Genomic DNA, 72,089 nt, shown 5'->3' on the forward strand with positions numbered 1-72,089 from the left:
TTCACAACCATGCATTCATCGTTCACAACTGCATTCACAACTATGCTTTGCATGGCATAATGAGCTAACAATCAGAAAAAATGTCTATGTCATCATCATTGAACATACCTAAAAGAGAATAAAATATACTAATCATGTGCAGTAGCATCACTAGGAGTGTGTGGGTGTGCAGGGGTGCGGACCGCACCAGGTGACACCATGAGAGGGGGTGACATCACTGCCTGGGGGCCCAGGGGAGAGAAAGAGTCTTGAAGTTGCAAGGGTAAGGGAGACGTGGGTTCCCTTCCCCACCACTGCCAGTGCTCCAGGAGGCAGAGTCCTCCCCTCCCCGTGGCTCTCCCTCTGTCTTTGCCTCATGGCAGAGGCAGGAGGGAGCCTTGCAGGGCTTCAGCCAGAGGGAGCCCAACATGCTGGCTACCATGCTCTTGGTTCTACAGCTGGTGGGGTGCGTTGGGTGCCATGCTGGACGCGAACCGTGCCTCCTGCCTGACCCAGCCTGTCCACGCCCTGTCGGCTGCTCTGGCTGCTGCAGCGGCCACTCTCTTCCTCCTCCTGGTGCATACCCTGTGCCATGCTCAGCCCTGGTGGTGGCAGGCAGGCCCGAAGGCACAGAGCTTGTCCCCCCCCTCTTTGCCAAGAGTCAGAAAAGCAGGAGGACGAAAGTCAGGGTGCCCTCAAATACATTTTATATAAATATAAATATATTCTCTGGTGGGGCAGGGAAACCAGTTGCAGAGGAGGGCAGGGACCATCACATTTTAATACATTGCTAGATTGGTGTAATTTTACATGACACTCTCTTTGTTGCAACAGCCACCTAGAAGAGTGGGATGCCCTGCTCAAATCTCCTCTTCTATGTAATTATTAAAGCGGAGATTGGGAGAAAAAGGGGGGATTCTCTTTGAACTACAAATTCCCAGAATCCCTTTCCAACATTGCTCTTTTCCTCAGGATGTCCCAAAGCCATTCCCCAGCTCACACTGCTGCTGCCGCCAGCCCCACTCCTTCCAGCAAGAAGGAAACTTGCTTTTAGGTAAGCCACACAGCAAACGAAGGAGGGTGATCTAGCTCACCTAAATGCAGCGGGTCTGATCTGATCTTGGAAGCTGCTGCTGCTGCTGCTGCTGCTGCTGCTGATGGTGATGATGATGATGCAGCTCCATGGGGCATGAAAAATGAGGGGGAGGAATGGGGAGAAGATTTTTTTTTTACTTACATTAAAAAATAAATATAAATCAGTAATCAGTCTCAGTGGGGCTGCTAGATTCCCCACCACACACACACACACACACACACACACACACACTTTTTTCTTTTCCTCTTTATGCTGAAATAAGCTAATAGTTATTTCTTTGAAAACTTTACAGGACAGGGAGTAATAAAACAACTTCTTAACTGAAGTTTTAATTGGATAATCTGCAGTGTGTTGCTGATGTAAAACAGTGGAGGAGGATATGACAGTGTTTTTTTCAATTCTATTTATATAGCACCATTTTCATTATGGCCCTGATAAGATTCTGGCCTGTATTTATTTATTTTATATACCTTTGTTCCTCCAAAACTGAGATTCATGACAACATGTAACAAGATCAAAAACAGATTCAAATAAAAACACCAGACAAATGGAAGATGAATGGAAGGGAACTGTGTACAGCAACTGGAAGTGGTGATTTCAATAGCTTCCCACATTCCATAGGGTTTCAAAGTTTCCCCAACTCTGTGGAGGAGGTTCATGTGCAGTGCACCTACAAGCGGAAGCTGAAGGCATTCTATCCTATGAGAGGAATTATACTTATGGCTTCCATGTGTACTGGCCCAATGCATCTACTGTTCAGTTATATATGCAAAGCATTTTGGCATAACATTTATTCTCTGGGCTGTCCTTACAATAACACAAGGGTGATTCATGGACTGAATCAGGAGTTACCACATCCTAAATGGAGGGAAGAGATATTTCCCTGCTCTGGTCACTGGCTGCCTATGACACAAGATAGTAAGAGATATTTTCTTCATATTGGCCTTGCAAATAGACCTTGGATGATAATGCCTTGCTTCAAGGCATTTAGTTATCATAATGGTACAAAGATATTGAAATGGATACCTCCCAGCTAATGCAGTTGGCCACTTTACTTAATGACACTTCTCAGGAATGAGGAATGAGAGCAATGGCTGTATCCACATTACAGAAATACAGGGCTCCCCCGGGTTACGAAATTAATTCGTTCCGCGGCGCCATTCGTAACCCGAAAAGCATTCGCAAGCCAAAGCCCCATAGGCGCTAATAGCGAAAGCCGCGATTTGGTGCGAAAAAGCGCCGAAAAGCACGAAAAATTTTTTCGTAACCCGAAATAACCTTCGTAACCCGGAACAGGTTTTTTTAATGGATTTTTTTCGTAACCCGGAAATTTCGTAACGCGGCGCATTCGTATCCCGGGGTACCACTGTAATACAGGCTGACACCACTTTAATTGCCCTGGATCAATGTTATGGAATCCTGGGATTCATAGTTTATTGTGGCACCAGAGCTCTCAGACAGAGAAGGCTAAATGTCTCATAAAACTATACATTCCAAAATTCCATAGCATTGAGTCATAGCAGTTGAAGTGGTATCAAACCAGATTATTTCTGCAGTGTGGATGCAGCCTTTGTTTCAGACAGATGTTTGACACAACCTGACTAGCCAACAGAAGGCCGCATTCCTTCTACTGTCTTGCCCTGACTGGAAAATTATGAGACTTGAAGTAAAATGGAGAAGCTGAGCATATCTTGGTGCCAGTTCTGATGATCGGAAGATCAGAAGGTTGGCAGTTTGAGGCCCAAGTGCTGTATGATGGGTGGGCTCCTGTCACTTTTCCCAGCTTCTGTCAGCCTAGCACAGGGGTAGGCAACCCTTTTGAGCCGGGGGCCGGGTTGCTGTCCCTCAGACAACTGGGGGGCCGAAGCCAAAAAATAAATAATTAAATAATTTTTAAAAAATTAAATAAATAAATAAACCGGGACAAATGTAGGACAAAATTTTCAAATGGAGGACACTTTTTAAATAAAAAATGGAGGACACGTGAAAAAATTTGCTGATTTTTAAAAAATGTTAAGATAAATGCATGTTTCTGAGGCTTCTATAGACAATTGCCCCACCATGCCCCTCGCGCGAGACGCCAAAGGCCCCGGCGGCAATCAGTGGCAGGACCGGGCTGGGGCCGGTCCCAAGGCCTCACCGGGCCGCATTCGGCCCACGGGCCGCAGGTTGCCTACCCCTGGCCTAGCAGTTCAAAAGCATGCAAATGCAAGTAGATAGGTACCACTTCGGTGAGAAGGTAACAGTGTTCAGTGCAGTCATGCTGGCCACATGACTACCAGAGCAACTCTTAGACAACGCTGGCTCTTTGGCTTAGAAACAGAGATGAGCACCACCCCCTGTAGTCCGTTATGATTAGATATCCATGTCAAGGGACTACCTTTACCTTTACCTCAGATTAATGAGGTATAAAGTACTAATAATATTGTTACGAGGCAGAAGAAATCTGACAGCTACAGTGGTACCCCGGGTTACGAATTTAATTCGTTCCGCCGCCGCGTTCGTAACCCGAAAATCTTCGTAAGCCGAAAAAGCCATAGGCGCTAATAGCGAAAGCCGCGATTTCGTGCGAAAAAGCGCCGAAAAGCACCAAAAATTTTTTCATAACCCGAAATAACCTTCGTAACCCGGAACAGTTTTTTTCAATGGATTTTTTTCGTAACCCGGAAATTTCGTAAGGCGGCGCATTCGTATCCCGGGGTACCACTGTACATATATGTGATCTCCCATGATTATTACCAGGTTGGATTTTTCTGCAGTCAGTAATTGCTATTTTCCGTGTGTGACCATAATTGGTGTGCAGCCTCAGAGCTGTGAAGGATCCACACTGTAGGACAGCGATCCCCAAACTGTGCCCTTTAAGGGATTTTGGATTTCAGCTCCCAGAAGCCTCAGCCATGTTGGCCAATAGTCTGCGATTCTGGGAGCTGAAGTACAAAATCCCTTAAGGGCACACTTTGGGGATCACTGCTATAGAATATACTGAAAAAATTTAGTGCCTCTGCTTTATGAAGCACTGCCATGTTGATGAGAATGAATAGACAGCTTTTGGATAACCAAAGAGAGCAAGTAAAAGTCTACTTCAAGCTGCACTGGCTTCAGTCAGAAGGAGAGCTGTATTGCTATTTCTGTAGCTGCTGGGGTTCTTGGAATTACTGTATATACTTGTCTATAGGTTGAAAAATGTATGGCTAAAATTGACACCAAAATGAGTGGGCTTAAATAGGGTTAATAGAGTAATACTGCTCAGAAATGTCCTAAAAGAAGCACCTCCAAACTCCTCACTCTCCTGTCTGGACAGTGAGTTTGGAAAGAGCTGCTGAGGCAAGGAGTGTTTTGTGTGTGTGTGTGTGTGTGTTTGCATGGAGATCAGGTTTCTTAAACAGCTGTTGGATGCCCCATTTTCCCTGCCTATGCAGTGGCCTAGTGCAATGCCTGGGACTGAAAATGGCAATGACGGTGATGGCTTTTTGGTGCTTCCTTGTCATAGCAGACAGAGGTTGTTTCTCGGTTGCAATGGGAGAATATTAAAGAACGACAGTAGCTCCCATTTTTCCATTCAGGCATTGCAAATGGCCACCAGAAAGAGTAGAGTGTTTTGAGTTTTACCCTTGGCTTATCCACGAGTCATATCAAAATCCATGATTTTGGCCCTAAGACCCTCCCTTGACTTATACATGAGGATGACTTCTATACGCATATATACGGTATATTCCAAATAATAATATTAATTAAAACTATCAGCATCCCCAGCTCTGGTCAAAAGCATGCGCAAAAAGCATGCATCCCTCTTGCATTTTGTGATGGTATTCCCTTGGCTACTGTGGTAAAAAATAATTATAATAAAGAAATTCCCACTCAAGTTTGTAAATGCCTTTTGTACTACAGGCCCAAAGATCTCCATGACTGGAAAATGTGAGGGTCACATAGGCAATAGGTGACCTTTTGTCTCTAACATCTCTGTTTTTGTCTTTTGATTTAAAATACAAATAATAAGAGCCAGCATGGTGTAGTGGTTTGAGTGCTGGACTAGGTCACTGGGAGACCAGGGTTTTTGAATCCCCACTCAGCCACAGAAACTGGGTGACCTTGGGCAACTCACATTCTCTCAGCCTCAAAGGAAGGAAATGGAAAACTCCCTCTGAACAAATCTGACAAACTTGCAAAGATTTATTAGGACACTAATAATTTCTGTTGGAAGTGTGGCAAAGAAACTGGATCATTCTACTTTATGTGGTGGTGATGTAAGAAAGTGGGAAAAGTGGGAAATGTAAGAAAGTGGCTTACAATAGGATCGAGAATGCCGGTTATTTTACAGAAGAAAATTAATATGACTCCAGAGTTTTTTTTTCCTACTAGGCCTATTTCATTTTGACAGGAATGATGAGAAAGAGATTGATAGACTTTGCTGGCCCATGATAAAAGCAGCATTGGATAACAGCAAATACATCTGAGGACCAAATGCATCTGAGGAAGTAGACATAAGTTTACGAATGTTCATGCTGCCAACTTCTTTCTTTCGGTTAGTCTCAAAGCTGCTACAGGTTCCCTCTACATACTGTCTTTTTGTATGTTTCATTTTCTGTGTAATTCTGTGTTTGATGTGGATTAGGCAATGTTTTGTCTAGAGTTTATGTTATGTATTACATGTGATATAATTAATAAAAATATTTGTCAAAATACCCGAACACATCTTGCCATGAAAACCTTATGGTAGGTTTGCCTTAGGGTTACCATAAATCAGAAACGACTTGAAGGCATATAACAACAACAAGAAGGAGAACTTGCTCCTTGATTTACAAGTGTTAATCCCTGGTTTACAAATGCTAATCAACAAATTCCTTGGTTAAGTGACAGACTCTTTGTAGTAAACACTCAAAGTTCCTGTTGACTAAATCTCTCATACTATCTACTTTGATAAACAGATTAGAAGAAGCATAGCCATCTCTAGCACAGCCCAAGGGTGTTGATGAATGGTAGTCAAAGAGGATGCGCTTTGATCTAAGATATCAATGTTCATCTAATTGTTTACATGTTGTAAAAAGGTATATAAGCTGGACTCTGAAAAACATTCAGTTGTCTCACCCTGTACTTCTAGACTGTGTTCACCTTTATTTCTGCAGCAGAAATAAACACACCTTTCACCTATACCTTGTTTGTGTTGCCACTGCTAATTTGGATCCTCTGATGGGCAACTAATCTCACTCTTATGACAGTACTGCTTTAAAAATAGTCCCCCCCAATATCTGACAAATACACACAAATACACAGAACATAAACACACATCATCAACAACATAAACACACACAACAATCACAAATTCCCCCTAATCCCTTCCTCTTTCAAAAAAGACTTTCCACTTCTTTCTGTCTGTGAGCTAGATAAATTACTAGGCTTCTCTTCATTTCCTTCTTATCATCTCTTATTCCGTCTCTCTAATCTTACTACTAAAAGTCAACATTTCCTTCTTATAGAAGTTTTTTAAAAAAAACAAAACAAAACCCAACAACCTTAAATTTACATTCTAAGCATCATGCCCCACAATGTTGGTATCTCCTCTTGTTGGCTGCATCCGCATTGCAGAAATAATTCAGTGTGACAACACTTTAACTGCCATGGCTCAGTGCTATGGAATTTTGGAATTTGTTGTTTATTGCGGCTCCAGAGCTCTCTGACAGGGAAGGCCAATTGTCTCACAAAACTACAAGTCCCGGAATGCCATAGCATTGTTTCATGGCAGAATGGTGTCAAACTGGATTATTTCTGCAGTGTGGGCAGCCCCGTTGTGATGATTCTACTTTTAGAATGGTACAGTTTGGCTAAAATAGGAGGAGGGAGGGGTTAGGTGTGGGGGCTTAAAATTTATTTTGCCAAGCAGCTGGCTGCAAGTGTTGGCAGGGCTTGCCTTGGGCAAAATGACTCTAGTGGGTTCTTCCCCAAAAGACTTCCTCCCACTTCCTTCTGACTATGGTTGGTTTTGCCCAAAGCTAATGCTAGCCTTAGGCAGATGGAGGCAGCTGTTCAGGAAACCAATTTGAAATGTCACAGTGGGGCAGCAAATAACTTTTTTATTGAACTTGCTATCATATGCCTGAAGAAGGGGGAAGGTGCTTCTGAGATCTTCTGCCTCATGCCAAAAGTTCAGCACTTGAGTACCAGACGACCTGGTAGGAAAGGCTTCAACTCTGTTATCTGTTTAAAACTAAGTACTGGGACTATTTAAAGAAGTAATCTGTATCGTATAATAAACAACCTTGAACTGCTTGTTAATCTGTTAAACCTATCTCTGACTGGTTTCTTCACCCTTCATCAAGGGTGGTCATGCTGAGGTCACTTGGAAGTTCAGGTCCCAGATCCAGAAAGGGATTTTAAAAGAGGGAACAAATGGCAGCAGTGATATCACTGGGGAGGGGGTGCAATGGTGTAGCACACCCCAGATGACACCCCAGAAGAGGGATGACACACAATCAGCCCCCCCTGCTGGGAGGGTGAAGAGAAGCAAGCATACCCCTCCTGGCTTTGCCATTGTGGCCATGGCCTCTTCAGGAGGAGGCTGCCACCACCATGGCAAAAGACAAGGCCTAACATATCTGGCTGTACCCTCCTCACATGTGGAGCTTAAAGAGGGTTTAAGGAAGGGGATTGAAGGAAAAGAGAAACTGCGATGGCTCCCTTCCTTCCAGCCCACCTCGCTTGGCTTTCTTCTCTCACTCCTCTGGTTCAAGGCCCACTTCTCCTCCTCCTCTTCCTACATTTTTGGATCTGGGACCTGGGCTTCCCTCCTGTGCAATTGTCTTTGCTCCTTCCTTGCCTCTCATGCATGTGCACGCTGGCCAACTGGGTCACTGCCTCTCCCAAGGCACTGCTAGGGAACCTGCCTCTCCTTCGCCCATCACCATCCAGTCCTTGGCTTTCCCCAGCCTCCCCACCCCTTTGCACCACTGCAGGCCACCTGCATGGATTCTGCATTGTAGGGGATGCTGGGGATTCAGAGCCAGACTCCAGATCAACTTCCCCAACCCCAATGTTTCCTATCTCGCAGCTGCTACTGCTGTAGGGATTGAGGCAACTGGTCAGAGTGGTGTTGGCGGTGTTGGTAGGGTCCATGAGACTGGGTCTGGAGGAGCCACCAACTGCAGCTGGTAGCCATGAAAGTGGTGGAAGGAAAAAGAGACCCGCTCCCCGCACTGGATCATCATTAACCTGTTTGGGTCACCTGTTGCAACACCATCAACATCTCTTCATTTGTTGCTGTAAATGCTATAGAAGGAGCCAGTCCCCTTCTTGCTAAAAGAAAGCACCTCTGCTTTCTGGTGGCAGTGATCTACTTACAAGCAAGATGTGGTGACTTTTTTTTGCGAGTAGGCTGCCACTACCTTTTGCAGCACTCCCAACACACACACACACCAGATGATACCAGGGGTGGGCAAGCTATGAAGATGAGGAACCATGAGGTCAACCCTGGATAGGCCAACGGCACACTGCAATTCTCCCCAAAATAGGACTCAAAATGGCAACATATTCAAAACAATACAAATAAAATGTGGAGTCAAAGGCTTTCATGGCTGGTATCCATAGTTTTTTGTGGAGTTGTTGGTTGCTGTGTGGTTGCTGTGGCCCCAATCCAGCTTTCGCAGGAGTGGCTTTGAGCCACCCCTTTGGGGTAATGTTTTACCCCCCCTCCCCCAAGTAACTGATTGCTAGAGTACAGGTATTGCTTTTAAAATTATCATACTGCAACATTTGACATAATCATTGTATATTATTTTACTCACAAATTCACAATTGCAAGAGTTCATCGAGTACTTCACCTCACAGGGCCTCTCTCACTTGCCACCCTCTCTCACTTGAATTCACTCAATCAGTCCCATGCTTTTCACCATTTTGTCCAGCACATCAAATGCCTCCCTTATTACCATTGATTTCCTCATGTATAATACAAAGGACTAAAGAGCATCTGGCAAACAGCAGGTAACATTTGTCCCAAGCAAACTCCAGTCTCCCACTGCCCAAGCTGAGAGAGACATAACTTCTTTTGTGCATTTCACCACATTCTGGTAGCCCAGTTGATTCATTCAGATCACATTCCTCCACACTACTGGGATGTGAGTTTATTGGCAGTGAAACTGACAAGTGTTATTCACTTGTCCAGAAGTTACTCCCATGTAAATTGTGGCATTGATTGAGTGTGGCACGGTGTTCATCATGACTATTCATTCAAGCAGCACATATGTGAATAATTATTATTAGCGTAAGTAAGGTTGTGATACAATCTGACTCAGCGTGCCATGTCTATCACACACTGATACATGCTAAGTACACACTTGTTGCATAATTATCATGAATGTAGTAGTAGAAGAGAGTAGCCTAATAAGTTGTGTCATGTACCCATAGCATTTCCACCTGGCGATCTATCTTGATTTAACCACAGATAATGTCATAATATATTACAATATGAGTCAACTGGTTTCTCCAGTTGTAATAAACTCATCACATTAGTAAGGTATGTCAATGATGGTGCTGTGAAGGAAGATTTCCTGTTTTGCAAAGATCTGAAAACACAACTTCAAAGGATGCGATGCAACTGTTGAAAAACTTCTTTGCCAAACATGATTAAGATATCAAACTCATTGGTTCTGTGTACAATGATGGAGCACCTGCAATCCTTGGAAAGAAATCTGGCTTTTCTGCATTGATAAAAAAGGAGATTCCAGACTTGTACGTTTATCATTGTTTCCTTCATAGGCATGTTTTGTTATCAAAAATATTGCCTTTTAATTTATGTCTTTAATACTTGTGTGAAGATCATCAACTGGATCAGAGGGCATGCTTTGAACCATCACATCCTCAAATTATTTTGTAAGGATCTGAGAAGCGAGTATTCAGTTTTGCTTTTCCACACAGAAGCCTATTAGCTGTTATGAGGACAAGCTTTAATCTACTTATTTGAACTGTTAGAAGAAAGTTTTTCTGGAGGAGGATGAATGTGATCCAGTTGGGGCATTGGAATCATAGGAATTCACCAAAATGCTGGATGACCTGAGTGTTTTTCTTCAAGGAAAAGGGTTGTGAAAAGTTACATCTTTGGCACCAAAGGATGGAAAGAGTCAGTCTCTCAATTTTTCCTTCACCAGAAGAGATGATTGATGATGCTGGATCTATTGTGCCCGAAGATATTGTGGCTGTTTTGGAAATGCTGTCATACTTGTTTGCTATTTTGTTCCTGGAGAACTGAAGATTTCAGAAGGCTTGTTAATGAATTCATATTCTGATAATTTGGTGAAAATGTCAGATAATGAAAAGCTCAGGGAACATCTAATTGATCTGAAGGCAAATCAAGCTCTTGAAATGCAATTTGAAAGCAAGACATTGGAGGAGTTGTGGTGTGCAGTTAGCTTTTTGTCAATCAAGACAAAACCTAGGAATTGCCTGAATCCACTGGCTGACCTGCAGATTGCAGTCAGCATGAAAGTTCCACATTCTGACAAAATCATAAATGAAAAGGCAGAGCAAAGAACTGAATTTTATGTTCAAAATTGGGATTGGTTTTACTGTTTACATTTTTTCCTGAATAAATTAGAATCTAATTGCTCAATTTAGATTTGCATTTTATGCACTGAGTTAATTTTTTTGGGTTAAGTTCACTTTTGTTCACCTTCATGTGGTTCAGTTGTGGTTCAAAAATTAGAAACTAGACTTCTTCATTTTCATATGGGACATTACTTTTGTAGCATGTGTGAACATTAATCAACATTTCCTAGGGATGTCAGACATAGAAAAGTTTGGGAACTACTACTCTGCCTAAGAGCAAATGATAAATGTACTGGGTTTTTAAAAAAAAAACATATGAAGCAGCTGTTTCTGTTATCCAACAAAAGTGTCAGTTTGCTTCTGCATACCAGTTTCAAGAGGCCACTGCTGACATCATTGTAACAGGGATAAGACCAGAATTCCTGTTCTTGTTTCATATGCAGAATGAACTTCCCTGGGAAATGATCATTTACATGTGCAGATGGCACCACCTGCTGCCCTGAAAAGTGCATGACATATTTAGAATTATTCTGTACAGGAGGGTGTCTATCTTCAGCTCAGTTCAGTATGGACATAATGTCTTTCTGTGCTGCTTGATGGATTGCTGCTTGATGTTGCAAAGACAAAGGGCAGAAATGGCTCCACTGAACCACATCTGCTAACTGAGCAATCACATATTTTCTTTCATTTGTCCCTTATGGCTATCTTTTTCTGAGCTCATTCAAGCTTTTTCATAAAATATAAAGGGGGATGCTAAGTACTGACCAGTTTGTCCTCTTGATTCAAGAAATGAAGGGCTGATACCTGAAATGGCAGGCGGACAACTAGAATTAAGTTGTTTATATCATATGTCTCTTGCCAACAGCATGCATAATGCCTAAGAGCATTACTCTCCATCCCACCCTCCAATGTTTGAAAGACACAAGAGAGGTCTAGCCTGTTCTTTGAATTCCATGTTTCCACACTGTCTCAGATAATTCTTTTAGTTTCAGGGTAGTCTGTACGCTGGAGTGGGGAAGTGTAGTCACTCAGGACAAATCTAACAGTCCAAAAGCCCTCTGGGATTTTTCAGATGACTGTACTCCCATATCCATAACAGCATCATCTTAGATCTATGCTGGATAACCTCTGGTTCTCTATATACTGTGGTACAACAAATCACATTACTTGTTACAGTTGTCTATGCTGGCTATAGCTAATAGTTGCACTCCAACAACATGTAGAGGACCATATGTCAGCTAGCTGGGGTAGTTTGACAATGCATAAAATGGAGACATGCTGATTTTAAGACTATTATATCTAACTGCTGTCAATGAAATTTCCTCCAGGCATAAACAGTAGTTGCTAGAGTGGATCAAGTTCATGGTAAGGAGAAAGCGTTAAATGCTCTTTTCCCATGCCAACATTCAAACCACTACATCACTCTGGCTCTCAGGTGGAAATTACAGAGGGGAAATTTGGGAGAAGCATTTTGCGAATGAGAGTAGTTTCATGGTGTACCAGACAGCCATGGGAAGTTGCAAACTCTTGTTTCCTGGATATGTTAGATACAGTACTGAGTATATTTAAGCAGATGGTGGATGGTCATTTGTCTGGGATGTTTTAGTTGTATCCTATATTGCAAATCCAGCATTGACATGATGTTCAGTAGTTAACTTGGGCCAGGATAGTCTATCTCACATAGACATATGGCGTGTGTGTGTGTGTGTGTGTGTGAGTGTGAGAGAGAGAGAGAGAGAGAGAGAGAGAGAGAGAGAACACTATGGCCTGTTACAGATTGCCAAAATAAAGCTGCTTCGGGTCACTTTGGAGGTATGCTATTTAAATGATGCATGGGTCCTAAGAGTCCGGAGGTCGCGCCAAAGCCACACTCCATTCCTGAGCACTGAGTGCAGCTTTGGTGCAGCTTCCAGATTCTTAGGATGCTTGCATCATTTAAATAGCATACCTCCAAAGAGACCCGAAGCAGCTTTATTTTAGCAGTCTGTAACAGGCCTATATATACTTTCCTTGGAGGTAAAACAGGTTGAAAATGTAATAAGCACATTAAAATCCCCAGTATTTCTCTGGGGCTCTCCAGACTGCCTTGAAAGGATGGGCTGGAGGTGCCCAGTTTTCCTCCAGAGGGACGCTGCAGCAGCTAAACCAAACACCGTCCCTCCACCACAAAAAGAACCTGGGGAAAACGAGTTCTTTGTGGTGTGCACAGATGTCATCAGTGCGCCATTGGTGTCATGTGGACAGGGCCATGCAGTCATGGTGCCACCGGCATGAACTAGGGTTCTAGAGCGTGCGGTTGCTGCTTGCTTCAGAACCCTAGAATCGGTGCCGGCATGCTGCTTTTGGTCCATTTGTACTAGGCCTCTGTTACACTTAGGAATTCAAATTAAGACATGCATGAATTTTAAAATGGGGCTCTGAACTTCTTGGAATTCATTCAGTCACATTCAAGTAATTCACCTGGACACATCCAGCATTTAGAAAGTTCGGAGAATTACCTTTGCCAGGGCCATAGTCACACTCAGTGGCAAAGGTGTAACTGAAGAGTTGTCACAGGGGCTAGCAGACCAAACCCCCTCCAGAACTCACCTTAGGGGAACAGCCAAGTAAATGCCTGTTTTCTGGGGGAGCAAAGTTTGTGGTTCAATGGTAACTTACATGCAATTGTGTATACTGAAGCAAGTACTGGTAGTATGGTCTCTTTTACACTGCACAATCATAGCATTTTGATACCACTTTCACAACACTTTTCCTTGCATTATTGTATTTTCTAATGAGTCATGGTTTCTAATGAGTCATGCCTAAAGTATGACGGCCTCAGTTTGATCATCTTGGCTTCCAGGGAGGTTTCAGGCTTGATCTGTGATTTGTTCTTCTTTTTGCATAGGACATGTCATTCGTACATTAAGTTTTCATTGCTTTCCATCTGATGGAAGAAAAGAGGATGATTGCATGTAGGAATAGCTCCATGAATAAGCCTGCTTATAAAAACTGTAGCTTTCAGAAGTGAGCAATTCCTTTTATGTAGTAACTCATGCTCAGTCTGTCTGGTGACATTAGTATTAAAGTTTGTCCTGGACATTTAGAATAAGAAGCCGATACCTGCAGGATGAGAGCTGGGATAAACACCCCAAAGGTCTCCCTCTCAATTCAGTTTGTGGAGGAAAACACAATATTGGGAAATAGCAGGCTTTTCTCTGCTTAGCTCTAAAAAGCATTCTTATTTGTGGAACTAGCAAGTGCAAATCTATGTATGCTGATAGTTTGAATATGATTGCACTGCAGACACATATTTTGGTCCTGCTTTATGTGGTACAGTGGTGAGAATGTTAGATTAAGACATGAGGAATCCAGTTTCTAGCCAAAAAGCCAAATGGATCCATCAAGCCTGAGCTCCCCTAGAAGCCAAGATGTTTAAATTGAGATTGCCATACTTTAGCTACATCATGAGAAGGCAGAACTCTTTAGAAAAGGCAATAATCCTGGGAAAAGTAGAGGGCAATAGAAAAAGAGGAAGATTGCAAACCAGATGGCTAGACTCAATTAAGGAGATGACAGGATCTAAGGAGAGCAATGGAAGACATGGGGGTCTTGAAGAAGTCTCATTCACAGGGTCGCCATGAGTTGAGGTTGACTTGAGGGAAGCTAACAATAACAAAGTCTCCATAGAACCTTGAATTTGTCTAGGTGTATAAAATAAGTAAAATGTTAAAGCATATATTTGTATGAAGAAAGCATAATAATTTGTGTTGTAAAATTTAAAAATATTAATTAAAAAAAAAGAATTTGTCTAGGTGATTTTGGGCCACTCACTCTTTCTCAACCTGTCCTACCACAAAGCTGGTAGGATAGAGCCATATACATTGCCTTGAGCTCATAGGAGCAAAAGCCGGTTATGTAACTAATAAAAACAGTACAGTAATTATATATCATCCAACTGGGCAAGAAAAGTCCCGATTAATCCTCTGGCATCCCACTTTTTCAGTTGCTTTTAAAATGTTCTGCCTTCTCTCTCTTCCTCCCATTTTCCCTTTGGAGATTATCGCATGCATTTTACCCTGTCGTTTTCCCAATGGGATACATGTGCAGTTAATTTCAAAGATGGGTCTTACCACATTCTCCCATAAGCAGCCCATATGCAGCCCATGTGCAACCTGGGCTTATCCTGTGGCTTTTCAAGAACAGGATTTCTCCATCCTTGAAAAAACGCAGGATAAGCCCAGGTTGCATAGGGGCTGCCAACAGGAGAATGCAGTAAGGCCCATCTTTAAAGTTAAACGTGTGTATCCTATCAGGAAAACAACAGGTTAATCTATGTCCTTACCTTACTTCAGTTGCTGCAAATGGACTTCAAGGCGCAAAAGCAGTTTGCACTCAGTTAACTCAGCAGGAGGAAAGGAGCGAGCAGGGCAGAATCTTGCCCTTTCCAGTAAGCACAGGCAAAAGCAGACTATTTCAGTCATTTCTTAGCTTATGTGCCCTTCCTCATTAGTAATTTTTCATTTTGACTGTACTCTGATGTTGCTTGACTAGACACATCTCAGTTTTCATCTGTTGAATATTGGAGAGTATGAAATTAATGAGTAAATATTTTCTCTTACTTATCATCCAGTTATCTGTTTCTGTCTCTGCTCATAGAAGCTGGTGTAGTTTGTCATTAAGGGTGCATCTACACTGTAGAAATAATGCATTTTGACACCACTTTAACTGCCCTAGATCCATCCACTATAATCCTGAGATTTATGGTTTTGCTAGGCACCAGCACTTTTTGGCAGAAAAGGCTAAAGACCTTGTAACACTATAAATCCCAGAATTCCAAATGTCAGGATGGAGCTACAGCACTTAAATTGGGATCAAACTACATTATTTATACAGTGTAAATGCACTCCAGGCCTCACAAGTTCAGCCAGTTCAAATTACAAAGAGTTTTAAGTGAGGATGAGATGTACAGTTTGTTATGATCTCATATCTTGAACAACATAGAAGTCTCAGGTTTCCTATGTGGCATATTAGATGAAAACTTTTGTTTCACCAATTGTGACTGCAAAGGCTATACAGTGAACTGAGACCAGCATTAGCTGAAAGATTTGTGCTAAGCTATTTGTCTTTTATGTTATCCTGCTGAGTCAGTTAACAAAATGGGCATAACCCAAATGCTCATTTAGCAACATGCTTTCAATCTCTTGTCCTCCTAACCTACAATGCAGGAAAATTGCATACAAAAAAGTGCATACAAATATGTTTGTTCAACAAGATTCTGAAACCTTTTCACAAATATGCTGAACAAATCAACTGCTGCCAAAACCCAGAACCATTAACAAAGCCGATTTTCTCTGGTGCCACACTCTCTCTTGCTGTATTGGTTTCAACAGCATTATGTTATAATGCTTCTAGGACATGCAATGCCTTGTGTTCCAAACAAAGAAAAACACATACAAAAATAATGGCTTCACTATTAAAAATAAAACTAGTTGGAAGAATAGTTGAAACAAAGGTATTATGTTCTCCATTGCTTCTGTTTTTGGTTAGCCAGAAATGCACATTTGTCACCTGACTGCTTTGAAACTATTCCAGTAAACTTCGGTCCTAACTGGAATGTTTTCAGGGCTTGTTCCCTCCCCTTGCCTTTCTGTTCACATTGGCCAAGGCCTTCTGGAAGAGAGAATCCCATGGAAATTCTGTGCTAAAGCATGTTTATTGTAGGCCTGTCTATAAATGTTGGATGCAGTTTTCTTTCCTCAGCAATACTGGGCAAGAGTATTGTGCAGATGATGGACACAGAGGATCCCATTTGTCAGGTAACATAATATGATATAATAGAAATATACTAAAACTTAAGAATAGTGTTCAGTAAAAAAGCATTTACTCTTCATTATTAGCCAAGGACAGTATTGTGTTGGGAGGACAGGATATAAATATTCTATACCCTCTACCTTTTCTGATTTTGCAGTGACAGTCCTAGTAAATCTTCTGTCATCCCATTTGTTCTGCTGCTTTTAAAATGTCCCAGTTTCCCCCCCTCCTTCTACTTTCCCCTTTTGTTCTCTGCTTACTTTGATTACTGCAAATTAAATTTAAGGCATAAAGGTAATTTGCACCCAATTAACTCTGCAAGGAGGAGAAGAAAAGGGAGGGAAGAAGCTTGTCTTCCCCAGTAGGTTCAGGCAAAAGTAAAGTATGGCCACATTTCCTCCCCAACTAGTGTGTCTTTCCTGCTTTGTCATCTTGACCACACTCTGACGTTGTTTGGCCATGAAGCTTCCACTTTTCACTTGTGTAATATTAGAGGGTATGATATTCTTTCTAAGTTAGTAAATAAAATATGAATAGATTCCAAATGATGAGGCTCAGCAGCATGCACTGTTGCACAAGAGCTTAGTCAACACCAAACAACATTGCTTCATGTCTTAGATCTGAAACTGCTAGCCTGGCAAAGTGTGGGATGGTAGACATGCTGAGTGCTCAGCAAGGAGCATTTTTCTTTGAAGCTGAAAGCTGCATTAAACAAACTGTCAGCTGGTTGTGCTAAACTGCAAAGTTAACTGTTTGTGCATAAGTACGATGTTGCAGTTGTGAGAAACAAAAAGAATGAATGAATGAATTCTATCCTATATTTTATAAAATGAGGATATTTTGATTATGATTTTACTCATAGACCAGTGACTTTGATATTGGCTTAAAATAAGGTTTTCATCTAACTGAGGGGAAAAAAACGCTATTCGCAATAGCACAAATAGAGCAATGCCAGAAATACACCTTTAACGTATAGGATGTCCTACCAGCTTAGGTTGGTAAGCTGTGATCCAACTTGAACAGAGATAGCCTGGCCTCAGTGATCTATGCTTTATCAACCTTCAGATTAGATTAAAGGGCAGGATATCAATCAATGTCAACAATGACAACAACGTTAGTATTCTCTGTGCATCTGTCTGTCTATTTGCCATAAGTCATTAGGACACCATGTCAACATTTTACAGTGTGTTTTTAGTTTCCATCCAAGTTGCAGTGCCCAAATTCAAGTTGAAGAGTTGACATTTCAGACCAGGAGCTTCCTAGAAACAATAACTCATGAGGAAGTCATGCATTTCTCAAAATCTGGCAGTATGCTTTGGGTTGTCCTTGAAATTCTAGTGGCAATGCTACTGTTCAGTGTGGCTCTCGTCGCACAGTGAAATGTAATTATTTATTCATTCTTGAAACACTTATAAGGAAATAAGCTCCTTTGCACACAATGACACTTTCTTCACTGTAAAAATAAATAAAACCATGGGGTCAGTTTACCTTACTTTGGGGACAACTGCTTTGGCTGGGGTGACACAATTCTTAGTTATATCTCATTTGGAACACTGCAATGTTGTGGCCACACTATTTAGTGCCAGATACCACAGTTTCAGTAGCTACAGCCCTGCTTCCAAGTCCTCTTGTTTCCTTTCCTTGTGTTTTCAATCTCATTTTTTTCTGTTTTGATTTTATTTTTCCTTTTTAATCAATCTGGCATGCCATTTCTTGGAAAAACAGTAAGGTAAGAATATAATAAACAAGTAATTAAAAATACATGAACAATGCAAATCCTAGAGTGATGACCTGTTGGCATCTGCACTTGTTCCTCTTTTGGATGGATGTAAAATTCAGACTATGGCAAACGTAAAAGGTAGCCAAATGGTTCGGCATAGTATGAAAGCTGTCTTGGGGAACATGTCTTTTAAACAGTTGAGTCTACACTGGCAAAATGTTTTGAAGAGAGGAAAAAAAATCCCTTCCAGTTTCTTCTTGGAACTGACAGGGATGGAAAGGCAGCACTGATCAAAGTAGACAATATATTTAACACAGTTTTGCCAAAGGGCTTCCACAAGTAGTAGAACACATGTCATACCACATCATCTTCTTCATCTATATTTCTATATTTAGCATGCTTTGTTTTGTGACTGGCCATTGGTACTGGCCTAATTTGATCGTTGAAATACATATTTCTGATAAAATCCCATTCTGTGAAGAAAAACAGGTTAATGAAGAGGTTGAATTATGGGGCCCTCCTGATGTCATTGGGGAGCCTAAAGAACAGAATATTATAGTTTATTATATTCTTACACTGTGTTTAATAAATCTACTTATGTTGTTTTACACCTGTCTCTGGCTGTCCGTCAAGCCTGAATTGGAATCAGGTCATGGATACCAAACTAAAGAACTAAGCGAACCCAAATCCACAAATACAAGCATTACCCTGAGGCCCAGTAACCCAATCCAGCAAGATAAAAATTGGGGGAGCAAAGGCAGGGTGACTGGTAGGATTCTTAAGGGTTGGAGTTTGGGACCCAGCCTGGATAAAGGGATCTGTCACTTATACAAATTGCAGGAAGAGTTTTAAATTGTTCTTTCCATATAAAATGTTTCCTTCAAAAACTAATACTTGTCACCTCACTTTGCTCATGTTTAGAGAAATTTTGAATCATACTACTTCAAACTCTCTGGAGGGAAAAAGACAATATAATCTATCTCCAGGCAAAGATTGTTAATGTCCAGTGCTTAAATCCAACTAACTACATCTTCAAATGGCTGCCATTAATTCTGTTTATTGCTGCACTGTGCAGCATTTACTTCAGTTCTGTTTTCCAAAAATATTCCCTTAAGTCTTTTGATTTCCAGATGGTGTTTTTAGACAGAAGGTAAAACTGTCTGCCTCATAATTCTTCTTTTCTCAAGTTCTCACTGAGAGTTCCCATTTCAAGTAAATTCTATAACTGATATAATATTGATGAGTGTTTTCCACTTACACATTTTTGTTTGCCTCATCAGATCATTTAGAATTTGATTCATACTCTTGGAACTTCATCTCCATTTTGATAGGAAAATCCTACTGAACTCTTTGGATGTATTAAAAAAACCTGCAGTGGCCTAGTTGGTGGTACACAAAAATTTTAAGAACCCTAACATTTTAAAAACACAACTGATCCTAAAAGGATCAATTTCAAAGAAGCCACCTTTCCTACAATTGCAACTTTCATTAAGAAACAACACAACCATCGTATCTAGCCATTGATGTTTCTTATTGTTTGGTGACAAGAGACAGTCCACAGGATCTAGGTTTTGTCAGGAAGGGGAAGCACATTGTTAATAAATAAATTAATTATTCTTAATTCTTTAATTAATGAGGAGTGGTGCTTGTGAATTTTTTTCACCATGTGTGCCAAAATAATATTACTTATCTTATGAGTAATAACACAACTTGCCTTGCCTGGGGATGGAGGATGGAAATAATATTTGAAAATGTTCGAAAAATGGTCAAAACCCTGTTTTCTAAAGTGTCAGTGAGGAAAATTCTAGACAGGTAAGAAGCTTCACAATTTCTGCATAGAAATGTTATCTCCTATTCATAGGAAGGTGGTTTGCTTTGCAGAAATATTGGTTTCTGCAGTGCAAATTCTCTTTTCTGTTTGCTGTTCTCTGCACAAAAAACATACATGCAATGTTGTTTTTGGCACAGAGTTCACTGATTTTGTGAAGGGGACATCTCCAGATTTACTCCTGTGGGTCATGGGGCTTATTGGGTGTGAATGGAGACCACCCTTGAGACCAGCCTGGAGCATATTTTCTCTTTATGTCATGGCATGTGCAGTGGGGAGGTGCCCTAGAAAAAACCTCCCTTGTTGACAGCTGGCAGGATGTGCAGCCAAAATGGTGGCTGGCACTCAGAGCTCAAGTGTTTTGCCAAGGGATGGTTGTGGAGGAGGGCTGGTTAGGACCGCTGGCCATAGCTGGAACCCACTTCACTTTCATCTCCCCTTACAGATTATAGTGGTTTCATCAAAGTTCAATCATTCAATAATTAATAAATGTGGCCCATTTTGTACCCAGCACCTATTGTTTCTTCTCTTTATTTCCTAGTTGGTAAGGAAAGCAACTGGCACCACATCCTGCTTGTGCTATCCTAGAGAAGGTGATTGACTTCTTGAGACCACCCCTAGCCCCATGTGTGCCTTTTAACTTCAGCCCCAGTAAAGATCTGTTTGCTTCTTGGTCGAGTCAGCCATCTAAATAAGTATATATAGATAAATGTTAGACACATAGGGGCTCTTTCGCATGGCATGGAATCCTGGCATGATCAGAGCTCCAGATTATGAGGAAGAAGAAGCATTCAGATGTCTCTGCTTGGATTCTTTCTTGTGAATAACAAACAGCAACCTCCTCCATGCCTTTGGTGCATGATGGTGGCAGTGATAAAGAATACCCGATACTGGCTTATTTGGAACTTTGCCTGGTTTTGGAAGATGATTCCAGGGTTCTGATATTTCAAAGGAAATGTTCCCCCGCTCCCCAAGAATGCTTTTTCCCAAGGGAAAAAATGAAGCCAGCCCAGCTTCTACAGATTCTACATGCACACTTGAATATATATAAATCCAAAAGGTAAACCTTGATTTTATATCCATATTTTTATACAGTCGGCCCTTCTTATACACAGATTTTTTATACATGGATTCAAGCATCCACAGTTTGAAAATGTTCCAAAAAAGGATAAATTTCAAATATCAAACCTTGATCTTCCATTTTTTATAAGGGACACCATTTTGCTATGTGATTATATTTAATGGGACTTGAGCATCCACAGATTTTGTTATCCACGGGGGATCTTGGAACCAAACCCCAGCGTATAACAGGGGTCCACTGTATATGGGATTGATAAGGTATATTTTTATATAAGGGATGGCATTTTACAATGCCACTGTATATAATAGGACATTGTATACAATGGAATTTGAACATCCACAGGTCTTGGTATCTACAGTGAGTCCTGGAACCAAACCCCAGCAGATAACAAGGGCCAACTATATTACAACCAAGGGCCTATTATATTACATAATAAACAGAAAAGGAAACTTGAATTGGAGCTTGGGAAAATTACTTTTGGTGTCCTGAATACTATTATTTACCTCAAGTAGAGTAGACCCATTGAATCAATGGGATCAATCGGATTTACCTATATGTTGACCCACCATTCAACAAGATTCAGTAAATCTGCTCTAGTTGGGACTAAGTATTTTCATTCATGTAGCATTGCCAGGTTTTAAAAACAGCAATAAGGAAATGTGAAAGTTACTGACATATGGGGTTGACAGTCAGGAAGTAGCAAACTTAACAAGTTTGTGTTCTACCTACATGCCAATTGGAAGTATAGATTTCAGTTAACTTAGCCATGCATTTCTTGTTCATATTCTGTCATCATGAAGGGCCCAGATCCCAAAATATGAGATTTCCCCCCCATCTCATTCTATCTATTTAAACGAAAAAAGCATTCCAACCCTCAGATATAGTTGTTCTTTGGTATCTGCTGGAGTCTGGTTCCAGGACCCCCTGTAGATACTAAGACATCCCTAATAATAAGGGACACCTGCCAATCCTATAACAGACAAGCTTTCTGACCCTAAAACACGGGACATCCTTTATAATAGGCAATCCTAGTTTCAGGCCTTGGACTGTAATTTTCAGAATCCCCCAGTCAGAATGTTCAGTAGCCAAACTTTCCTTTAGCATACAGTGATCATATCATTTGCAAATGTGCTTATTATGGTCTATATTAATCCACAAATTATGCTTCAGACCTCATATCCTGTATTTAATCTATTCAATACATGGATAAAATTTAGAAATTGTAAATTAAAAAATGATGCAACTCAAGTACATATTTCATTTGACTGGAGAATATTGTTGATATTTGCTGATGGTTGCAGAGCACTGCTGGAAATGAAAACCAAGAAGCTGATGGCAACCGTATATGTGGATTAAGACGTGAAAGAGGAGTCAAAGTCACCGAGAAGCAGATCCTCATAGCTGGCTGTGATACCACAGATACTTATCGCCCTGCAAACATGTCGGATCAAATACAGTGTGGTTCAGATAAACATCTCCAGAAATTACTAGCAATGCAGGAAGCAGCTGATTATCCTCCTCAAAACTGTCATACAGAAGAAGACCCACAAGAGGGCAGAGAAGACACATGTGAAAGTAGCTCAGAAAATCAGACATTAGGAATACAGGGCAAAGAAGATAATCTTGTATGGCTGGAGCCAGTGGGAAATGCGGAAAATGCAGGGACCTTCCCACAAAATGAACATAAGCCTGGCTCATCATTGGATGGGCATGAGTCTCACACACCTGAGAAAAAGACCAGAGATCATTCCCTAGCAGCTCAGGAAAAAGAAGACAGCAAAGATTCTTTTGCTTTGGGCTCAGGAATTTCCAAAGAAACTTTGCAAGAGTTAAAAAACATGCTGCGGGAGAGTCCCCTGCTAAGTACTAGGGCCATGAACAGTAGGAAAAGCAGCAGGTCCTGTTCCCATATACCTCTGATGAAGACTAATGATAAGCGAGGTTGGTGCATGGAAATATTTCATCCACATTTAAGTGGAGGTGACCAGAAAGTCCCTCCTGTGCAGTGGCATGGAGGAGGGCAAGGCAGGATGCCACTGGTTCTTATCTCTGCTGGGCTGGATGAGCAACAATCTCAGATTGAAGATCTGAAGAACCCTACTGAGAAACACCAGATATCTTCCCCAAATGCAGGCAGTGTTCCAGGAACTGAATTCGACCTCACATCTGGTAAGGATATTAAACCTCAATATAACCATATGGCAGAGTGGGGAATGTGCAGCCCTCCAAAAGTCATTGGACAGCAACTCCCATCAGCCATAGGAAGCAGAAACAATAGGAGCTGTAGTCCAACAAGAGACAGTTGGTATAGTCATTTAAATGTTGGAATAGGAATCTGCGAGACAAGGGTTTGATTCCCAATTGGACCATGGAAGCCCAGTGGGTGACTTTGAACAATTCACACTTTCTCAGCCTCAGAGGAAAGCAATAGTAATGCCCCCAAACAAATCTTGCCAAGAAAACCCAATGATAGGCTTGTATTAGGGTGCCATAATTCTTAAAAACACACAGTTACAACAACCAGACCAACAACATCTGGAGGCCCACATGTTCACCACTAGTTCTTTAACGGATGAGGAGCTATTAGTTCAAGAGCACTCCCATTGCGTTGTTAATACTGACAAAATCGATTTGTGTGTTTCTTTCTCTCTTTACGAGATCCACACATTGTACAGAATAATATGAAGGCAAGGAAATCACAATAAGCCATTAACATAACAATAAGCTAATTGGCCAACAAACTAACAAGTAAAATAAAGTCATTATAAAATAACAGTAGTAAAATGAAACATCTATAGGGGACTGTTCCAGACAATGGCAGTGATGGTTTTTATGCACCACATGCAAGGATGTGATTTGCCTCAGATGCTGCTGCCAAATAACCACAGGAGATCAAGCTGGAGGAAAGGCCACAACTTTATTAATAGCAAACAATTGGTAGGGTTGGCACAAAGCATGAGGTCAGGTTCTGCGAAATCAAACAACCCCATGTTTGTCTGATTAGCAAAAGCCTGGTCCCCACCAGGCATTGGAATGACCTAGGGGCTAAGGAACATCACTTGACCACAACTCTGTCATATGTTCACATATTTGCTAAGCCCCTAGTCACCGGGAGGCGCTCTCGCATTATGGCCCCCGCAATGGCCATATGCCTGCCCTATTCGCCCCCGGGTCCTGACTGACTCCCAAACCAGAGCTCCGTAGCCCTGGTACCACACTGTGCAGATCCTGGCCTATGCTGCCGCCCACAAGTTGTGACAAAAAGCCCAGAACCAAGCGGTGGGTGGGTGGGAGAAGCACTCCAGCGCCTCCTCCCTTCCAGCTTGGCTCCGTCCTCAACCGGAGCCAAGCGCCGACTGAGGGCCGGAGCCGGCAGCGCGGCCTTAAATAGGCCCCAGCTCCGCCCTCAGACCACGTGGTCAGAGAGACTCCTCCTCCAGGGCAACTGCCCAATGAGCTGCCCTGGAGGACCAGAACTCCCAGACCATAGGGCCCGGCTCCTAGAGCGTCACGGGGCGGAAGAGACACCCCTTCCGCCCCGCGCACCAATAAGGAGCCGGGGCAAGCCCCAGAGGATTCTGGAACTTGTAGTTTCGCCGCTGCTTCTAGCGGCAAAGCAGCCTGCCCGTCCAGCTGGGCGGCCGCTTTTATCTTGTGATGCCAGTCAAAGCCTGGGCTGTAAAATCATGGGTACAGTGTAGGTAGTTGAGTTTGCATGGAGGAAGAAAATTCTGTGTGCTATGGCAATTCTGTGTACTGGGGCAAAGTAGTGTTGATTACACAGCATGGAGAGTTTCCATAAACCTAAACGCTGCACATTGACTACAACAATAAAGTCTGGTTGGTTTCTTTGCCTTAGGCTGCATCTACACTGCAGAAATAATTCAGTTTGACACCACCTTAATAAATATAATAAATAAATTTTTATTTCTATCCCACTTTTCCACGATGATCAAAGAATTATTGTAGCTCCAGAATTCTCTGACAGAGAAGACTAATGTCCCTCAAAACCACAATTCCCAGAATTCCATAGCACTGAGCTATGGCGGTTAAAGTGGTGTCACCCTGGATTATTTCTGCAGTGCGGATGCAGCCATGGTGTACAGTTGACCTTCCACATTTGTGGCTTTGACTTTTGAGGATTTGATTATCAGATTCCCTCTAGTAATCTCTAAATCCTCTAGAGTGACTCTGATGGAAGTTGACCATAGAATCGCACTAGAGGATCTAGAGATTCCTAAAGAAACTTCCCTAGGCATTTGCACAATTCTATGGTCAACCTCTGGCAGACGTGGACCATAGAATTGCACTGGAGGACCTAGAGATTCCTAGAGAGATATTCTCGCAGGATAAAAAAATATATAGTTTTTTTTAAATTTGTGTTTTTTCCACTTTTACCAGAATCCTGGGCCCCTAACCTCAGTGAATGTGGAGGGCCCATTGTAGTTTGTAAGATCAAAGTTACAGGCACTGAAGCATGGAATTCATTTTAAGAATTGAGTTACTTCTTCTCCTTCAGGGGTGGGTAACATGTGGCTCACAGGCTAGATGTGGTCCTCAATGCCATTTTTTGGTAGCTTCTCAAAAACAGCACCCCCAAAGGTGGACACCAAACCACTAAAAGAAACTACAAGCAGAAAATGCATGCTTAAATATGGTTTTCATTTGTTAATTGCTTCAGTGGCGTTTAGCAGTGAGTGCCTAAAAGTCAGCTGCACATTTTCCTGTCCTTTTTCAGTAGTGGGGTGGTGAGGTTGGGTAGAACCCATGACAAAGGGGCCCTGGACCTTTTGGAATTGCCTGTCCCTATTCTGCTTTCATTTCCTTTCATATGAACACAGCAATCTGTGGGAAACTACCAGACATAAATGCCCAAGATTAATTAGATCAAATTAGTGGTTTATTAAAGTTAAAGTATTTCCTTCTTTCAAGAAGACTTCAGGGCCAACGTACTTATGGTGTTAATTGTTTCCGGTTGCAAATAGCAGTTTTGGGATGGGACTAGGGGGGATTTTTGTCAGTGTCATAGACCTCTCATTTTATACTTTCTGTGGGACATGAAGTGTTCCCTGCAGCAAAGTGGTTTCTATCCCCTCATACTACTATTTGCATTAAAAAAAATCCTATGCACATTAATTATATTAACACAAATCACATCACATGTAGTTTTGCCCTCAGGCTGCACTCCCTACCAAGTCAAAAGCTTTGAAAAGCATTTTAAATTTCTTGACCCCCTCACCCCCCACTTTGGGGATGATAACAATTTTTATAATGAAAATTGCTTCTGTGTGATCTATTGTTTACAAGAATTATTCCTATGAGAGAGTTTGAATTCAAAACCACTGTGCTAGAAATGAAGCGGGAGCAGAAAATGTATGCTTGGAGCTCAATGAAGCTGACTTGAAGGTGTCAGAAATGAGAATTAATCACAGCTAATTACGTTTAAGAGAAATAATTAACAATTAGATGAAATTATTGGTTTGGGTTAAGTTAATAAACTGGATATTAATGTTATCCACACGTAATGGATGAATCTGGATTACTACTTGCTTTTAAAAAATATAATCACAGTTCATTGGTTTGCGTGATGTGGCAGCATATTGTTAGTCTGCGTGGCAATCATATTTGTGCCAGAATTTGTGGCAGAAATAAGGCTTCTGGGATCTGCTGCTCAGCAGTGGAAGATGAGCTTTGCATGCAGAAGGTCCCAGGTTCATTCCTGGCTGCGTCGGCACTGCAGATATAATAATTCAGTTTGACATCACTTTAACTGTCGTGGCTCAATAGTATGGAATTCTGGGAATTGTAGTTTTTTATGACACCACAGCTCTCCGACAGAGAAGGCTAAATGTCTCACAAAACTATCATTCCCCGAATTCCATAATATTGAGCCATGACAGTTAAACTGGTTTCAACCTGGCGTAGGATTTGGATTGTGGCTGTTTGGGGGTGTGGAGTACATAAAGACAGTAGGGCAGCATTGTTTATTGTTTTGGTAAAATGATGAGGGTGGATTAAAAACAGATTTAGGTGGGTTTAGGCAAGTACTGTAATTATACGAGCAACAGTAGCACATAAGGAACGACTTATTTTAAACTGTATTCTGTAAACTAAGGCCCTATACAGACCGGCCCAAAAGGCCAGCCTGTGGGCAGAGTCAGGGTGCATGGTCCTGATGATGGATGCCCTGACTCCACCCCCAGAGTATTATGATGCTGCGTGCTTTTCCAGACAGTGTGTGGCATCATGGCATGCCTCCGGCACTGCATCCAGCACAGAAGGGGGTGCCATACAGCCACGCTGCTGCAGCTATGACACCCTTTGTAGTTCCTTTTTGCACCCTTCAGAGGCTCCGATCCGGCCAAGAAAGGGACAGCCTGTATAGCCCCTAAGTGATCTTAGTTATTTGTTCTGAAGTTCTGAAACTTCTGAATAAAAAAAGAGTGTGTTACACTCCCGTTTACCAGATATGATGGTCAGGTAGTGGAAGCAATACAATATGCGTGTGCAAACCATAGATCAGGAACTCAGTTCAGAGTTGGAAGCTTTGGAGTGAGTGAAAGCATTCCATGGGATTAGTCCTGAGTTTTGTGCAAGAGTATGACATAAATAAGGGGGAAATGGAATCCTAAGGAAGCCGTGAGAAGAGTAGAAATAAGACATACACTAGAAACCAAAATGACTTAGGGCTTGACAGACGGCCTCAAAGGGCCCCTTTTGTAGCCAGATTGAGGGTGCAGCAACCTCATGCCGCAGCTCCAATCTAGGTTTTCAAGGGTGTAGAAAGGAGCTGTAAAAAGCAGCTCCTTTTTGCACTCTCGCAAGTACCTCCGTTTTCTCTGGATTGAGCTTGAGTTTGTTTTCCATCATCCAGTCCATTACTGACCCAAGGCAAGTATCCAGAGGAGGGATGCCATCCTTAGTTACTGAAACAGTCAGAGACATAGAGAAACAGATTCGGGTGTCATCAGCATACTGATAACACTGTACTCCATGTCTCCAGATGAATCTCCCAGCGGCTTCATGTAAATGTTAAACAGCATGGGGGACAGAATGGCGCCCTGAAGGATGCCAGATGTCAGCTCTCTTTTAGAAGAGCAGCTGCCTCCGGCATCACCATCTGGAATCTGCCTGAGAGGTAGGAATGGAGCCACTGCAAGGCAGAGCCTCCAATTCCTAATTCTCTCAGATGTTCCAGAAGGATACCATGGTCTATGGTATGGAATGCCGCTGAGATGTACAAGAACACCAACAGGGTCACACTTCCCCTGTCGATGCCCAGACGGAGATCATTGACTAAGGTGATCATGGCAGTCTGAACTCCGTAACCTGCACTGAAACCGGTTTGAAATGGGTCCAGATAATTGGCTTCATCCAAGACAGCCTGGAGCTGGAAGGCAACTATCCCTCTCGATCACTAAATTATATTAGTTTATTTTCTGCACAAAAAATACTATTTCCTGCATAGAAAAATGTTATTTCTGTGCAAAACAACCATGTTCAGATTTTGCAAAGAATAAGTTCAGAATTGTGAATAGGTTTTGAAAAGCACAGAGTTTTTGAAGACTTTCCTGTAGTAGAAAGTAAATAGCTAAAATGCCTTGTTGCTTCCTTTGAGAAAGAAATTAGTGAAGAATTACATCCATAGTGCTATGATGAAAAGTATGGCAACAATGGTGGCTTTAAACCCTCCTTATAAGGACTATCTTTCCCTTTTTTTTTAGAACACAGCAGAGATTCTGATATAAAGAACCCTGGCAATCACATTCCTCTTCAATTGATATCTGAAATTGAACACATTAAAGAACAGATGGCCAGAGACAACATTCGTTTTGTCAGGTTTGAAGCAACAGACCTTCATGGAGTGTCAAGATCAAAGAGCATCCCTTCTCGCTTTTTCCGGGTATGTTGTTTGTAACTTCTCTTTTACAAGTCTTCTGTGCTTCCTGATTATATGCAAGCAATATACTACAGTCTACAACAACCAATTCTGTATTCATTTATCAAGATCCTGTAAGGAATTGGGCTTATTTAAACCCCACTTTGTAGTTGTTATGTGCCTTCAAGTCATTTCTAACTTATGGTGACCCTAAATTGACCCTAAGGTTGGGTAATCTTGGAATAGATGTGTCCAGAGGAGGTTTTGCCATTGCCTTGAGGCTGAGAGCATGTGATTTACCCAAGGTAAGTTTCATGGCTGAGTGTAGAGCCATAGTCCAACACTCAAACCACTATGCCACACTGGCTCTCAGTTAAATCCCATCCAACCCCTCTAATAACCACTCATTCTCCAGCTTTGTGCAAATGTAAAGGAAATTAAAGGAACCAGGCAACGTGATTGTTTTCTTTAACATATCCAAGATTGTCTTTCTTCAGAATTCTCTTTTTTACTTTCACACATTCTGTTTTATTTGACATCAGCAAATCGCAAGAGAATAATAATAATAATAATGGTTTATTTATGTTTTCCTGCCTCTCCCGAGTGGATCGAGGTGGGATTACAACCAGTTAAAACAGATACATCAGAATAAAATACATTTAAAATACATTTAAAATACACTGATAAAATAGTACAGTTAATATAAAACTAAGTCCCAGTGGTAATGCAACAATTTGTCCGGTGATATAATGATGATATTACAACAGGTCGGGTGGATAAGCTCGCTGGAAGAGATCCGTCTTAAGTGCCCTCTTGAAAGAGTCTAAGGAGGTAATAAGATGGATCTCTTCCGGGAAGTCATTCCATAGTTTTGGAGCAGCCGCTGTAAAAGCTCTTTGAGAAGTCGATATGAGCTTAGTTGGACCATGTTCTAATATGTTCTTCCCTGTTATTCTAAGAGTGCGGGGCAGATTGTGTAGGGAGAGGCATTCCCGCAAGTAACCCAGGCCCAAGCCATGTAGGCCTTTAAAGGTAATAACCAACACCTTGTATTGCGCCCGGAAGCTGATCAGGAGCCAGTGAAGAGATTTTAACATAGGTGTTATGTGGTCAAACCTGGATGAACTGGTCACCAACCTGGCAGCCGCATTTTGGACCAATTGAAACTTCTGAACTTGGTACAAAGGTAGCCCCATGTAGAGCACATTACAGAAACTGAGACAAGAGATTACCAGTGCAAGTACTACTGCTTCTAGGTCCTTTTTGTCCAGGTTAGGACGCAGTTGGCGTATCAATCGAAGTTGGAACCAAGCACTTCTGGCCATTGCATCTACTTGAGAACCCCAAGAAGAAATAATAAAAGACACAAAGTGATTGCATGGGAACCATTTTAGTTACAAATAATTCCCCATTCAGAAATAAAATCAGATTTTTTAAATTAAAAAAATGTACTGCTGAAGTACATAATGACTTAATAATAACATTGGCTATACTGGTGGTCAAATGAATAAGAGTCAGATTATGGAGCTTTGAATAGCAGGTATACAGAAAATGGTGACCTCTAAGGGCCTTTTGGGTTTTTTTTTTAATGTAATGCTCAGCATGGGTGATTTATATGTTATACTTCAGCTTTAATCTTGTCATGAATATTTCAGGTTTCACTGGGTGATCAACATGAAAAGTATGCCAGCATGACTGGAAATGTAATGGATTTTTGCTTTTATTCTGAAGTTCCTTTGAGGCAAAAAAAGTATTTCCCCCCTTCCTTTTACAAATTTTAGTGCAGCATTGTTGCTGTTGTTTTTAACTCCAAGTATTAAGTCTGGTTTCTGAAACCAATGCCATTTAGGAGAGAAATAAACTATTTTCCTGAGAGTTTAATGCTCATGAAAGATGGGGGAGTAATCATATCACCATTTTTTCCAGTCACTTGTTCAAAGTGAAGGGTATCTGGCTCACCTTTCTCCAGCTCACCTGCATTTGCAAATGAAGTTGATATGAAAATATAAATCACTTAGTTATTATCCACTTGTGACACCATGCATGGAAAGTTAGAATAGACATCCTAATAAGTGGGCAAGTGATAAAGAAGCAAACAGTGATTTGTGAGGAAATAATAAAACAGCTTAATAATAATAACAATGATAATCAATTAAACAAACTAAATAAAAACAGTATAGAATACAAATTAAACTCCTAAATTAAGAGGCATGGATTTAAATAAAAAGTTTTAGAATGAAAGCTGTTCAGCAATATAAGCAATCCATGGCTATTGGCATCCACAGTGGATCAGATATTCCCAACCCATTTTCCACACACCCAGACACTAATGTAAAAATGTTGTTTGGGGCATAAAGAAGGTATGAGGACTCCCAAATAGCATTTAAATAGTTGTTTTCAAGAGTAAATTTTCATACTTTTCAAACGCAAAGTCTCTGGTCCGTGCCCTAGTGGTCACACAACTAGATTACTATAACCTTCTCCTGGTAGGGCTTCCTCTCTCTCACCTTCCTCTCTCTCATTCAGCTGCAGGTATTATTTCACTCGCTCGCCGTTTTGACCATGTTTCTCCTCTAATGTCACCCCTTCACTGGCTCACCTTCCCCTTCCGCATCCACTACAAACTTCTGTTGCTGACTTTTAAAGCTCTGCATGGGCTGACCCCTCCTTATTTAGCTGAACTTCTTTCTCCTTATATCCCCACTCGTGCCCTTCGCTCTGGTAGTCCAGGTCTACTGTCCCAGTGTAGGATCTCCACTGCCCTGTCCCGGATTCGTCCCTTCTCACTTGCTGCCCCTCACTCCTGGAACCTCTTTCCCCCACAAGCACAGCTCATCACTTCCCTAACTAGTTTTAAAACTGAGTTAAAGACCATATTATTTAGAGAAGCGTTCCCAGGGAGTTTGTGATTGTTATCTGGTTGTTTTTGATATTTGATTCGATATTTTATATTTGATGTTTTAAACTTGCTTCCTTTCTACTCAATTCTTTCTTATAATATTATCTATTGTTTTAACTATTTGTTATTATCTTTTAGATTGTACACCGTGGGCAAGCTTTATATATTCTTTGATTTTATTGACTTTTTGTACAGCGCTGTGTACATCTACAGTGCTTCATAAATAAAATTTAATAATAATAATAGTAAATATCCTAATTCAGCCGATAATATCCTGATTAGTCCTCTGTTACTCCACTTAGTGGCAGATGAAAAAGTGGGATAACAGAGGATTAATTGGGACCACTGGAGTGCATGTATCCAATACAGGGAGAGGTGGGATACAAATAATAATAATAATAATAATAATAATCAGAACAACCTTATTTTGAAAGATGTCTCTGTACTTCTCCATGTCTTCCCACTATGTTGCTATGTTGCCTCTTCTCCTTAAGTTCCACATGGTTTTGGTACATACAGCATTATGAATACAAGCTATATCACCTGACCTTGAAAAAAATGGTTTCAGAAAATATCTTTTTTTAGCCCAACATTGAGATCCCTAGTGATCTTTAATTAAGTATTAACCCAACCCAGCCTGCTTAGTGTCAAAAAAATCAGATCAGACCCAGTATGTTAATGGTGGTTGTTTGATGTTGGATGTTTATTGAGGCAGTCAAAGGGATAAACCAAAATCTAGAAGACCAATGATGCATGCCTTTTTGATTCCCCAACCATAGCAGCTTCTCATTTGTTGTATATATTTGTGAATGTATGTATGTTTGTTCAAAGAATGGATGCAAGTGGTTCCACTGGGCACTTGTTAACCCTGAAGGAACATTCTGACCCATAAGCTATGATATGCAACTTCTATGTGGGGAATAATGCTGTTGTTTCTCATTTTGAAATCTTTCTCAGAATTTGAACCCACATAAGCATATAATTTATCATGGGTGAAATCACAATTATATATTACCCACAACATTCTGGTACCTAAATCACAATTGTTTGTTCTTCTTCTCTTATTAGACCAAAGCAATCCATGGGGTTTCAATGCCCAGATGTTGTCTCGAGCTGACCCTGAATCCTAAGATTAATGAAATAAACCAGATAAGTGCCAGCAATTTCAATTGTGATATTGTCCTGAGTCCTGATTTATCAACATTTCGGGCTTTACCATGGGCTGAAGAAACGGCGAGGGTGATATGTGATTCCTTCACTGTAACAGGCAGCCCTCTATTGACGTCTCCCAGGCACATTGCCAAGCAACAGCTGATCCAGCTCCAGGATAGTGGCTTTGCTTTGTATTCCAGCTTCACTTATGAATTCTGTATTTATGGCATTGCTGAAATTGTAAATTCAAAGACAATATCTTTCCCTGCTGCAACTATCTTAAATAACCATGATCAGTCTTTCATTCAGGAACTCATTGATGGAATGTATCATGCCGGGGCAAACATTGAGAGCTTCTCCTCTTCCACAGCGCCTGGGCAGATGGAGATCTCCCTCCACCCAGAGTTTGGCATCGGGGCAGCTGACAATGCCTTCACTTTCCGAACAGGCATCAAAGAAGTGGCCAGAAAGTACAACTACATCGCCAGCTTTTTCACTGAGAATGGATTTTGCAATTCGGGCACTTTCTCTCATAGCCTATGGGACAGCAATGGGCAGAATAATTTGTTTTCTTTTGGTTCTGGAGCTCCAGAGTTCACTGACATAGGGAAAAACTGGCTTGCTGGATTACTGGTGCATTCTGCAGCTCTCAGCTGTCTTATGGCACCGACCACTAGTTGCCGTAAACGCTACACTGCATACAGCAAGGATTCAAAGGACACTGTTATTGCCAAATGGGCATGCAATGATAACAGCTCTGCATTTAACCTCAAAAGTCATGGTGAAAGAGGACCTCGCATAGAAAACAAGCTCGGCTCAGCAACAGCAAATCCCTATTTGGTGCTGTCTGCTACCATTGCAGCAGGCCTGGATGGTATAAAGAGACGCCTCAGCTTCCAAGAGCCCTCAGAAGAGACTGAGAGCTCTACTCGCTTCAAAGTGGCAACCATTCCTCTGAAACTGGAAGATGCTCTTGTTGCACTTCTGGAAGATGAGTGTATCAGGGAAGCACTGGGTGACAATTTTGTCCAATATTTTGTCACCATGAAACAGTACGAGATGGAAACAGAAGAAATGGATGTGGAAAGGAATAAATTTTTTGAATATTTTATCTAGCATTAGCTAGATAAATTTTTTTGAGCGCTGTCTCCTTGAACTAAGAATCAGAAAGTCCCCATTTCAAATCTCACACCTGCCATGAGCTCATTAGATGTTCCCCAGCGGGGTCTCCTCATCTCTCATTGCTTCAGGCTCCCACCCACAATGTGGAAGGTAGACTATTGTAACACTGAAGGATTACTATTGAATACACGTGAAGGACTTTGAACGCTTGAAAGTGCTATACAAATTTCAAGTGGGATTATTGTTTCTTGGTGAAAGCTCTCATTCCACAGAATTTCAAGTGAATATGTGTACTCATATTGTACTTGAGACCTTTCTCTGGCATCTCAGGGCCAAACTGGATGCTTTCTTCATACTAGATAATGAAGCAGCATATCTTATTCCCCCCTAATTAATTACAGGTAAGAGAGTGGTTTTATCTGAAATGCAGCATATGTGGATGAGAGACATTTCTCCTTAGTCTTACATGCAATCTGAATGAAACATCTCGTTCATGGTTTGAACACTTCAAGGAAAAGTCCACAAATAACTCCCAGTTCTGATCACACTGAATTCCAACTAAGAATAGTCCCCTTCCGTTGTTACAGAAGAATAAGATAATACCTCCTTGCTATATATGAAGAGGTTGTGTGTGTCATCCCTAATCAACACCCTTCTGTTAGCAGAAGGTTTGTAATTCTACTTCTGATTCGCCAGTATAAAAGCACACTTCTGATATGCCCTTCTATATCCTTTTTGTGTTGTTATAGCAATAGCAATAGCATGTACATTTCTATACCACTTATCAGTGCACTTAAGCACTCGCTAAGTGGTTTACAAAGTGTAAGCTAATTGCCCTCAGCAAGCTGGGTACTCATTTTAGTGACCTCAGAATGAGTTGACCCTGAACCCCTGGCTGGAATTGAACTCGCAACCTTATGGTTTGTGAGTGAGTGGCTGCAGTACAGGCATTGTTACTTAGCCAAAACTAAGATAAGCCTGAATGATGCTTCCTCTTTTTAAAATGCCTTGCCATGAGTTGGGCCCCTGTACCCTGAATGATATAGTGGCTTGAACATTGGACTGCAACTCTGGAGATCAGGATTTGATTCCCCACCCCACCATGGAAATCTTGGTGAGTCACAAACTCCCAGTCCCAGAAAACTCTGTGCCTTAGGGTTGCCATAAGTCAGAAACAGCTTGAAGGAGCACAACAATAAACAGTACCCTGATTTCATCTCTTTTTAGGATTTGTTGCCACCACCAATATGGTGAATCTGACTAAACAAGTGCTTGTATGTGGGGACCCCCTTCTACTTCCAAAAACCGTTTAACAGATAATTCTGAAATCAGGACATTCACTTTGTGTTCAGAAGCATTTGGTTGCAAAATAGGTATGTTGTTCCCTTTTTCTGTTAATTGAATATTTGCATACTCATTTATTTATCCCACCTTTCTCCCAGTTTAGGATCTTAGGCCAACCTCTCCTGCCCAACTAAATATCCCTATACCAACTCCACGTTCACACCATCTGTTTCCCAAAATACAATGGACCCTTGTTATACGCTGGGGTTTGGTTCCAAGATCCCCCGTGTATAACAAAATCTGTGTATGCTCAAGTCCTATTAAATATAATGACATAGCAAAATGGTGTCCCTTATAAAAAATGGAAAAATCAAGGTTTGATGTTTGAAATTTATCCTTTTTTAAAACATTTTTCAAACCGTGGATATTTGAATCCGTGTATAAAAAATCCGTATATAAGAAGGGCCACCTGTATCAAACCAGTGCTGACCTATCACCCTCTACCTCTCATCTCTGCACTTCACAACATCTCACCAAATGTCAAAACCCACCATTTTTTCAATCCTTCCTTCTCAATTACTCATCCAGTCACCATCCACACTCCAACATTGTACACATTCATTTCTCCCGTCCCAGCACAACCATTTACCTTATATAATCTAATATATCAGCATAAACATTCACATACAGTTGTGGAATATCACATTGTTGAGTCTGGCTTTCATTTAGCTTCCTTTTGAAGTTCATCATCCCATTTTGGAAAACTACACAGCCACATGGACATAAATCATATTGATTTTATAACTCACCCTTCACAACAGAGATGGAAATGATGAGCTGAGAATGGGTGGTACAATTACTTTATTTTTTATTAATTTTAGTCCCAACAAATCTAGACTGTTTTTCAAAATACAAGTTTCTTTTCTTTAGGGAGAGGCTCTCAGATACAATGAAATCAATTTAAAACAAACATCAGAACCAATGGCCTCTCGGGCCTGTTGAGCAGTTACAAATGTGTAACCTAGAGTTAAACACTCATAACTATTTTGGATTCATAATCCCTACATAGCCCCTAGTTTAGGGGATATATATAGGGACCATGAAAGTTCTCCAATCTCCATTTACTGGAAAGCAGCCACTATAATCAATGAGAGTCCATTCCTAATCAGGAAACATCTGACTCCCATTTCCACCCCTCTGTGCATGAGTGATACAAAATAGAATAGAGACAGGGGTTTCACTTCTGCCCATTGCACTGGAGATCACTCATGGGAGAAGGTGGGACTGCTGGTCACCTGCTTCCCAAGCAACAGGAGAATGGATCCTTACTGATCACAGTGGCTGCTTCCCGCTAAGTGGGGATTGAAGGGATCGGGATGGGATTCACTGCATAGCACTCTAACTATGGTATTTACACATAAGCAAATCCGCAACAGAATTCTGGCTGGTATTTAAACAATAAATCATAATGAGTAATATATGTCATTCTGGGTTAGCCATACCATCCTACTTTCCACATCAGTGCTTACCTAAAAACATTAGGGGCAAAAGCAGCAACAAAAACATTTAGCCCACCTTCTTTAAAAGAAGACAGAAATAAAAGCATTCTTATCGCTTATCTTGGGAATGAACTGAACATAACCCTTGCAGGATGAAGTTCCATCAGTATATACAGCAAAATGATCAGTGTTGATGAGTGGGATCTTATGCAACATTATACATAATGATTAGATGCATGGATGGGGATTGTGAGGCCTTCTAGGTGTTGTTGGACTGCAACTCCCATCGGCCGTAGCCAACATAATCAATGGTGAGGGACAAGGGGGGAGGTGAATAACAGCAGTGTCTGGAGTGGGAAATGTTCCCTGGCCCTAATTTAATGGATTGCCTGCTTATTTCTGATTTAATGGATTGTTTGCTTATTCCTGATTTAACAAACTGTTTTGCACTGATGTACTAAAGTGTGGTTGATTGGCAGTATCTTTAACCAGTAATCAGTACACACTTGTAGATAATTCTAGTGAGGTTTTGCTTAGGTTTGTGTATGGGGACAGAGAATGATTCACATAGGCCTGAAATGCATGGGCCAAATAAAGCAGCTACATGAAGCACACCCCCAAAACAACTGGAAGCTGTTCCAAGGCCTTGCTAATGGGGGAAAAGCTGGCCCAAAAAAGGAGCAGATATAATTTGCTCCTGCTGGAAGCTGGCTTGGGACTGCAGTGGTGGCCCACTTTAGAAGCTGGCCGGGCGGTCAATGTGGTCCTGGACTGATTGTGGCTGAGGTGGCTTCTGGACACTCTTTTCAGCCCATTTTTTTTTCCAGGCCATAGAGATAAGTTTGTTTAAGTGAAGGCCAGATAATTGGTAAATCACTTTTTGGGGGTTAATATTTAAAAATTATATGCTTTTCAGACCTTTTGTCATGGAGCCTGCATTTCTTCTGTGAATAAAATGGCTCTTACCATTCCCACTGGTGGAATTAAGGGCTGGGATGGGAGAGCAGAGCATGGAAAAATTACTTTTTGAAGGCTACATCTCCCAGAATCTCCTAGCCAACATAGCCTGTAGGCAAATTGGTTGGGAGATACTAGGTGCTGTCATTGCTCAACAGTATTGTTTTCCAAGCTGAGGAGAAGGAGGGTTGTGCTTATTTCCACTTTCTTTGAATCATCCCATCTTCCAGAGCTCCACATACCAAGCAGATTTCATCCCTTCCAGGAATGACAGTGGGAAGTGTAATTAGACAGAATTTGCTTCCCCTCTCTGAAAGCATCCTGAAAGCAGCCTCTCTGTTCTTAGGATGCTCTCTCCAGGGAATGGCAAGGAAGGACCAAAGCAGAGGCATCTAAAGAGATTTAATCAATGACCCATAAACATGCATGAAAAGAGCAACAGATGCATACCTGGGTTTATGTACCATGCATCTTCTTTCCCTTTCCTCATCTAACACAATGCAGAAAGGTTCCTGCTGTGTGATGCTAATGATTTCTTTTTTATTGACAAATATAAATATTTTATTGTACTGGATTGGTTTCAGTTTAAAGTGTGAAGTTGGTCTGCTTCATTTTTAAGAGGTCACTGGAGATGCTACAAGGAACGAAGGGCACTACATTTATTATTTAAGCTGCGAAATGATATATCTGTCATGCTACAAGATTACTGGAAGCCATGTCTGAACCTCCAGATTTTGTAGCTTTGCTTACCGAAAAGAACTTGATTTTTTACAAAGTTCAACACTTCACAAAGTGGAACAGAGCTTTCTGTGTTAGCTTATATCATTTGATGCAGCAAAGCCCCTGTATAGGGTCATGGCTCATTTTTCTTTCAGCCTGCATGACTTTCTCTCAAATATGATATACACCAACATCCTTTAATGTCATGCTCTTATGAAAGAATCTGTGGAGGATTACTTTATAGGTGGCTCAAAATTCTGAAGGGTGCCATTTTACTACCCTCTATTACCTTGCATTTGCAGTACTTTTAACTACATTTTGTTAGAGGGTTCTTTTATGGCAGACATGTTGCATTTGACAGTCAAACAACGTGGAAAAAAATGAGACAATCGCCAAGAGACTGGATTCTGTGAACTTAATACCATATTGCTTTCCTACTGGAAAGAATTCAATTTCTGCCTGCAATGGGGGAAATCATATTTCTGAAGGGCCCTTTGCATTACACACATACATACACACCTGCCCCCAACCCCCCATAATAGAACATCAGTATATGGTGTTGATGGACTGAATTAGAAGAATTTTGTTTGACCTACAGATAATTTATTACATCGAGGAGCATTCAAAAACCTTCAGCCTCAAGGGGTTCTGAAGTGGTTCCAAACACTTCAGGATTTTCCTGCTTCCTTCTCCTTCATGTATAAATCAGATCAGAGTGATTCAAGTATCATATATTTTCATCAGTCCACATCGTTTGATTTGGAGACAAGTTATCTTCCTGCTTAAGTCCTTCACAAAAGTTTGTCCCTTTGATTTCAGTGGGGGTTTACTCCCAGTTAAGTGGAAGCAGAAACAATTCTCTTAATAACATTTACTGTACATATAAGCAGCACATCAAAAATCTTACAGGTGTTAAAACAAATATTGCTTCTGGAAGAGAACCACAGTTGCAACTGGATTGTGACTGTCCTCCAGCAGAATAGCATCCGCTAGTTCAATGACAGATAATTGCAAAGGGGTGACTACCACAGGGTTGCTTCTTTGTGAGCCACTTTGAGTCCCTTTCTAGGAGAAAGGCTGCATAGAAATGAAATGAAATAAATAAAACATATTACCAGAAATGGAGTTGCATAATTTCCAGTTTCAGAAAATGTTCAAAATATGGCTGACTTTTGATTAGGGGGCCTTGAGAAGTAATGAGGGCAGGGAGGCCAATGATCATGTTTTTGTGGCAATGTGGGTGGTTTTTCTGTATTTTGGAGGCATTTTGCCAAATTAACTTGGGGAGATGGGAGCTTTTTAGAGGTTCAGGGGCTACAAAATGGGGCCTATGGTTTGCATGTGGCCCACTTGCTCCATTTCCTTCGCCTCTGCTGTTGGAATTGATTCCTTCCCCTTCTCCTAAACCTCTTGTAAATATTATTATTTATATCCTGCTCTTTCCCCGAAATGTTGATACAAAATTAAAAACTGTACAATTAAAAACATAGAAAAGTTTTCATCTGCTAGATTTGCTATAGAGGGTCAGGGAACATGACAGAGCAGATTTTGGATACATGTGTGTAAAGGGAATGCACAAAAGACAAAGGGAAGGGATATTCCTGCTGCATGACTAGAAATATACTCATGTTTTCTTGACTGTTGCTCAGTGGATTGTTATTTTAATTTAAAATAAAACAGAACAGTGAAATGTTGAAATAAAATATGCCTGTGATTTGAGTTTGCGTATGCAATTCATAGGTGTCATATCTCTTAATAGAAAAGTGCATTTTTGATTTGGCTCTAAGTGTATTGTTCTGTTGACTACAGGTATGGTTTGTTTGCAGGCTATCAGATTTGATTTGTGAATAAAATTTAGTTCCTTAGTTTCCAGATATCAATGAAGTAATAAAATAGTAGCTGTTAATCGCATACTATCTTGCATCATCATTTGGCAGGAGTGGCTTTCCATAAACTTTCTTTTGTTCATAGTTCTTAGGAACCACATAATTGGTCCTGATCATGTCTATCACAAATACCAAGAATAGTATGTCTGTTTGCCTGTCTGTGTTGTGCATCATAAACAATACAGGTCTTAGCCCTAAAGGAAAATCAAATTATGGTCTTAACAGTGCACTCCTATACATGTATACTCAGTGGTAACTCCCACTGAGCTCATTGGGCCTTACTTCTACATAAATGAGTATAAGATTTTAGAGTGTACGCCACTGGCAGGTCTTTATTTTATTTTATTTTAATTGATTGTATCTACAGCACTGTGTAAACCTACAGTGCTTTATAAATAAATCTTAATAATAATAATAATAATAATAATAATAATAATAATAATAATAAGATTGAGTGTGATTGAGGAAAAGATTCCCTGATACATTATCCAATAAATTGATTGTTTAAAAATAACCATCATGATAAAGAGATTGTACTAATTTCATGTTAAAAAATGTTAGAAGGCTACTGTGATGGTTTGGCAGATGCTGGATGAGAACTTGGGCTCAAAATCCCACATGAACATGAAATTTACTTTAGGACCTCAGCACATATGGACATTCAGATTCATTGATTCTTTACATAAGAGGCGGGGGTGGAGCTAAGTGACTTAGGTTGTCTGTATTCAAGCATAGCTTTTTCTCATGTGTGCTGCTTCTGTGGAGGTTGCAAGTGCAGCAGGGTGTGCTTAGTTTGTATGGTTCAGCAACCATATCATATATCCCTCTCCATTTTAAATGCAGTGATTGAAATAAAGGAAGTGTGTAAAGGGATCTTGTATCACTTCTGAGACTAACTGAAAGAAGGAAGCTGGTAGCATGAGCTTTTGTAGACTTGAGTCTACTTCCTCAGATGCAGATGCAGAGGACGTAGGTTCAAGTCTATGAAGGCTCCTGCTACCAGCTTCTTTCTTTCAGTTATGTCCAAAACGCACTGCAGAAATAATCTAATTTAGACCACTTTAACTGCCCAGGTTCAGTGGTAGGGAATCCTGGGAATTGTAGTTTGTTGTGGCACCAGAGCTCTCTGACAGAGAGAGCTAAATGTCTCACAAAACTACAATTCCCAGAATTTATTAGTATCAAGCCAGTTAAAGCAGTCTCAAACTGTATTATTTCCGCAGTGTGTCTTGGAGCTTTGTTTCAAGATCCCTTTGCACACTGATTTTCCAAAGGCTTCTATGCCTTTGAAATAAAAGAAATGAGGAAAGGATGGGGAGGAAGGAGTAGGTGACATCGCAGATACTTTTTATAAAAAGAGAAACTGAGGAAAGAGACATGAAATAACCAAATGCAAGGACAAACTGCAAGAGTGTGGAATTATCACTGTGTTATAGCTACACAAGTAAGACTGCTGTTGTACAATAAAAAATAATGATATCTTGCACCCACTTATTATATTTATGTGGATATATTTTGAGATCCAAGGAGACAGGTGGTTTTTTTTTTTTAAAAGACACAGAACTTGTTGTTGCTCTCTTTGAATCTTGCAGTCCCATATGTCTAATGACAGTTTTAAATTTGTATGGAAATGAGATTTGATTTATAAAGAAAGTTCCTGATGCTTTGTGTCATTACAAACAGTATGAGCCATTGCAGCTCTTCCTCCGATGTGACATAGAGGGCAGCAGAATGCTGTAATTCTAGTGCAGTATCTGCAACCTCAGAAAACAGGGTAGATCTTGAGCCTAGTAAATACTACATTTTTAAAAGAACCTTTACAAAATAGGCTAACACAAATGCCCACAGCTACTGTGTGTCTTTTTTGCACCCCATGACATCTGATTAATTTGTTGTTGAGCTTCTATAACCTTAGACTCAGTAGGATGCAAAGTAATATGCAAAGTTTTGCATAGCATTATTATAATTATTTAGAAACAGGTTAGAAAATGTAAATTGAAGTTGGGGACCAGCATCCCCAGTATGAGAAACACTGGCCAGTAGTGGTAGTGTTAGTACCTGATTTGTAAAGTATTCTAGAGCTGTGGTATTCTGAAAAATGTGACAGCCATTATTCCAGCTGATCCTCCAATCATTAAAACAGGGGCTGGGAACCAGGACCATTCAGATGGTTTGGACTACAACTCCCATTATCATTACCGTTGGCCATTCTGGCTGGGGCTGTTGGGAGCCATAGTCCAAAGCATTATTTGCCCACTCATGTTCTAGAGGTAAAGCCATATTTCATTATTAGGAGAATGTTTATAACTATGTTGGCCAGACAGGATGAGAGACACAGGTAGGTTGCTTCAGCAGCTACCATATAAGCAGGGGCAGCCAGTGTGAGGAATTTGCACAAAGTTTTATTCCAGGTGTTAAATGAGCTCTCTGAAGTATTTAACTCTATCAGGATATGGCATGAGAGAGGCATCCAAACTGGATTTTTTTCTCCCTTAAAGCAGCAGTAATTGCTTGAACCAGCTCTTTCTAGTCATAAGTAGTAGGACTTTTAAGTGGTGTTCATGAATATTTAGAAAATTGCTCCTGAAGATCTGGGCTGGGATTCTGTCAGTGTCATACATATGTGTATGTTCCCTTACACCTGTGGTTGTACTTTTTCTGGTCATTGTGCAATGGACATATTCAGTCCATGGTTGTTTAAATGGGATTCCACTTCACACCTACCCTTAGTCTTGACTAGACTAGCACCATTTACTTATATGGTGACTCACCATTCCAAGTTGATTCCACTGTCCCTACCGCAGTTGGGACAAACCAACTGTATTCCAGCCATGCTTGGATGATGTGTAACTATTTGTGCCTTCAGTGTACCACTTCCTTTACTGAGTTTGCAGAAATAGTCAATGTGCATTTCCTGTTATGCAATAAATATGCACATTGGCACAATTGATGGCACAGTGTTGATATTCAGCAGTAGAGTGTTATGTGCCTTCAAGTCATTTCTGACTTATGGCGACCCCAATCATGGAGTTTTCTTGGCAAGATTTGTTTAGAGGAGGTTTGCCATTGCCTTCACCTGAGGCTGAGAGCAGGTGAACTGCCCAAGTTCACCCAATGGGGTTCTTGGCTGGCAATCGAACCCTTCAGAGTCATAGTTCAACACTCAAATCAATACGCCATGCTGGCACAACCACTACATGAGTGCAAATTTACAAATTGCAAGCACTGGGTAGCAACTCAGCCCTAGAGTGGTGGTAAAAAGCTCCATACACCCTACAGATAGTTCTAAAGATTGGTGCACTAGTGTGAAAACAGAGAGCGCATGGTACCTATACTGTGCATGTGTAATAGCAACTAGATAGCAATGCATAAAGGCACTGTCTGCAGCCACACATGTATACTTTGGTATCTGGTATTCCATGATGTTTAACCTTTAGAGCTTGAAATCAATGAACATTGACTTATCATGATTAACTTAAATCCCACTGATTTCAATGAGCAGGACTATGTCTGGTGATTACACAGCATCTTTCACTGATTCACACATTATTTTTTCCTAGTAAGAACTTGAACATTTTTTAATAAGAAAAACACAATTATTATTATTATTTATATCCCAGCACGAAACATGAAAAATGTTTAGCTCCTCACTGCTAAATTGCAATAAAAGCAATCCTGCAATCTAATTGCTACCCACTATGGAAGGAAATAATTGCTGTTTTTTAATACTTGATTATTTCTTTTTTAATTGAATGGGACATCTATATTGATGCTTTGGAAATATGCAAATTGCTTCAAGTTTAAACAATTAATTCAGTATTTAGAGCCAGATAATTAATCAGCTAGAATGTTGAATTGGTGATCTGCCTGAGACATAAATGACCTTATCAAAATAAACAAAAGGCAGAAAAATAATGTGCGTTTTTTCTTATGTGAATCACTAAGTTCAAGAAAGAGAAGTTCAAGACCCTGCATTGGGAGATGTAGCTATGACAATTGACTCTATCATCATAGCTACATCTCCCAATGTTACCCCCAGAAATCTACCTTTTAAAAGCAGGGCAGCTTTGGCAACAGATGGATTTCTGAGGTGCCAGAGAGCAAGGAAATGTGTGATAATGCCTCCAGCCCTCTCCCAGCAACAAGGCAGCTTGTGACAAGCATCTGCAATAGGACCCCATGCCACTGCCTGTTGCACTGCCAGAAGAGGTCTGGGGTCATCATTACACAGTGCTACACTCTCCACAACCTTGGAAATCCTCCTGTTGGGTGAGGATTGTATGGGTTAAAAGACAGTTTTGGGGGAGTGCTTTTGGTTGCTGCAATGGTGCAATGACCGTAATCTTGATTTCCAAAATTTATGATGTTGAAAATCCAGTTATGACATCCCAAATATTGAACAGGATGCCAGCATATATTTTCAGGACAGATGTTAAGAAATACTTTTCTTAGTTTATTATTTCTTGCCACTTTCTTAAATTTTGAAACCATATAAGATAGATTAAAAACCCACAAAGAAAAATACAGTTGGCCCTTCATATCCACAGAGTCTTTCCCCATGAATTCAAGCATCTACAGTTTGAAAATATTGAAAAAAAGTATAAATTCTAAAAAGTGAACTTTGATTTTGATGTTTTATAAAAGAGACACCATTTTACTATGCCACTGTATTTAATGGGACTTGAGCATCCACAGTTGGTATCCATGGGGGCTTCTGGAACCAAATTGCAGTAGATACTAAGGGCCTAATGCCATATGATGATTTTAGTTCTTTTAAAAATATTATTGTTAGGTTTTTAATCTTTTTGTGAGTTGCCTTGGGTTGTACTCCATGAGACAGGTGGCATACACATGAAATAAAATAGATAAATAAATCAGTACTCCAAATATTTTGCAGTGGATTGATTTTGAAAGGGCAATTCTGAACCAAAACCTGTTCCTGTTGGATAAACACTGCTAGATCTGAGGTTCTTTCATGCTGCACAGTGATAGCACTAGGATTCCACTTTAACTGCCATGGCTGCATTATCCCATTGACTCCTGAAATTTGTTGTTTGCAAAACCATGAGAATTGCTGTCTGGCTAAGAATTTTTAAAATTCCTCCCTAAGCTGGAAATCCTAGGATTCTGCAGGATAGAACCATAACACTTAAAGTGGAATATAGCATTATAATTGTGTATTGTGAAAGACCCCCAAACTGTCTGACATGGATCCAAAACACATTGCAGAAATAATCCAGTTTGAGACTGCTTTCACTGCCTTGGCTCAGTGCTAGGGACTTCTGGGAATTATAGTTTATTGTGACCAGAGCTCTCTGACAGAAAAGGCTAAATGAGTCACAAAACTAGAGTTCCCAGAATTCTCTACAACTGAGCCAGGGCAGTTAAAGTGGTCTCAAACTGGATTATTTCTATAGTGTGTTTTGGACCATGGGGGTCTTTCATGTTGTTATATACTCATATAAGGATCCCTAACTTCCCCAGCTAGAAAGAGGAATACAGTGCAGTTCAGAACAAACAGGGGAACTTGATGGATATGTACTTGGTAATACAAGCCAGTGATTCCTGGACCCATTACATCATTGTATATAAGGACCCATTCACACAACACAGTTATAGAACTATGCTTCCACATTAAGTGACCTGGCAGTTTCCTGAATTCTATAGAATGTTACCATGGCAGTTAAAGTGGAATCATAGTACTGTAACTGTGAAACAGGAAAGGGCCCCAAGTCACTGAGAGTGACTGATGTACTCAGTATTTTAAGAGCTATTGGACTAGCATGGGAGCTAGTTGCAGAAGTACCATTTTATACAAATAGCCAGTTTGGAGGGCTACTTTTGTGGGGCTCCAACTCCCAGAATCTCACAGCTGGCTTGGCACTGGTCCCAAAAGTAGCTTTTTCCAAGCTCTGAATCAGCAGAGTAGACACTACGCTAAAGCTACATGCTCAGGGAGTCATTCTGTGCATTGTCAGAAGCATCCATATCAAAAGATTTGAGATGTCAGTCCTCTTGATTGACTGAACTAGGCCATGGGTGCCTCATTTTGCAAGTCTGAAGTCCTGTCTCTCAGAATTCACATCAAAATAAAAAATCAAGCTGGTCCCAAATGACAACTCACTCCAGGGATCCCTTCTGAAATGTAGATTAGATACAAGAGTTCATGCTTTACACTTGTGCATTGGTCTGGCTACAGAGAACTCTTATTGCGATGGCAGGCCAGAAACATCTCTCCTCTTTAATGGCACATTAGAAAAAGTTCATACAGTCACTCTGTTGCTGTCCACTTGGAGAGTTTGTAAACCTTCCCTGGTTTTGGACCACAACTCCTGCAATCCCCTAACCAGCAAGAGGTAACATTTCTAATCTCTCTCTTCATGTTAGAGCAAAAATTGTCAAAAAGCTCTAAGGATATTTATAAGAAAGTGCTAAAATCCCATAACTAGACCCTTGGAGGCTACTGGAGGATTCCTTCATCATTATACATCCAGCTACAGGCTTATAGCCAGATGCTTCTCTGATGTTTCTTGCTCTCCGCTGGCCACTAAGGCTGGGCCTTCATGGGCCAGAATACTCCGGAAGCAGCCTGTAGTATTCTGGCCATGAAGCTGCCTCGACACGCTGCCTCAGAGAGTGGTGGAGTCTTCTTCTTTGGATGTTTTAAACGGAGGCTGGATGGCCATCTTTTGGTGGCACTTTGATTGTGTCTTCCTGGATGGCTTTTGGGGTCTCTTCCAACTATATGATTCTAATCTATGAAGATTTTCACAGTGGCACTTACTGTGGATTAAGCACCAGTAAAGCACTGGTAAAACATCCCTGAAGCACGAGGGTGTGAAAGCCAGTCACGCTTCTGAAACATCAGTGTAGCATCCCTTCACCTCTACCACCACCCTTGAATTGTTCACAGAGCAGCCATTTCCTATTAACGCAAAATTCCCATTAATAGGAAATGGCTGCTACATGTACAATTCAAGGACAGTAGAGGCAAGGGGATGCTTCACTGACATTTCAGAAGTGTGACCGGCTTTCAAATGTCGTGCTTCAGGGACGTTTTACTGACGCTTAACCCATGGTAAGCACCGATGTGAAAATCTTCTATGACATTTTCCTGTTACCCGAGGACTCTGTTGTGATAGCAGGTGTCTATTCACATGTGTGTCCCGCTGTGTCACCCACCACTGCGGTGTGTCACTCCCTTTGATGTGAGACCAAAAATGAGGCACCCAGCCTCAGGCACATGGCTGAGTGCCTCATTCTGATTTCAAGAGGAGTGGCATGTGATAATGGAGGCAGTGTATGGCACAGGAGGACATGTTGTAAACAGCTGCCTGCTGTCACTCTGGAGTTCTCCGGTAGAACTGGAGCAAAAGGTTTTTTTTTAATGAACAGTGTAAAGGGTGTATATGGCAGGTTTGATGCTGAACTGACTGGATGTTGTCCAGACCATTTGCACCAGCACTAGGGAATGGGGCCTGCATCATCCAGTCTGCTTGTGGGAGGAGAGATGGGGTGGGAGGACATTTTATTTGGTTCATGCAGGCAATCCCTAAGTGGCCATGGGAGGCACAGGGTCACTAGAAATCATTGCTTGAGAAAGGCAGTGAATTCTTCCCACATTTTGTATGAAAGGCTTCTCATCTTTAATAGCTACACTGTTGTATTGGTTTAGCTGAACTGCTTTAAGAGCTTTTAAAATATTTTAAATTGTCGTTTATTCTTTTATTGAATGACTGGTTTTAATACAGTACTTCAAATAGTTTAATTCTATTTTAATGCTGTTTTTGTAATTTTTTAATTATATTGTTCTTTTAAACTGTGAGCTGCTTCGAGTCCCAATTTTTTTGGGGAAAATGGAATGATGATGATGATGGTTACTGTTATGAATACAGTAGTAATAATAATACATGGTAGTCACCGTGATCCTCTCTAAGTTAGGAATAGTATACCTAGTGACTTCAGTTAGTACAAGATGGGTGAGATTTACATTCTGTTCATTTTTGGTACAAACTTTCAAAACCTTTGCAAATTTCTTCATAACAGATTGCTAAGAATATGTGACGTAAAAAAGAAAAAATGTGGAAGAAAGCAAAAGGGACAGATTGATTATTTCAAAACATGAACACAAATGATGTCATGGCTAGTTTAGCCCTCATTTCATCTGTAGATCTTCCCTCCAAAACTTTCTCTCCTTGCTCACTCTTAATATATTATGGACATACTATTAAATGTAACAGAAAGGTGGGGTTTTTTTCCAATCAAAAGGAGTTGTTTTCTAGAATCAGCAAAACAAAGAAAAACAAATAAAATAAAATAATGCCTAGTTGCTACGTATGCTCAAGAAGGCATCTGAAGTGATATATTTGTCATCTTATACTCCCTGTTGTGCTTAAACAAGAATTTTGTGAACTTCTGAAGCCTCTCTTTATTTCCAGCAACTTTCTGTCATAATTGCAAATATTTTCTTTTGAGTCTCTCATCATGATGCAGTTCTAAGAGTGGCACCAGCAGTGCAAGGATGAGTTTAATGTCTTTAACTTGATTTCTCCCAATACTCCTGGGAATGGTTTCCAACAGGCTGCCATTCTACTGAATTATTATGAAATATATATATATATATATATATATATATATATATATATGCTACTTCCTTGCAAATCCTTGAAACAAAATAGTAGTTGGGTATTGTTTCAGGTGCCTTCAGCTACAGAAAATCCAGTTTATAGGTCTTCGTATCATCCCCATTTTGTTTTCCTGTGTCATTGTTTCACCAGGCCCTTTTGCTCTGGATCAGCTGCATAAATATACAGTACACTTTCCCATTTAATGCTCTCCAAGTATTGTATTTACTGTAACATGGTAGGGATGGTTTTCTTTTAACCTAGCAAACAAATTCCATGCCTTAGTTTAAACAAAAAATTCATAAATTTCACAAAGACAGTTACAGCCAGCTCTCCATAGCAATAGATTTTTTTATCCATGGATTTTAGCATCCAAGGCTTGAAAATATTTTTCAAAATATATACATTCCCAAAAGCAAACCCTGATTTGTCATTTTACTGTGTCATTGTATTTAACAGGACTTGAGCATCCATGGATTTTGGTATCCATAGGTCCTGGAACCAAACCCCAGTGGATACCAAGGACCCACTGTATTTCCAAAAACGTATAATTTCCAATCAATTAAACTTCAGGGTTGCCATTTTTTTTCTGTGTCATGGTTCTTGTAGAAAAATAAGAAGTAAATGTCTTAATGGCCTTAGGTTGGGGAAATTTCTTTCATTTAATTTCATGTAGCTCTCCATTGAATATAGCACTAAGAATACATTCATTCAGATATTTCCTGTTACCCTATTGACTACTTCATCCTTCAATTGTGACATATTAGGGTTCTAGCATTGCTAAGAAAAGAAAAGGAGATGACAACTCAGTGCAGATTGCATCCATCTTTGCATATATTTATTTATGTACGTCTGAGGAGAATATAACTAACTAAATAAATCCCCCCCCCCGCCCATCAGCCTTCCTACAGTGATGCATAATGAAATCAAAATATTTAAGTATTTCCTGTTCCCATAAAACATGCCATGCTCTGGAGTAAATGGACACAGGATTTTTTATATGCTGCTGTGCATCTGACACCTCAAGATATGTAGAAAACATCTAATCCATTCCATAAGGCTCTGTGGTTCTGTTAGCTGGAGGATCCAGCATTTTAAAATATGTAGGGCATTCTCTCTTCCTTCTCTTTCTTTCTCCCTCTTCGTTCCCTCTTTTTTTCTAATCAAGGAGAAACAATCTAAAGTGTTCTTTTTCTCATTTTCAAAGCCTCCTGAGGGTGTAGTCAGAACAACTATGCTAGTTACAATTCAATTAAATGACAATCTCTGCAGAATAAATTACTGACATACACATGCATTTAGAGTTTTTAAATCATCCATAAAAGCTTCACCAAAGGACAAAAAAAAAAAGTCCTCCCCCTCTTCATGAGTTTTGCAAATATTCATCAAAGTAAGTTTCAAAACATTTCAAATGGGATAACTCTTTCTTGGACAGCCAAAATGTAGTGTTTGGACTATGACTCTGGAGATCAGGGTTCGATTTCTACTTGGCCATGGAAACTCACTGGGTGATCTTGGGCAATTCACATCCTCTCAGCCCCAGAACAGTCTGTGATAGGTTCACCTTAGGGTCACCATAAATTGGAAATGACTTGAAGGCACACAACAACTACAAACCCTCCTTGTGCTGCAAAGTCCAAGGCTAGGGTTTGTTATACTTTTCTTTAAAAGCTCTAAAAAAGCTTGAAAGATAATTTTTCCAATGTTTTAATGTTCAATATTTTTCAAGGATCTCTCTCATGTTTAAAAGAAAATGTGGAGTAGGAGCCAATGAACACAAAACCGTTAATAAAAATTCAGTATTCAAATTGCTTGTAAGCATGTGGAATTAGTTTGGTGGTTTAGCACTAAAATGGCAGTTGTGCCTCTAGAATAGTGGAAGATCTGGCACCAGGCTCTACTTCTGATGTTGGACTCAGCTCTCATGAGCCCTAGCCAGCACACCCAATAATGAGGGATGACAGAAGTTGTAGCCTAACAATATCCTAGTGTGTGTGTGTGTGTGTGTGTGTGTGTGTGTGTGCATATGTTGCCCTACTACTGACTTACACAGACAACGTGACGTGGTGGTTTTGTTTAGTTTGGTGGATAAGCTGGAGTAGGGGGAAGAATAATATGTTACCTTCCCCAGTCTTAGCTCCCATATTGCACTCTCTATGGATTATTGACAAACCTGAGCCCTGTGGTTTAAGGAATGGCCTTGGCTCACCTAAAACTCACCTAAAACCCAGCTCCCAGATACGCACAGCCGGCCAGTTTGCAAAGTTGGGAGATTCCTGGCTTTGCAAATTGGCTGACTGAGCTCGGATTCTAGCTGGTATTTAGGCGGGTTTTAGGTGGGAGGTGGCATCAGGTTGTGTTCATGCTTACTTTTCTAATCTGCTGACTCAGAAACATTTCCAGCCTACCTCCCAACCTTGTTTGCCTCACCTCCCTAACACCAAAAAGCCCCATCACCTGGTCTCAGGTTTTGGTCCTGACATCTTAGTGAATAGAATGCAGCCCTATCTTGGCCAGTAAAGAAATACATATTTTAATTGTTTTAATTGTAAATGACTTAAAAGTAGTGTTTTAATTGGATGTTTATTGTTTTTTAAAGTAGTACAATACATATGATTGTAAATGCTCTGTTTTAATTTATGTTGTAAGATGCTTTGAGTCCCCTGATGGGGAAAAGGAGAAAACCAATCAAACCAAATCAACCAACCAACCAACCAACCAATCAATCAATCATTAAAATAGAGAACGGAAGATGAAGGCATGGGAAAGTGCTTGGAGCCGAAGAAAAAGTAGTGTCAGAAGGTTAAGGGAAAAAGGCTCTTGAGGAGAAGAACAGAAGGACTGAGATCCATGTTAGTGCATTTAGGACTGGTAGCAATAGCAATAGCAAGTACATTTCTATACCACTTGTTGATGAACTAGCACTCCCTAAGCAGTTTACAGTGTGTAAGCCAATTGTTTCCAACAAGCTGGGTACTCATTTTAGCAGCCTAAGAAATGAGGGAAGGCTGAGTGGACCTTGCAGCCTTCCTCTAGGACTGAATTTACAATGTTGTGGCTGCAGTACCCGCATTTAACCACTGCATCACCAAGGCTCCTTTAGAGCACAGAGTGGATTCATCACCTCACTAAAATGGAAGGCACCAGCTGCCAATACTGGGAGGACTTATTGCAACTCCTGTAGCTCAGTAAGAAAAAATTCTTTTTTGAAAAAATATATATGGGGTGAACCTTACCCACCAGGGCTCCTTAGCAATGTGGATACACTGGAAACTACCAGGAGGAAGCAGCATGTGAGGATTTTATTATACTCAGTTCCAAGTAGGTATTAGCAACCATCTCTTGAGGTTAGAATTGTTGGCATCCTGCTGACACATGCTCTTGTTATTTTGTTAACCTATGACAAAGGGATAAATGGATTAGAGAACATTTGAAGCATGGAATGAATATATCCTAATGCTGAATACAATCACACTTCTGCAGAATGCAGAGGCCACAGGGCAACCTTATTAGTCAAGAAGATGCCTGCAAACTCAGCAGATGATTTGAGCAAAAAGGCTAAGCCACCATAGAATGACACTCTGCCATTCACAGTAACCACTGTGCTTTCAGTAGCTGGACCTGGGGGTCAGACAGATCCACTACAAAAGGCAGTTTCCCCTAAACCAGATACCGTCTAACTTTTGGTTTACAACTTCCATCATCCTTGATCATCTTGGGTGGGGTTAATGATAAATGGAGCCCACAACCCCTGGTAGGCACCAGGATGGGGAAGGAAGACCTGAAGAGGAAATGACACAGTGCCCTGTTGTCATGTTTTGATCCTGACAAGAAACAGGTAAGTCTTCCTATGACTTAAATGGGTTGTTTAAAGTGCCTGTGTATCCTGAATCCCATTTTTATATTTTCATAATTTATATGTTGGTATTTATTGGAATAGGGAAAGAATAGGAATAGAAATCTTAAACCAATAAACTGTAAGTAATTACTCAGTGCTCACTGGGCTATGTACTAAAAAAAAAAAAACCCCTAAAAAAACACCTCATGGACCTTCTGGCCCTTTAATTGTCCTTTTATTACAAATACCCTTTTGTAGTGAAGCTTTGAAATTTCGGGCTTTCTTAGAACATTCTGATAATACCTGCCTCTTTTTTCTCCATCCTGTTTTAGCTCTGCTGTTGTCATTGCTCAACAACAGACGTTGCTATGAAAAATAGCCAAGTTTGAGAAATGTTACCTTTTTTTTTTGGACTATAGCTCCCAGAACCTCCTAGCAGACATGGGCATTGGGTTCTCAGAGCTGTAGTGCAAACAAATAATGGTTGGAGGCTCTCAGAAGGAGTGTAATACACCTCCACAAACAACATTTCTTAGTGGGATTTTTCTTCTTCCATAATGAAGAATGCATGCTTTTTCAACCACTAGATAGAGCTAGGGGACTTTAAGATTCATGATGAAGCTTCGCCTCTTTTACCACCCACACTGTATGTTTTGACCCCACTCTCCCTTTATTGAATGAACATAGAGGGCACAGAGGATTCCCTCTATTGAGAAATTAGGCTGAGGCCTCATTTACCCCAGGTCTCTTATTTTCTGTTAGGGTGCTGAAAGTTATTTCATTACCTAATGAATTATTTGTATCAAAGAGGAAATAGGATCACAGACTTTTTCATTATTCATAATCTTCCTAAGTAAATCTTTCTTTACAAGTAATAGCTTCACTATTCATATTTCAATTGAACTTTTTTTTAAAAAAAGTTTTGCTATATAGGGTGGTACCTACAGTAACAAAGATAGCCCTTCTTGTTTTGTTACATGGGCTACACTATGACAATATTATGATCTTACGTGAGGGAGATCAGAGTATTTCTCTTTTAATTTCTTTTTTCCTAGGAGTCTAATATTCTCTAACTTATCAAAAATTCTAGCATGGATAGCTGAAGTGCACCAGGAAGACTTACAAGCTTTCAATATCTTTTAGAGCTATTTTAATGGCTATGTTTTAAATTTCTACTATGACTACATTTCAGTTTTGCCATCACAAATACTATTAAGGAGCTATCGGCATAACCATAGCAGTGTGTAATAGTTGTGTCGTTCATGTTGTTTTATTACCATTTCAAATCAAGGTGAATCACTGGTATGAATGTGGCATGATGTACAGGCATACATGCTTGTGAATAGTACTGCATGCAGCACAGTTTGCAAGCCTTTTTTACCTTCTCGAGGTTGACATAAAATTGGAATGCTTTTCCTGTCATATAACCATGTCGGATAGCACCACCAAGAGGCACAGAGGCTTGGGCCTCCTAACCAACCACAATCCCAATCAGGGTTTGGAATCATAAATTCTGAGGGCCAAATGGTGCTGTTTGGGTGGTTCAGTACAACCCTTGGGACCCTGCATACCAAAGGTCCTGCCTCCAAAGCAGCCAAAATCTCATGTTTCAGACAAAATACATCTCAAAATCTTCATACACTCCCTTTGTGTGATGCTGTATAATGGTATATGGGGGAGCTCTCCACCTGAAACTGTCAAACAACAAACTCAAAAATGACTTGAAAGGCCTCTGCTACCCTATTCTCCACAGTATGTTTTGTTGTAGTTATCTCTGTGTGTGTGTGAATTTCCCCGCCTGGTCAGAATGGAGAAACATGTTTTTTAGGAGCAGGAAGCTTTTTAGACAACAAAAGTATTTCATAGATGATTATACAGATGACTAAGAAAAACTCATAATGTTATAAAAAGATGTGGAGAGAACAGATAGATGTAACTCTCACCTCTCCCTCTGTCATAAAACCAACATTTTCATGAGGGTTGGAATGATTGATAATAGTTGTAGCACCAATAAATAATAATAATAATAATAATAATAATAATAATAATAATAATAATAATAATAATAATAGGATTTATTTATATGCCACCCAATCACTGGGAATCTGGGGGGCTTAGGGGATAATAGATAGTTCCCTGCCATCAGGCTTACAATCTAAAAAGACACAACACAAAAGGAGAAGGGAATGGTGTGGGGCAGAGGGATCAGGTCCAGCATTCTTCTCTCCCTCTGAGGCCTGGACCAAGGCAGATGGAGTGGAGGGAGGGCACTTTTTCTTAATCGAGGCTGGGACTGATGGCGTTGGGCCTGTCCTTTCACTCCCTCCCAGGCCAGAAGATGACAGTTGGAAGGAGGGAGGGGAGGGCTCTTCCTCTTCAGGCCTGATACCGTTTGGCCTGTCCTTTTGCCACAATGATCTAGATCCAGACGTAGACATATCTGTACTTGCAGTAGGCCTATTGAAATAAATGAGGCTTGCATTAATCATTACTGATGTCCCCTTGGTTTCTATGGCGGGTTACAGACCGCCGCTTTGTGGCAGTCTGCCGCCGCCGCCACTTGCTCCGTGAGGGAGCCGTAGCAGCCACACCGCGCGGCTCTCGCACGGAGCAAAAAAGGAACTCCAAAATGGAGCTCCTTCTTGCGGCGCCTCTATGATGTCGCGAGGCGCCGCTGGCGCATTCGCAACGTCATAGGCGCTGCGACATGTCTGGACGCTATGCGTTGGATACGTAAACATGGCGGCCCCCATGTGGAAGGGGCGGCGCCATGTTGTACGTATGGAATACGTACTAGGGTTAGGGGGGTGCGGAAGCACCGCCCCTTCCTAACCCTAATACGTATTCCATACGTATTTTTTGGCGGTCTGTAACCCGCCTATGTGTTTACTATTAAGTCTGGTTTAAGTCCTCATGGCATAAGTGACATATTATCTGCTACAAATTATTTTGAGGGACACTAGCTTAAGTCCAACTTATACAATAAGTGTAGTTCCATGGTTCTTGCTCCCCAGATGGTTTATTTTGCCAGTGTAAACTAAGCCATGATGCTGGAATGTTGAGAGAAGGACTATCCTTAACTATTGATCAGATGTTGGTAATACTGCTTTTGGAGCACCCCACCTCTTAGAATTGACCAACCAGCATGGTGTGCTGGTTGGCTGGTTCAGGTGCCTTCGTGTTGCCTGTCTTTTGAAAGATGGAAGAAGGAACAAGGGGCTCAGTAGTCCTAGACTTGATCCTAACCAATAGGGAAGAGTTAGTTACTGGAATCAAAACAGTTGGTCATTTGGGGTTGGGGAGTGAGTATGTAATTCTAGAATTCATGATTGTGGGACGGACAAAGAAGAGTATAGTCAAACAGAAACCTTGGATTTCAGGAAATATGATTTTATCTATCTCAGTGAAATACTGGGTAGAATCTCCTGCTTAGAGATGCCAAAGGAAAAAGACATCCAGCATGAGTGGGATTTAATGAAGAAGGAGTTGCTAAAATCACAATTACAAACAATTTCATGGAAAATGAAAAATGGAAAACATCTGAAAAAGCCAATGTGGCTGCACAATAAACTTGATGAAGAAGAGAAAAGGAAAGAAAAAGAGTATGTATAAAGAGCAGAAGAAAAATGGAAGGCAGTAGGATTGTGCTGTTAGTCAGTAACAACATTCCACCTTAAATTGGGTGGGATATCAACATGTGCAACAAGAAAATGTGTGTTTGCTGACTCTTCCTCACTGGGTGTTTATTATTGCAAACCACGTCCTATTTTATACATTCTGGTGATCTTAGACCACTGCCACACTTAATAAAACAGGATGATTGAGAGCTGGTATGACAGCTGTAACTTTGAATTTCCTTACTTTTACTACCAAAAGTTATAACCTTTAAAAATTCTTACAGAAGCCATCGTTCCACACTCCCAGATCCTGCTATTACTAAAATGATCAATTGAATTCAATTTAGTTTTATGAAGCCCCATTCATATAGGCATCTTAAAACACTTTACTGGAGGAGATAAAATAACGAGATAACGCATCTCAGAAGGGAAGACAGATGCTCTAAGACCTAGAAGCAAGGCAGAATTCAATACTGTGAAGTGAAGGAATACAAGGAAAGAATTGTTCTTCTATGTATGTAATAAATTCATCATGTTAGTCATCTCAAAGCAGGAGCCAAAGAAGGTCGCTAAGATAGGAACTATTCTATAACTGCTGCACTTGTAAGCATACCGCAGGAAAAGTCATGTAATGCTGACTTCCTTAAGCCTCAATGCCATTTACAGTGCAATTGTACAGTGCAGTTGTTTATATATTAGCTTACTAAGCTAGGCAGAGTTGCCACGCATAGGATTGAATTTTTAAGCTGCAATGCTAGACTTCAAAGGGACTGACTCCTAGTACTGGCCGTAGAGGTGGCTGAGCTGGTGTTTGCACTGAACTCATCGTGAAAGTATTTGCTGTTTGTATGTAATGACCTAAATCCAGTTGCTAAATCCAGCTAGAAAAGACCTATTACCAATAAGATTTATATAAATGTTGAATTACTATTCAGTAGCTGATGCAATAGCTCTGTTCTATGGATGTAATCAATGCTATAGCCAGGATATAGTACATAACTGCATCCTCCGAGTCTGTGATCCCTCTATTTTAGAAGGATTATTTTCTTCATTTATGGGTGCATTCAGATAGGTAAAAAAATTTCAAGAACTATTGAGACTGTCGAGTTCTTTTTGTACATGCATATTCACGAGTTTGCATCCAGTCTTGTTTCTGAAATATTCTGGGTTTCTTTCCCTCCTTCCCACTCTCTCTTCCTTCCCCTCTCTCTTCCCACTGATCAGGTGTCACATCCTGTCTCATGAAACATTTCAGAAACTGATTTTCACCAATTTCCAATTATCTTTTAAAATTATTATTATTATTATTATTATTATTATTATCCAAGAGTTGTAGGCAGAGTACTAAAGCACTTTAGCAACATTGCACTAGTTAAGCATTAAGATAATTTTCAACCTGGCCTGTCAGGGAGCTCTGATACCTCACCAAACTACAAATCTCAGGATTCTGTAGGATAGAGTCATGGCAGTTAAAGTGGTGTCAAACTGCTTTAACTGTGCACCCAGAGATGCTAAGGAAGCCTCCCGATGAAATGCAATGAGGCATGCTAAAGTACCCTCAAGAGTGTCCCAATGCACATCAGTCTCTACAGATGTGCACTGATGCCTGCTAACTTGTGTCATGATGTGGTCTGTTCCCACTGTGCATTGGTCCTGTTCTGCAGTTTTCTTGATGTGGATTGGGTTCTGTTGTTCCTTAGATCCTGTTGTGCATTGTGTTCTATTCTGCATCGGTCCCATTGTGCATTGTTTCTGATGTGCAACAGTCACTTTGCTGGTTCTATGGAGTAATGTAACAGGAGTGCTTTGCTGAATATGGACATAACAAAACTGCTCAGATCTGTTTCCTACAAACATAAATCCACTTATGAAGACTTAAGTCTCCAGGTGAATTCCAACCAATATTTATTATTTTATTCATTTCTATCCCATTTTTCTCTGAATAATGGGATTCAAGGTGATTTACAAATTATGGAAACCAGTACAGATTAAAACCATGTAAAACCATTAGTAAAATATAGACATAATTGTGATTTTAAAACAATTGTTTAAAGTGAAATCTAACTTCTATAATTGTGTAGCATGAAAGGGTCCTAGGTTACTCTCCACACTTTTTTAAATTGAATTTTTTTCATAATGATAGAATGAGAAAAACATACAATATATAAACAAATAAATAAAGGCTTTGGCTGCAGGATAACAATTGGCAGGTTACTTATTTCAGTTCACATCACTGAGAAGCAGACCAAAGGCATCTTTAATTTTCTGAGATATGTATGGTCTAAGTTCATTGCATTTTTTATTTCTAGGAAACAAGGATTCAAGGTGTAATGTGACTTTCTCAAAGTTGATTTGGTGAGATGGAGGTTTCAATTGCTATGCATTTTTGTTGATATAGCCAATAAAGACAGACCATTCTTCTCAAAATTTGGTGCTCTTTGTGAATCCATGGCAAGACTGTATATTGTATGACAATTTTTCATCAGCCAAATGTCCCACACTCTCTCCCACCAATTATCTAACTTGAGATCTCCTGTTTTCCTACACTTAGTTATTTCATCTTAGGCAGCTGCAACAAAAGCTGCAACAAGGTTTCTATATTTTAGGTGGCTGTTTTCTTTACTGTAAATAGAAACAGTAAAGGCTTAGGACAGAACTGGATAGTTTGATGTGTAATATTTGAAATCTGATTCAGAATTGCATCCCAAAAGCAGTTTACCTTGGGACAGTCTAGCCACATATGAGTGTATGAACGCAGAGCTTTACACTTGCTCTAATACAGTATCTTGATGATATATTTCTCTTGCCAACTGTTCTTGGCAACTGGATGGATGTTAAGTACCATTTATGTATAAATTTATGTAATGAATGCCTGGAGGAAGTAATGGGCCAGATGAGGAAAAACAAACTGAAACTGAATTCAGACAAGATGGAGGTGCTTACTGTCAAGGGTCCTAACCTGGGTTTGGAGGTGTGTCAACCAGTCCTGGATGAGGTTACTGTGTTCGCACCCTGCAAGTGTTTCTGGATCTGCCCACAGTTTAATTTTATATTTTGTGCACTTTTCCCAAGTACATAGTGAAAAATAATATAAGTTGTTGAGTTCTCCTGAGAAATACTAGAGTTTTCTGTGAGTCTTGGTTTTTACTGCAAAGCTGCAGAGTTTTTCAAACTCTTGCACAGTTCTCACAAAGTTGTGTGACCTTTCAATATGCAGCTCTTCTTCTGACATATGCTTCTTCAGGAGTCAGGAACTCCATGACATTGAGAATTTTATTTACATCTCTAGTTGACTTTTATTTCCAATCTTCTCAATAACCTCCAGTAGCTTCAAGTACTCCCTTACAGCATCTGTGTGAAAGTGACACAGGCAAGCAAGGTTGTTAGTCCCAGCTGTCCATGAACATGTCCTACAAATGCAGGCCTGATACTTTATTTAAGTGTTCTAGTATGAATGAAGTAGCTTCTCTTTAGGCATTTTTAAAGGCCTTTGGGCTTCTTCAAATCTTGATGAAATGAGACAGATAAGTTGCAGTGTGTCATTCTGTGTAGAGCTGCATTTTGAGATGAGATAGAAGGAGGCATAAGTTAATGCAAAGAGACAAATCAGTGTTTCCCTTCCGCCTTTACTTTCTCCTTTGGGGATTTATATATATATATATATATATATATATATATGTGTGTGTGTGTGTGTGTGTGTGTGTGTAGCTGCACTATTTTTCTTCTACTGCTTGTGTAGTTTGATAAGGGATAGAAGGAATATTCAGAAATATTTGAAAATACCGCATACCGTTGATCTACAGACAAGTCTACATAGGGACCACCAAATGCAGTGTTCAAACACAAATCAAGGAATACAAGAGACACTGCGGACTAGGGCAGCTAGAAAAATCAACAGTAGCAGAACATATTATAAACCATCCTGGGCATAAAATGCTATTTGAAAACACTGAAATTCTGGACCATGCTATCAGGACAGAACGCACAGGGAAGCCATTTAAATCCATAAACACCTAGACAACAGGAAAGACAAAACCCTTAAAGTAAACAAAGTTTGGCCACCAGTCCTGAAAAACACTAAAATCAAGACTTAGCATATGCAAATGAGCATCACCCAGGGTGAGGGGGTTTCCCAGCAGACAATGGATCACTAAATAGACAGCCTTTTTGCATATTCCTCCCACCCAGACCATGGCCATTCACCGACAGGCCAACACAGATTAACATGTAAATCACTTCCCCCCAACCAAGGGTTACATAATATATATACCCCACACAACTCCATGTCACCATTCTCTGAAGATCGCAGCCACAGATGCAGGCAAAACGTCAGGAATAAACTCTTTTAGAACACAGCCACATAGCCCCAAACTCCCACAAAAACCTATTAGAAATATGGTTGAAAGAAGCATTGGTAAGAAGCATTCTGGGTTGACAAGAACCTTTACAGTGCACTATGTATTCTGCACAAAATTCACACACGGTTGTTTTATGCACAGAAAATGTGGCAATTGGAGATTTATTTTGTACAAAATTCACACCTGGTTGACTTACAATAAAACAGCATTTTCTCTGCAGGAAACGTAATTGTGCAGGGATATTGTTTTCTGGTAAGCCAGTGTGCTGTAGTGTTCTGAATATAGGACACTGGGAGACCAGGATTCGAATCCCCACTCAGCCATGGAGACTTGCTGGGTGACTTTGAGCAAGTCACATCCTCTCAGCATTAAAGTCAGGCAAGGACAACCCTCCTCTGAGCAAAGTCTGCCAAGAAAACCCTGTGATAGGTTTGCCTTCATGTTATCATAAGTCAAACATGACTTGAAGACACATAACAACAAATTATTTTCTTTACAGAAAATGTTGTCTCCTGTGAAGAAAATGCTGTTTTCTATGTAAATCAACCATGTGCAAATATTACATAGAATAAGTCCCAAATTGCAAATAGGCTTCAAAATGGCATCATTTTCAAAAACTTTCTTGTAGCAGGAGGAAAATTGCTAAAATTACTTGTTGCCTCCCTTGAGGTGAAATTTAATAAAGAATTACATCTCTAGTTTGTATAGGAGCATCATTTCAGCAGAAAATTCTCTGCAAATTTCAGCTCTTGGATAGGCTTAAGATACTAGTTGCCAAGGAGAACTAATGAATGAAGACCATTTGCTGGTCTTCCTTTTTATACAGAATACTTATAGCAATGTTAGCAATGTCCTATAGACACTATTTTAAATAATGTATGTATATATTTTTATTTGGATAGTGAAATAGCCATTAATTTTTAAACCAGACATGCAGTTCTTGATATCTAGAATACCAAGTAGACAGGCTGTGATTGTAGGGTTACCTAAACATGTCAGACATAATAGTACAGTTTGACAGTTTCACTGGTGTTTAGAAGCTCTTAGCTATGTGGCATATAGGCTATTACTGAAATGATTAAAATGAATTTTCCCCTCTTGCTTGCTGAATACTCCTGGATCTGAATAGTTAAGTATTTAAGGTAAGGCAAATAAACCTAAAATGAATGCTTTATCATGGATACTGCATGTTCCATGAAGGTTTTTCATTATATGTCCCTCAGATTTACTTTCAGAAAATCAATAGTATATTTATGAAATTTATTGGGGGCCTTCATCACCCCATGTTTCACTCAAAAATTTGCAACTGTCATTTTCAGATCGTGGATTTAATTTCCAGATTTCAGTTTGTATCATAAGCCATATTTTATTTATACAAATAACAGCCCAAATGCTCCTCCTTGTTTATTTCTGAAATCAACTTACAATCTCTTTTTGGATGGACTGCCTTGAGTTCTATTACTTTAAGGAAGAAATGGACAGCGCTCCCTGTGTCCTCTGTTGCCAGACCTGGCCTAAAATCTGTTGACAATTACAATTTTGCCACCTTGGATCCCATCCTGGGAGAAAGATGGGGTATAAATCCAAATAGTAAATAAACACAACTTGATCTACAAGGTCATGCTAAGTTTACTGTTTGGGATAATCTTACTTTGAAGATCATGAGACAACTCTTTTTGGGTGAAATAAATGGATTGATTGTGAGCTTTATAGTCTGGCTCAGTTGATTGGCTCAGACTGAGAATTTTTGCCATTTACAGTATTGCAGTTTGCTTCTCAGTTACTCAGGGGTACACTATGGCAATATTCATAATTATCTTTTGGTCTATCTATCTATCTATCTATCTATCTATCTATCTATCTATCTATCTATCCACTCTGACTGCTTCAGCCACCCCTGTTTTATTAGAAGCATTAATCGTATCCATAGTCAGATTCCTTACATCCTTGCTTGTAGTCAACTATTTCTCAAAGAATTGTCATTGTTAAGACCCATACAATCCTGCGATCTTACACAGGCATGTGTGCATAAGTGCACTCACATGCATGATGTGAAAAGCCCTGTTCTAATTTCAATAAATTTGTTTCCAAATCACACTGACATCTTCTCCATCTTCATTTTTTGTGTTAACTTTGTGTTTTCCTCCCACACTTAAATTAATGCATTAAAAACAACATTTGCCTCAATTTGCTCATTTGTGTGTACAATTACTTAATTTATATAAAGTTTCTCCACTGAATCAAAAATGTCTCTGAACATCTTTTTCTAATTATGTTATTTTAAGCTATTAACATTTAAAATATGTGCATTCTTTTGTGACACTTTATTGTGGGTCCTGAAAACATGACTTGGTGGGGACTGTCATGTCCAAAATAATTTCTTAACATTTCTAGGACACATACATGCACACACAAGATTGTCCCCACAGGCCCTTTTTTCAAGCAAGCAGTGTGTATAATAAAATAAATAGTGGACTTGAACCAATCTAGCACTCGTTTGTGCTTTAAGGGGTAGAAATAACTTCTATGGAGTTAGTCTTCTCCTTTGGCTGTAATGGAGAAAAAAGTTATCTCAATGTTACCTTTCACGACAAGGATGAAAAACTGCCTCCCTCCCACCGCTGTTTTGGATCACAATCTCTTACCGTTAGCTGTCCTGATGTGGGCATTTTGGACTTTGGACATCTGGAGGTCCAAAGCCACTCACTACTGGTCTGTTTCCAAGCAAAATTCAAAGTCCTGCATAAGACCTATAAACCCCTATAAAGCTAAGGTTCAGGGTATCTGAAAGATCATATCTCCTTATACAAGCATACCCAAGATTTAAGATCTTTGGGAGAGGGCTTTCTCTAGATCCCAACACTATCATAGGGTTGGTGAGAATCTAGGTGAGAGCCTTTTCAGTGGCTGCTCCCAGACTATAAAACTCTTTTCCAAGGGGTTTTATTTGGCTCTGTTGTTGCTTTCTTTTCACAAACTGCCAAAGGCCTTCTTATTTAAACATGCCTTCAGCTTTTAACTGGTTGGAGAAGTGCCAATGACTGTGCCAGTTTTAATGTATAAGCGGTCTTAATGTGATTTATTTTAATGTATGATGCAAACCACTTGGGTCTCATATGGGAGAAAAGTGGGATACAAATAAAATAAATATATTTGAATTATATTCAAGGTAGAGTGAGCATTTGAAAGAGGAAATAAGTGGATACATATATCTGAGTAATGATTAAGGATTTTTATGACTGCAGTACAATAGTAAGACTGTTATATGTTTAGAGGTGGAAGGGTTAAGTTCAGTCTATTTAAAAAAGAATAAATGTGGTTGAAAACTACTTATTTTGATTAAAGAAGAATTATTAACAATGTTTTTTGAGAGTATGAAAATTCTTGACTGGCTGTAAAAAAGAAAAAGATAGTGATTTGAGGTTTGTTGGTCTACAGGCCACCATTGTTACCACCCCTATTGGCAGCTAAAAGTGAATCACACTGAGGTAAGTGGGACTTATTTTCTTAGTAGACATCAATAGGCTCACACTGTCTGCCTATAGATGGTACATTCTTATTATGCATCACTTTTCAGTCAGTGCAGTCTGCTTAGATGACCATTATCACAGTGCAATTGAAGGCATCGGTCTTTAACTATAATAATCCCTATCTTATAAATAGAAAACTTTCTAAAGATATAGGATCCTGTCCAAATTCCCTTCTCCCATTTGTTCATCATTCTGTGCCTTGGGAGTCCTCCTACAACACTGTCAGATGATTACTATAAGGAAAATCTAAGACATTAGCTATCTTGTGCGTAAGAGAAAATGATGGCCTTTCAAGCCAAATGGACTGGCTGTTGACTCTTACTTTAGAACTGACAACACAATAGGGATTTGTCACCATATCTTGGGCAGCTGCCAGGTTAGGAATTCAGGACAGGCTGTGTGACATACATAGCTTTGTCCTCAGAGGTGTAGTAAAGGCAAGGGAGGAGGTTTTTGAGGGTCTGCCATTTCTGCACCCAAGCATTTGCCACCTGACATGGTTGCTTCAGTCTACTCAACAGTAGGGTCAGTCCAGGGTAGAGCCTAATATATTTCATTGTGGATACAAGAAGTCAGTGAGGAATCCTCTTCTGACATGAAATCATTAGGTCTTCCAGCATAATCCTATGTGCATTCACTCAGAGGTAGATCATTTTGGGTTATATTGGACTTACTCTCAAGTAAACAAGCACAGGATTGCAGAGTTTAAGCAGCTTGAGTATATCATCATCATCATCATCATCATCATCATCATCATCATCATCATCATCTTTGTGTTTCCCTAAACATTGTCAATACCATCATATTTTATTCCTTATTTTAACCTTTGTTCATGCCTTTTCTTGATCGCCATAACTCCTGCAACAGATAAGAATTAGTTTTCTTTCAAGTGTCCATGAAAAGGAAGTGAATTCTACTCAGTTTGTTGTTATTGTTGTTCTTGTTTTTAAAAATGTTAGCTTTGGAAAATGTGGCTTCCTCTTTTGCCTGTCTATAAGGATTATTTGCTTTAATCAGTGTGAATAAAAGAACAGAAATTAACTAATGCCACAAGAAAGCTCTCAGCACAGAAAACCAGCACTTTGACCAGGATTGCTAGTCACCTTGAACACTTGATTACTTCTTCAGGTAATAATTGTAATCTACACTCTTGACTTAAGAGCCCTCAGCATTTTAACAAGCAAGAGGAGGGCTTGTTTTCATTCACAAATGAGAGCCATGGTTGCAAATTGTTTAAGCCTGAACTGCTTTCAGCATATAACAGTAACAAAATACTAAATCCCTGTTTGGACATCTCTGCAATTTAGATTTAGAATTTGTCGGATAATATTTCACACATCCCACAGCCATTTATATGCTAATGTTTCCAACAAATTATCAGATACAACCTTTTCCCACCATAAATGACCTGTCATATTCATAACGGCATCTGCATTGGATAACAGGGTTCCCCCCTCCATTTTATCCATCCCAAACTGCACATCCATAAAGAAACTAATTACAGAGTTTCACAGCTGATAATATACTTCCTTGCCTTCTAATTTATGATGTGCAAAATAATTCAAATAAATTGGTATCCTGGAATTTACAGGACTGGGGGAGGATGAAGATGATTGATAAGAAACACAGAAAGGGTATTTTCACTATAATTCTTGCTTTTTTTTCCATTTCTTGAGTGGAAAAAATGCACTAGAATTTGTATCTAAATCTAATTTCTATTTCATAGTACATCAAAAGAAAAAAGTTTCTTGTGACAACTACCTTTAAACAGTAAACCCCTTGTATTGTGTCCTAAATGCTTGATCCAGAGTTAGTCATACTTACAGCAGGGCCACTGAAATCATTGAGACTAAGGGCCGGAACAGACGGCCCATTAAAGACACCTTCCAGGCATCTTGGGAACACAGCATTTACACGCCGTACACTCCAATATTACCCAGAAGCTGCCTGGAAGCCAGCCAACTGCCCAGATGTGGACAGCTTCAAGATGCTCTAGTGGCATGGCGTTTACACACCACACAGCGCCAGAGCATCTTGAAGCCATCATGGGGGTGAGACAGGACTGGGAAAGCCAGCTCTTTCCTGGCCCAAACAGGAGTAGATCTTTCCCACTCCTATTTGGGCCATGTTCAAGGCAGATTGAGGCTGCTGTGTTTGTTTTCTGTGACCTCAATCTGTCTTTGGCAGGGGCAGCTTCAAGCTATTCTTGTTGGTCTCTTCCGACCCTAATACCCATTTATTTGAGTGGGCCTGATCTAATGGCCCTCTCACGGACCCACAATTTCTGTCTCTGCCTCTCTTTGTGTGTGGGGTGTCTTCCATACACACAAAACATCTCTCTCTCTCTCTCTCTCTCAACGAGGAGTGTGCCAAGGCAGCCTGTTGAGTGGTTCCTTCTGACTGGGCCCGGCCCGGCTGATGCCTCCTATATGCTGCCTTCTGCCCCGCATCCTCCTCCTCCTCCACCTCCTTGAAGGATGCCCCGGGGGATGAATGCAGGGGAGCCCGGGGATTGGAGGACTGCAGAGGGAAGGCCGGGAGGAGGCCTGGGTTGATATGGCGTCGCCTCGAGGTGATATGTGTGTGTGTGTGTGTGTGTGTGTGTGTATTCTACAGCCACGGAAGGCGTGTGAAAGAGGGGGCACAGCAGCAGTGGCAACGTGCATGCGCAGTGTGTTTCTCTCTTTCTCTCTCTCTCTCTCTCTCTCTCTCTTTCTCTCTCTCTCTCTCTCTCTCTCTCTGTGTTCCGGAAGGCACCCAGGCTCTGAGGTTGAGCTTGATGGGATTCAACAGGGCTTTGGGTCCTCCTGGGTAAGGCATTGAGAGGCTTTTTAGGGGTTGTGTGGGAGTGTGTGTGTGTAAGATTGTGAGGTTTTGTTGTGTGGGGATGTGTGTACAGAGGAGAGAATGGTGGGAGGGATTAAGGGGTGTAGGGTTGTTGTGTGTCCAGGAGAGTGTTGGGTGGAGATTGTTGTTGTGTGGGGATGTGGCTTGTGTGTGAGGGTGCCTAAAAGAGACAACTGGGCTGTGGGTGATCAAGGATGTGGGGATGTGGCGTTTGTGTGTTATCAGGAGAGACAACTGTTGCTGTTGTTGTGGGGGGGATGTAATGTTTGTTAGTCCAGGAGAGACAACTGTTGGGTTGTTCTTCTGGGGGGGGGGGGAATGTGTGTGTGTGTGTGTCCAAAAGAGACAACTGGACTGTGGGTGATCAGGATGTGAATTGGAGAGAAGGAAGGATTGCATTCTGGGAAATGGAGGGAAAGCAGAGGATGCAAAGGGGAGGGAATTTGAACGACCTGAAGGCACACAATACATGCACAAACAACACAAATTGACAGAATATGCACACTTTGCTGCCAGTTTTTTTTAAAAAAGGAGGGGGGAAAGCACCCATCCGCTTGCCCAATGTCTGTAGGAAACGTCACCTTTGACGAAAGTGGAAGAGAATTTGATTGGCAGCAAAGGAGCCTTCTTTTAAACCAGTACCACAAATGTGAACTCTCCGCAGAGAGCTGCAAGGGCATTCAGGGGTAAATAACCCCTATTAAGGCAAATGAAAGTGGAGACTTGCTTCTGGACAAATTCGGGAGGGGGGGACCCAATTCTGCCCAGTTCCATCCAGCGCAAATAGGTGAATGTGAATGGGGCCACTGTAGAACAAATGCAGTCACACCCCTTTAACTGCCATGGCTCCATCCTATGAAACCCTGAGATTTGTAGTTTTACAAGGTCTTTAGCCTTCTCTCCTAAATTGTATGTAGATCTGCACATGCATTTGGTACTGAGGGTTCAAGCTCATGCAGCAAGCTTATGAAGAGAGAGTCATAAATGTGTAGGCTCCTCCTCAGATGTTGAGCTCAATGTGTAGACATTGGGGCCAGGAGGAGTGTGGACCTTTGGGAGCATGGTCATGATAAAAATCTTCTGAATGTTCCCGGGGGCATGGAGTGAAGATGAAACTGGTGGTGTAACAAATGGCCTGATGGCCTATCTGGTAAAATAACAGGAATAGCCATAGGGTGCTATTGTGTTAAAATAATTCCTTTCTACAGGATTGGGAGAAACTTGGTGGACCCAGGAGGAGGGTGTCGAACCAAATCACACCCCTGTATTACTTTTGTTTTCTGGAGACTTTTGCTTCCAGAAATCAAAAGCAGAAAAATAAGAGACCATTTCTCAAGATGCCTGACACACACAAACAAACACATACACACACATGGGAGGAGGGAAGAAGAGAGAGAACAGAGAAAGATCAGGTCTCATGAATGAACCTCACTTTCATGAGGTGAGCGAGGTTCATTCATGAGACCTGGTTTTTCTCTCTTTTCTTCTGTTAGTGGAAGCCAAGCAGTTTTCCTTCTCTCATATATTCCAGCAGAAAAAAAAAGCTGACACATTTATAAATGCCATATACATTCTATTTTTTAATCACTATAAAACTGTTCTTTTCTAAAAGGAGAGCTCTGAAATTATCATAACATCAGTTGCAGATGTATTGTATCAGAGCAACTGGCAGAGGTTGGGGGCCACATTGGCCCCCTCATGAAACTTCCTCTGCCTCATTTTATACCTGTAAAATGTTTGTTAAGCTGCCTGTTGCAAGGAACCAGCAGACGATTATTTCCAATCTGTCAGGGATTGGCACCATATTCTTACCTCTGATCAGAACCATTATTTTCTTTTCTAGAAATTTGTTGCAAACTGGCTTGTGAACCAGTACTTTGAGCAACATTATCCTAAGGGGTGTTGATGGTATTTTTAGGTTTTTTGTTTAAATGGGCATTTTTGTGGAGTCTTAGGGCCCCTTAGGTGTCTCAAAATGGCATGAGGGACATGTGGGTTTCTTGAATCACATTTTGTCCAACCGTGTGAACCAGTACCCTAGATTCAATTCTAAAGATACTTGTTAGGGAATAAATTCCAGTGACTGCAACAATTTCCCAGTAAACATACTTAGGACTGCACTGTTGAATCAGTGTGTTACTTCTCGCAGAGCACTGGGCAAATGTGAGACATTCATTTCATCTGCACATTTCTCATTTCTTTTTATTGCCTCTCCCCCGCCCCCTATCATTTGACAAAGATGATTACATTCCTGAATTCCTGAATTTTATCATAAGCTTTGTCATGCTGAAAATTGGGTTTGTACCATATTTAGTGGATTGGTGTTACTTACTAAACCTGTGTCGTAAATGTGACTTGGGGAGTAATTCACCCAACAAATGTGTAACAACAGTTAGCCATTTATATGATAGCTTGCATCTATAGTGTCGTATGTGGAAATAACTGGCTTGCTGAGTAAACTCTTTGTGATGAATTGCTCATTCAGCCTTAATCTACAGCTGCCATGATAAGATTGTATTACCTATCATAGCAATAAATTTTTTACTAACCTTCTGGTCCTGCTTTTTCTCTCTGTGTGAAAGGGTTTACTTTGTTCCCCTTGAAAAACCTGAACTTTTTTGCTCATCTGCTGGTTAGATGTGAAGTGACTTACATTATCCTAAACCAGGAGTTGTCTGATTTTGTGCCATTTCAGATGAGCCTTTTTTATGGCTGAAATTTACAAGGGTTTTCCACACTATAACCTTGCTTTCTTTTCCTGCCACTTCTTCAATCTTGCCACAGAAAATCCACTAAGAAGACAAAACACAAAACAGCTGCAAGTGCCTTCTGCCTGCTAGAGTGATAAAAAGCCTAGTATGAATCCATCTTTTGTCACAACATGGCCTGGACCAGACAGGGAGCAGGATAAAGCGTTCAGGAAGACTCTACTATTTCAGATGGCAAATGGCTGGGGTGCCATTTTTCAGTACCTCTCTTAGTTACACCCCTATAAATAGAAAAATAGCATAAGAGGCAAAGGTCTAATAATTCTGTACCAGAAAGCTGGACTGGATTGGGCAGTTTATTAATATGACACCCCAAAACAAACAGACATACCACATTTTGATATTTAATGTTGTTTTATTGCATATTTCTCTTGTTGTTGTTGTTATTGTTTATTTATATATTGCCATCAATTTATATTCTGGCATTTGCAGTTTGTTGTAGCACTAGAGCTCTTAGACAGAGGTTACATGGCTCACAAAGCTATAGATCCCAGAATTCCATAGCATTGAACCATGACAGTTAAAGTGGTGTCAAACGACATTATTTCTGCAGTGCAAATTAAATCTAGATCTCTGGATTATAGCCGCTTGGAATTGAATTTAGCAAAGCCCCCCCCCCCCCCGCTTTGTACTCCTATGGGCAAGTGGAGGAAAGCTTCCAAGCAGCCACCAAAGTAAAAGGGACACTCTCCTATTCTGGCAGCTGCTTGGAAGGGAACCTTTCACTCTTATGGGAAGATTCAGGTGGAGAGAAGCTCCCAACCAGCCACCAGAATAAGAGGGACTCTCTCCTACTCTTGCAGTAGTGTCATCACACACTTACCAGGACACAACACAAGCCCTCCTCTGCTAAGAGTCATCTCCTTTCCTTTCCCTTCCCTTTGTGCTTTCGGGGCTCTGGGTCTGGCACACCTGTGCAGTACTACCCAGAGTGGGATGATGAGTTTCCTTCCAAGCAGCTAGAATTCAGAGACATAGGTTTAATTTGCACTGCAGAAATAATGCAGTTTGACACCACTGCTGTGCTGAGGCATCTGGGATCTGCTGATTCAATAAGCCCAGCCAGCCAGGACATTTTCAGGCTCTTCAATCTGGGATTTTCCTGGTTTTCCAGGACAACTAGCAAACCTCGTCATGTGTATGGTATCAGCTGTGGAAAATCTGAGGTTGTCCATTCATTCCTTGAAAAGGGAATGCAAAGATGTGAAGGGAAAATGTAGGAAAGGTTGCACTGGAGTTTCAAAGTTGGTCTCATGGCATTGGATGAAAAGCAAAGTGATCATGGAAAGAATGGAGAATTGATTTTATTTGATTTTATGAGCAAATGGGCTTATATGTTAATCTTTCCAACATATGTCTGTGGAGGACATCTATAGTTTCTGAAAAAAGGTTTTGTTTTTTCACTACTGAAGCCTAGGGAGATTATTGCACTTCCCTTTTCACCCAAACTGGGCACGGGCTGGGCATGGATTTGAATGAGTGAAAATGGATGTTATTGCACAACATAATGCTGCCAATGCTGCCAGGAGACTACGGGCCATCTCCCAGCCGCTCTTAGCCCACCCATTTTGCAAGGACAGAAAGCTTCCGTACTTCAAAATGGGTGGGCTAAACACAGCTGGGGGATGGCTTGTAGTCTCCCAGCAACATTAGCAGAGTTTTGCTATGTGATAACACCCATTTTCACCTGTCAAAGCCTGTGCCCAGCCCATGCCTAGATCAGGCTAAAAATGAAGTACGATAATATCCTAGGTTTCTGAACTGAACCATTCCTGTACATGACAGATGCTATCTTCACACTTTCATGTTTATCACTTGAGACCACCATGTGATGAACCAAGAAGCAAAAGATAAGCCAACAGCGAGATAACAGCTAACATTCATTTTATTTTTGCTCAGTGAACCTCTGCTAACTTAAAAATAATACATTTAGGGCCATCACATTTTGTCAACAAGTGTGCTTTGACTACTTGCATGCAAAACACTTTCCTTTCCACTGAACTTACCCTGAATAATTGTGGAAGATAGAAACACAGATGTAACACTCAAAAGAAGCCAACTGCTGCTTTCATTTAGTTGGA

General features: G+C 40.6%; 1 protein-coding gene across 1 annotated transcript; it reads left to right on the forward strand.

Annotated features, from left to right (window-relative positions):
* The first annotated feature begins 16,294 nt into the window (after positions 1–16,294).
* Positions 16,295–34,505, forward strand: LGSN (lengsin, lens protein with glutamine synthetase domain). Its single transcript, XM_042445920.1, has 5 exons — positions 16,295–16,404; positions 22,330–23,197; positions 26,730–26,732; positions 28,753–28,931; positions 32,875–34,505. Exons 1-5 carry the CDS (start codon positions 16,297–16,299, stop codon positions 34,072–34,074), a joined length of 2,358 nt encoding a protein of 785 aa, XP_042301854.1. The 5' UTR covers positions 16,295–16,296; the 3' UTR covers positions 34,075–34,505.
* Positions 34,506–72,089: the final 37,584 nt, after the last annotated feature.

Source organism: Sceloporus undulatus, chromosome 1, assembly GCF_019175285.1.
Source record: "Sceloporus undulatus isolate JIND9_A2432 ecotype Alabama chromosome 1, SceUnd_v1.1, whole genome shotgun sequence".
In the NCBI taxonomy this organism is placed as follows: Eukaryota; Metazoa; Chordata; class Lepidosauria; order Squamata; family Phrynosomatidae; genus Sceloporus; species Sceloporus undulatus.

Coding starts and splice junctions, on each gene's coding strand:
- LGSN (XM_042445920.1), top strand. CDS start 16,297: ATGTTTATTGTAGGCCTGTCTATAAATGTTGGATGCAGTTTTCTTTCC. Junction 16,405..22,329: donor CAGAGGATCCCATTTGTCAG/GTAACATAATAT, acceptor TGATGGTTGCAG/AGCACTGCTGGAAATGAAAA. Junction 28,932..32,874: donor TCCCTTCTCGCTTTTTCCGG/GTATGTTGTTTG, acceptor TTCTCTTATTAG/ACCAAAGCAATCCATGGGGT.